Genomic DNA, 72,089 nt, shown 5'->3' on the forward strand with positions numbered 1-72,089 from the left:
CCTAATGCTGAATAAATATATATGTGAATCATCTACATAGCGATGGTTTAAACCCCTAAGCAATACTATATTTAGAGAGGAGGACCTAAGATATAGGCCTTGGAGTATACCTGATTTGGGGTAAAATAAGAATGATGACCAGCATTTTTAACACTTCTCAGTGCTACAGATTTTGATATCTAAAGGTAACTTCCTGGAATTGCAGCCTTTTTCAATAAGAAGGCTAACTCATTTAAGATGGGACTTTTCAGAGAAATAAATGCTTTTGATTCAGAGATTCTCAAACTGCTCAGAAAGATGTTTAAAAAAAGGACTTTTTCCATTGCACATTTCCAATCTTAATTAGTCTGTAACTCTAATTTCAATCACATGCCCTTTCTTTTTAATGGCAAACAGAGATCCTTTGCATTCTGGGAGATTTTTCTGTGGAGTAGAAAAAGGTCCCTGAATTTAGAGTAAAAAAAAAAAACAGGTTAGAATTTTGGCCCCTCCTCTTAAGAAACTCATGATTTCAGGCACCTTTCTTTGAAACCCAGCTTCCTAGTCTATAGGATGGGAGGCCAGTACTTTAAAACAAGTTGTGTTCATGCTTTTTTTGTTTTGCACTACTGTCACTTCCCAGTAACTGCCTTCTTTACCTTGTAGGAAAGCAAATTAAGCAAAACCAATCAGTATAATGCCCATGTCTGATAATGTTTGCTTCCTTTTACACCTGTATTCTACTACCCCTCTGATGAAAGGGAGAAGGCACCCTTCGCCATTTGTCTTTTAGAGTCACCACTAGCTACTGCTCTGATTACAGCTCTGAAGCCTTTCGAAGTTGGTTTCTTTTATATTACTATAGTTATTGGACATGTTTACTTGACTCCTGATTGAATGCTCTCCCTCCTAATCTTTACCTCCTGACTTTCTGCAAGTCCTAGCAAAATCCTAGTTTCTACAGGAATCCTTTTCCAATCCCCCTTAATTCTAGTGCATTTTCTCTATTGATTATCTCCAAATTATCCTGTATGTAGTTTATTTGTAAATCATTATATGCAGTTTGTCTTCTGCAATTTGTCTCTCCCATAAGAGTGTGAGCTCCTTGAGAAAAAGGACTGTTTTTTTCCCCTTTTCTTTATATCCCCAGCACTCAGTGCAGTGGCTGGAACATGGTAGGTACTTTATAAATATTTATCAATTGCCAACAATTTATTGATATCACTCTGCATCAGCTCAGCTAATTCTTAGTTATTATGAATTCTTTATATTCAGGTCATTGGTACATATACTATTTACCTTTCAGGGCTGTTAGGTTTGTCCTTCATTTTCAAAGAGGACCAGTGATATCAAGGAGTGATTCCTTGACTTACAGCAAGTTGGATTTAAATGAGGCAGAGTTGTGCAAAGTCTTCAGTCTCACTTTCTCTTCCAGCATGATCAAAGTCCAGTGGCAGGACAAAAATCAAGAAGCCTGGCAGTGGTCTGGGATTCAATGGATGACCTGGGTGTCTTCAATGTCTGACAAAACTCTAAGCTTTCCCTTGGCCTGCTTCAGTTACCTTGATGGCCATTGGGAAAAAAAAAATGGCCTCATGCTTGCTTCCTACCTGGGACATCCTTATGTGCCTGATTCGATATCCCCATAACCCACTGATGGTCTTGATACTTGTCTGCTGAGGCAGCTTGACTTGGTGTAGCCTTTTTGAAAGGTACAACTTCTTGGAGTCACTGATGAGAATAGGTGAAAGGTGAACACCAAAGGTGAATGAGCAGATCTGAAAAAATCTTGGGAAATCCTCACCAGAGACACTAGTTCTACCTGCACACCCCATACATTGCAGGAGGTAAGAAGAATACAAAAATGCTTTATGAGCCATAAAGTGCTACAAGATAGTGAACCATTATTATTTATTTTAGGAATATATTCGATTTATTTATTTTAATATGCTAAGTTTGAATTGTTAGTGGGAATCACATCAGAAAAGAAACCAAAAAGATCAATACTTCTCTATTCAGTTTTTAGTAGGACTGATTTCATGTCTCTATTAAAGACCAAGCAAGTTAATTTTAATTAAATATAGCGTCCTTATGAAAAATGCACTTCTTTTAAACCAGTTCCAGGGACTAGACAGCCATCAAGGCTGATCCTAATAATAGGTGAAGTTTATAGAGCCCTTTGGGCAGCTAGGAGGCACAGTAGATAGAGTTCTGGGCCTGAAATCTGAAAGATCTCAGTACTATTCCAGTCTCAGACACTTAAACTGTATGAACCTGGAAGTCCACTTAACTGTTTGCCTCAGTTTCTTCATCTGTAAAATGAACTGGAAAAGGAAATGACAATCTATTCCAGTATCTTTGCTGAGAAAACTTCACATGGGAACACAAAGAATTCGACATGAGTGAAACTACCAAAGGACAACAAAATAAAGTACTTTAAGGTTTGCAAAAACACTTCACATGTTTACCTCACTCAATCTGTATAATAATCTGGTAAATTATATGCTGTTATTATTTCCATTTTATATAATCAGGGAAGAGAGAGCCTCAATTCCCAAGCCTTTTCTTTTTCATCCAGTAAGAGGGCAAGAAATAGTCAGTCAGTTGGTCAACTTATTATTGAGGTTCAGTTATGTCCAACCCTTTGTGACCCTATTTGGAGTTTCTTGGCAAAGGCACTAGAGTAGTTTGCTATTTCCTTCTCCACCTTATTTTAGGGTTTGAAGCCTATTGTTGGTTACCCTCAACTTTGTTTAGCCTGCCTACCATGATAATTTTATTAGGATACAGTCACTGTATACTATAGCTTCTTGCAGTCACAGGTAAGATCTGGCTGGTAGGTAGGCACCAAAGGTGACATATATAATCTTCTCATATAAGAATGTAAATGATTAAACTCTATTTAGTCCTTTATGGTTTCTCACTTGGGTTTATCTTTTTAATCTTTCTTTTGGCCACTTTGTTTGTAGTCAGATTTCCTGTTCAGCTCTGATCTTTTCATCAGAAATGCTTAGAACTCCACTATTTTGTTAAAAATTCATTTTTTCCATGCAGGATTATACTGAGTTTTGATTTACAGATCATAATTTTTGGTCATAATGGTTCTTGGTCATAAGCCTAGATCCACTGATTCTAGAATATCATCTTCCAAATTCTCACTTTCTTTAGGCTGCTAGCTACAAAATTATGTGTTATCCTAGTTGTGGCTCCTAGGTACTTGGATTTTCTTTTTTCTACTGCTTGAAGAATATTTATTCTACAACATTCTGGGGAGTGTTCATTTTGGAGCTCCTTTCTAGTTTCTTTCAATTTCTACTCTATTCCCTGGTTATAAGCTATTTGAACAGTTTTCCTTAATTATGATATCTAGGAGATTTTCTTTTTGTTTATGACTTTTAGTTATTCCAATGATCCTTAAGCGATTTCACCTTGATCTCTTATCTAGTTTAGTTTTTTTTCTATGAGATATTCAGTATTTATATTTGTTAGTTTTTTATTTGATTTTATTATTTCCTTATGTTTCATGAAGTCATTAGCTTTCATTTGGCCAATTCTAACTTTCTTTCATGGAGTTATTTTCATCAGTAAGGTTTTCTCAAACTACGAATTCTCTTTTCATATATTTCCTCACTCTGTCTCTTTTCCCATTCTTTCCTCTGATGCTGGCATTTTTCAGGTTAAAATACATATTTTAGCTCCTTTAATTCTTACTTTAATCTTTTTTTATGAATTTTTGTTGGACTTGTGTCCAAGATGCTCTTTTTTTTTCTTACACTTATTTTGTATTTTATTCCTTTTTTCATTTGTAGGCGCTATTTCTCTCCTCTCCCTCCTTTCACTGTGAGTTCTCTGAGGACATGTACTGTTTTTTGGGGTCCCCACTACTCATTACAATGTCCATCTGTCAATAATGTATCCTTAAATGTATGTTGATTTGAGAACAGGAGAAGGGATAAAGAGAGTGTTCAGAAGTAACTGAATTGAAACAGAAGACATCAATTTAATTTTTTTTAAAAGAGAGAGAACAAATAAATGTCCAAAATCTTGCATCATTTCTGAAGAAATATTGAAATACCCAGAAGATCACCACCTCAATAAGTAGATTTCTGAGATTTTATTGGAAGGTATGAAAAAAAACTGGACAGGATGGAAAGATGCAGAGAAAACATTTCCTCTGGACTCAAAAGACCTGGGTTCAGATCTCACCTCTGATACTAACTATATAAACTTGAGTATCTAACCACTTTAGATCTCAGGTTTAGCAGTTAAAAAATGGGGAGATTGAATTAAAATTTCTTTGATATCCATTCTAGCTAGATTAAAAATTTCTCAAATTCTGAACTTAAATAGAATGTACATTTGCTTTTTCAGAACCAAAAAAGAGTGCCAGGAATTAAGGAGTAATAGGGAACAATATGATAATGAAGCCTAAATGACCATAGTTATGCTCTTTACAGATAATGACACCATATTCTTCTATGACCATCAGAAAAACTTAATGAATCACTACAGACATACACAAATTTATTATTGGAGATGTGGGCTTCTTTGTTCTTTAGATTTTGAATAGAATGAAAGGCAAAAACAGGAAGATTTCTTTTCTATTTTTATTTTTGAGGAAAATAGAACCATTTTCACCTATTTATTTGCTGCTCACAATTGTATTTCTTTATAAAATTAAAAAATTACTTTAAATTGTTTTTCCATATTTACATGATTTGTTTTCTTTCCCTCCCCTCTTTGCTCCCAGAACCAACAAACAATTCCACTGGGTGGTACAAATGTTATCAGTTGATACCCATTCCCATATTATTCATATTTGCTATAGAGTGATTTTTAAAGCCTAAACCCATATATGCATGTGATAAGTGATGTCATATGTTCTTCTTTTGCATTTCTACTCCCGTAGTTCTTTCTCTCAATTTGGTTAGCATTCTTTCCCATAAATCCTTCAGGAGTGTCCTGGCTTGTTACATTTCTACTAGTAGCAAAGTCCATTATATGAGATGAACAGGAAGATTTCTGCAAAAGTCATCCCACTACAAGTTACTGTGGCTATCAGGAAAGCCCTTTATAATTTGAAATTTTTGTATTTCACAAAGGATAGTCAATTAGAGGGGAGAGATAGCTAGCATGTTTGAAAATGCATGGTAGAGTGAGTACAGTGTACAGAGTAAAGTACAATGGAAAGAATATAGCATTTATAATGAGAGGATCTGGGTTCAAACCTCTCTGTCACTTACTCTCTTTCTGACCTTGAGCAAATTTCTTAATCTCCCTGGGCTTCACAGTTTCCTTATCCTTAAGATGATGGGGATTAGATTAGATTAATTTTAAGGTCCATCCCAGTCATAAACCCATGATCCAAAATGACCTCTAGGGTTCCTTCCAGTCTGAATTGATCATCATCTTTTGGGATTTATGCATTTGAATACCTCAAAATCTAACCCTCATACAACTGAGGCAGTCATGTTTTGGTGTACCCTCTAGCATGTACTGCTTTCTTTTTTTATTTTAAAAATTATTTTCATTTTTTTCTAGATTTCATGTAGCTATATTTGTTTTCTAACATTTTGAAATCCATATTCTTTCCCTTCTTCCCACTCATTACCCCCTACCCACAAGAAGGCAGGTAAGATGATGTAGTTTGTACAGCATGCATTGCTTTCTTGAGAAGCACCTTTAACAACAGTCTTCTGGGAAAACATGTATTGGAGCTCTTTGGGAATGAGATTTTCTCTGTGCAGCTTTCACAGTATTTTTGCTACACACCTTCTGTAGGGAAGAGCAATTTCAAGTTTTTAGGAGAAATGAGAGATACCTAAAGTGAAACACTCTTTTGAATTCATTATCAGCATAGTCACGTGCCTTTTAAGGTTTTCCTCTACCCCATTATTTCTGCTTTGATAGATGCTGATATTACCATGTTCCTGATTAAATGCCTTGATTCCTATCTTTTTTTCTAGATTAAATGAGGTTTTAACAAGGCTTATGGGGTGATTCTTTGTCATTAAAATAACAAATGGTTTGAAAACCGCCTTCTGTCTCTTAGAAATCTACCAGCATTAGTGGACCATAATCCAGCTGGTAGCTGAACAACTGAATAGTGTGGAGCTATTGATGGAAAGAAAATGCACGATTTACTGTGTTTTCCCAGTGGGGATGGGGAGTCTCAAATGTTTCAGGCTAGGTTGGAAACTGTGATTTTCTGTGAATCTAATCCCTACATATGTGGTGGGGGATCTCTTTAGAGAGGACAGAATGTCTTATGACAATTTGGTTTACTTTGTGCCTCTTACTTATTTTAGATAATATCAATGGATTAGGAGAGCTACTAGAAAAGACAGATCATAGAGTCATAGAGTATAAAAAAGGAAAGGGGCCTTCGATGTTTAGTTCAGTGCACTAGTAATTAGACTTCATGTCAGAGTCTCAACCTAGACTCTACTACTCACTACCTCTATAACTTTAGAGAAATTATTTAATCTCTCCCAGACTCAGTTTCCTTGTGTATAAAATGATGGGGCTAGACTAGTTGACATCTAAGTTCCTTTCCAATTCTAAATTGATTCCATGTGTATAGAGTATCAGAGTTGGAAAAAAAAAATTTGAATAGGAAAACACATTTGGAAGGGGTAAAAATATCAGAATGTCAGAATATGAGGGAGACAGAGAGAAAATGAGAGAGAGGGAGAAAGGGAGGAATGGAGAGAAGAAGAAAAGAGTGATAGGGGAGGGGAGGGAGGAGAGGGAAAAGAAGGAGAGGAGAAAGAGGGCAAAAACAGTTATTTTGGTTCTTTTGTTTTACAGAAAACAGCGGCCCAGAGAAACATTTGAGTCAATACTGTGCACAAGAGTGTGTAAGGAAGAGATTACAATATCAGTGAGACTGGCAAGCAGATGCAAGGAATGGAAGCTTGAAGGACTGTCAATCAAGGAGAGAAGGGAAGATTCCAAAGAAGAATTTGGTCAGGGAGACAGTTAAGAAAGTCAGCATCTGAAACGGATCACTTCTCTCCTCAACTGTGGAGAAGGAGCTAGTAGGCTACTGCTCTGGATTCCTGGCTAGTAACTTAACATTGGAAAAGATTGGGGCATAGCTCTGAAGATCCTTTTCAATTTATCAACAATATCCCCTCAGAGACAAATCAACTTTACTTCCTTGTATTAAATTTCATAATATATTAGGGAGACCATAAATTCCCTCTGCCCTATCCCAACTCTCTAATTTTCTTTCTTTAAAATAAATCCCTTTTAGAAAGTACTATAGTGTGAAATTAGTCTACTGAAAGCTGTTGTTAACTTACCATCTGAGAAGAGCTGTTAAAACCAACAGAGAGAGAGATAGGAAATGGGTGGGGGGAAGGAGTGAGAATCCCAGCTTCTCCTTTCACCTATTTCTTAGTGTCACCACTCCAGCACTTCTCTTACCTTAAATATCCTAGTTGAAGAGCCTCTATTACAACTTGGCACCCCAGAAAAGGTCTTACCCTTCTCAAAACAGTGAAAGAAAACAGGGAAAAGAAAGAAGATGATGCTGCAGATTATCTGTGGACTAGTAGTGCTCTCAGCCATTGCATGTTACTGGATATATACTATCATGTATAGTGCAATGACTATTGTTCTTATGGATACTATAGGCTTTATATCAAATACAACGGCTTTCCTAACAACTATAACTTTTACAACTGATACTGTGGTATGGCAAGTCATTACCCAAATATACATTTTCACCATGGCGGCAATACAAACTTTCTCCTACATTAAGAATACCATCAAATTTATCACACCAAGAAAGGCAGCTCAGATCCTGGTAGTAGACACTAATCTGGAACAGATAGTTAAGAAAATGTGTGAGGAGTTTCTACAAAAGCAAGGGAAAGATCAGGTTAAGGATGAGAGTGGGCAAGAGGATACAGGGCTTGTGGACAAAGATAATAAGGAAAAAGAGAAGAAAGCCAAAGAGAAGAATAAGATGCTGAGAAGATACTACTGCTCAGAGACTTTGCTAAAATATCTGATTCTTCTGGAGCGGTTCATTCAAAGATCCACAGTTTTCCACCCAGGAACTTAATTCTATCAAATGCAGGTTTCCAAAATTTCTCTGTGAGCCCTACCATGCTCTTAAGGAACTGAGGAAGGCATTTAAAATTTTGAACCGGATTTTTCAGGATTCAGAATTTCTCCTTTCTGAATTATTTAGCCCCCATGAGCATAGGCAGTTTGTGGAGAAAACTGGGACAGACACTTCTCTAACAAGCTGGCCCACTGAAGAACAAAGAGAAGATTTTGATTTTGCAAATCCTACTAGCATGGCTTACTTGAGAAAATGCAGAGAAGATCTTCTGCAAGCCACAATGTCTTTCTGCTCCAAACCAAATGCATGGGGTAAATTTGATAAGCTAACTCAAGACAGCACTGAACATCCTGCTGCATACATAGATTGCTTGGCAGAAACACCAGAATCTATAATGGGGATAGATCAGGATTCAGAGGAGTCTGTAGCAGATAGGAGCAGGCAGTTCCTTAGAGATTGCAACTCACATTTGAAAAATCTTTTTAGAAATTATTTCCCCAAATTGACAATGTCACCCTATCTGAACCTCAAGATTCCGTGACATACTTATGGGAAAATCACAAAGAACAATAGTCAGAAATGAGGGAATTAAAGCAAAAATTACAAAATACAGAGGAGTCATTGAAGCACAAAGATATTGAGCAAATTAAAAGTTTATAGACTATAAAGACATACTCTAGACCCTCATACCAACAGAACAGGGGACAGAGAGAAACAAGGAAATGTTTTCTTTGTCACAAGGCTGGTCACCTGATCAAGGACTGTTAGCTAAAGAAGAAATATGAATTAAATAATAAAGGCACACAGGGAAAAACTTATTATAGATCAAAGACAAACTTGTGCTAACAGCATTGTCAGCTAAGAAATGAAGGAGAAGTGTCAGACCTTGACTCTATGAAATTAGCTATAAAATCAGGGGCTAAACCAAAATATGCATATGTGGTATCAAAAGGAAGGCAAAATTTATGAAGCCAGGAATATAAAATACTTAGTAATGAACAAGGGGATAGCAGAAAGGAATTACAGGATGTGACAAGCAATGAGGGACTTTCAGGAGTGAAACAAAAAGAGAAAAGTAAATACATGGGTGGAACATAAAAGTGAATTTATTGGGTCTGTGAGAAGTTATGATAAAAAAATCAAATCAAATATTGAGTGAAAAGCAGAGACAAGTACAGGAATTAGATAAAGAGATTAAAATTCTAATAGCACAGATACAAGCTGATATTGGAGACTCAGACAGAAGGGGCATAGTAACCAGTCAGGAAAAAAGCAATGAACAGATAAAGAGATATCTGGAAAACTTTTTTTCAGTGCAAAGTTGGTACAGGGATTGAATTGAAGAGAAAATGAATTCATTAAAACTTTCTTTCTTTAAAACAAATCCCTTTTAGAAAGTACTATAGGGTGAAATTAGTTTATTGAAAGCTGTTGTTAACTTGCCATCTGAGAGGAGCTGTTAAGACCAACAGAGAAAGAGACAGGAAGTGGGTGGGGGGAAGGAGTGAGAATCCCAGCTTCTCTTTTAACCTATTTCTTAGTATCACTGCTCCAGTACTTCTCTTACCTTAAATATCTTAGTTGAGGAGCCTTTATTACAAGTGGAAACTAAGGCATCATCTGTGAGCAATACATGAGCTCCTGGCTACCTACCTGGGCTCTTTTTGCTCTTACCCTCTACTTTCTCAGAATGAATTGGGGCATCCTGTGCTGGACCTGGGAAGAGTTGCAAAAAAGATTTAGAGTGTAAAATGCACCTCAGTAGGAAGCAGTGGGAGTGGGAAACATAGCTGCAAGTAGCAAAAGGGGAGAGGAAACAGAGAATGTCACTCCTAGGGAGGTTGGGGGCTCAACTAGCCAAGCATAGACATCTCTCATTTCTGAAACCCTATTTCAAACTCTTCTCAACACTCTAGACATATTGTGAACAAATATAGAAAATCATCTGCCACTAGGAAGCTGGGTATCTTCCCTTCTTTGTTGTCCCCTTTCCCTAACCTAGAACAGCTACTATCTAGATATGGAACTTGGAGTCTAGAGATTATATCCCTCATCTTTAACATTTAAAAAAGGGAAATTTACTAGTAAAATTCCAATTAAAAACCTTTGCATAATTAGTGGACAAACTGGAAGAAAAAAATTAATGTATAGCCAATGATGCACTTGTTCCATGAGGGTCTACTAATTTTTGTAAGGAACCTTTTCCAGCTAAGACAATCATTATAATTAAGTAGAAGGAATCCTAATGCAGACTGAAACATGCCATTATTCACTTTATTTTCTCCATGAATTTTTCTCTAGTTTAAGCAATTATAAGTATAAATATTATAAATATATCTAATATCTAATTATATATTACATAATTGTATATAATAAATTATTACTTTATATATATATATATGTATGTCACAAAATGAAAAGGGAAATATGTATTATATGATAATATATTTACAAGCCATATTATATGCCTGCCTTCCCAGGTAAGGAGGAAGACTTGGAGGAAGGGGAAAAAAAAGAAGGAAACAGAGATTTCTAGACATAGCTGATGTGAGAATTTGTTTCTTTTGGCTATGTATATTATAATATACTATTTTTTTTCGTGTGTGTGTGTGTGTGTGTGTGTGTGTGTGTGTGTGTATGTGTGTGTGTGTGTGTGAAATGGTAACTAAAAAAAATCCAAGTAGCAAATTTAACCTCAGATATTTCCTAGCTGTCTGGCCCTGGGCAATTCACTTAACCCCAGTTGCTTAGACCTTACCACTCTTCTGCCTTGGAACCAATATTTAGCATTGATTCTCAGATAGAATGTAAAGTTTTAAAAACAAACCAACCAAGTAGCATAATTAAATGAATTTGGAACAAGACCTTTTAATCTTTCAAAGCATTAATCAAGATTTTCAAACACAATGAAGCATATTCAATCATATTGTTCTCATGGAAAATATTTCTCCATCATTAATAAACAAAATTTAAAATATTTTAAAAGTGGGGGCAGCTGGGTGGCTCAGTGGATTGAGAGTCAGGCCTAGAGACAGGAGGTCCTAGGTTCAAATCTGGCCTCAGACACTTCCCAGCTGTGTGGCCCTGGCCAAGTCACTTGACCCCCATTGCCTAGCCCTTACCACTCTTCTGCCTTGGAGCCAATACACAGTATTGACTCCAAGACTGAAGGTAAGGGTTTAAAAAATATATTTTAAAAGTATTTCATCTTTATCTCAATCTTTTCTATTTCTTTCTGTATGTTCTAAAATGTACATGATGTAGAGTAGTATATAACATAATTTATGCATAAATACACATAATGAATTGGGGGCCTTTGTTAAAAATTTTTGTAACTGATGGGATGTATGATAAAATGACAAAAACAGTTTGGATACTATGAGCCTAAAGCACACCTGGAATAATGTAACTAATCAAAGAACTACCAAAATAGTGGTGATTCTACCTTCCAGTTCCTGACTTTGTAGATTTTATCAATAGCAAAACATGAGTATCAATATGTAACTATCAATAGCACCTTTTAAAATTAATGACTACAATAGAGAAGATGCATTTGAATCAATTTAGGGAATTATCACAGAATTGAAAGGATATTAAGTGTTATCTGATCAACCACCCAAACAATGCAAGAATCTCTCTATGACATTCCTATCAGTTTATTATTGAACTTCTCTGATAAAGAACGTTTACTCATGGATAGTTCACAATCTAGTGAGGCAACCAATTTGTGAAGTTCTTTCTTATATTGAGCCAATATTTACCTCCCTGTAATTTCCATCCATGATCCTACTTCTCTCCTTTCAAACTGTAGAATATTTATCTATTCTCTCTTCCAAATATGTCAGATCTCTGACTATTTAAATGCAGTAGTCATGTCTCTTGTACTTAAAAAAATAATTCAATCACTTTTCCATATTACTTGGTTTTCTGACCCTCTGCCACATTAGCCACTCTTTCCTAAATTCATGGTAGTTTGTCAGTATGTCTACTAAAATGTGGCTCCCTGAATTAGACAAAATATTCCAGGTATAGTATGACTAGAGAATTGTAAACCATTACTTCTCTTATAGGGCTTTGCCTTCTATTAATGCAGCTTATGATGTCATTAGATATTTTGTCTTCTAAATAATTCTGCTAAGGAAAATGCGCTTTCTCTTGTTCTCCTGCCAATTCAAATCTTACTAATTCTTCAGGTCAAGTTTCACTGTCTTCATTATGCTTTCTGCTCCTACCCTAGACCTCAATGATCTCTCCCTTCTCTAAACTTCTATAGAGTACACACAATTTATAATTTGATTAAAAATATGCCAGACTATCTCACAGTTTTGTTTATATATATAAATGTCTTCTTGACTAGCTTGAAATCACTTTGAAATTCCACAAAGCTTTTAGCATATTGCTTATCACATTGTGTTGTTCCCTGGTTTTTCAGTTGTGTTTCTTCATGGCCCCATTTGGGGTTCTCTTGGTAAAGATACTGGAGTGTTGTGCTATTTCTTTCTCCAGGTCATTTTACGGAAGAGGAAATTGAGGCAAACAGCAAATGTTAAACTTGTAATCAGATGATATGGATTCCAATTATGGCTCAAACATTTATTATTGCTATGAATGAATCATTTCCTTTCAATGAGCTTCAACTTCCTCATCCACAAAAATGAGTATAATAATATTTGTATTATCTACTATGTAGAAGCATTTTGAAGAAAGAATTAAGAAAATTATAAAAAAGCATTTAAGACATGAGCTGTTGAGAGTTTGAAATATCACTAGCACTGTCTATGCTGATATATATAGTTTTGGAATTTGGAATATGGGTGGATATCTGAGGAGGTTCATGTTGAGAGTACTATTTGAATATTATATTTAATGTTTAGTGTGTTTTGTTACCAAATGTATCTGTGCAAGTGTGATAATTTCATATGTACTTTAAAGAGCTAAGTCTAAAGCTTGGAATTATAGATGTATATAAAGAAAAACAGTAAGCATTAATACTGAACAGTGAATGGACTTTTCAATCCAACTCAAGGGACATATGAGGAAGATATTTTTCCCTGAAGAAAAATTATAAAAATTTCAGTTTCTTAAGGAATTTGAATCTGTTAAAATAATATAGTTATGTTCACTGACCAAATCTATCTGTTGGATTTTATTTTTACTCATTTAGTATTTAAACTCTCACTTTATGTGTTAGTAACAACTCTAAGATAGAAGTAACAGCTCTAAGACAATGGTTAGGTAAATAGAGTCAAGTGACTTGCCCAGGGTCAGCTGGCTAGGAAGTATCTGATACCAGATTTGACTCCAGGTCCTCCTATCTCTAGGCTAGATGCTCTAACCACTGTGTAATATTACTATCCCTTTTAGTATTCCCTCCAGAAGTCTCTCTTTCCTATTGCTGGTGTAAGGAGATGTGGGTGACTTTGCAGAGAGTTTTCCATCCACAGCCTAGCACCATTGATTTAGGAATATGGAAAGAAATTGTCAAAGTTTTATAGAGAAAGAAAGAACCTAGAGAATCATAATTTTAGAAAAGAGAAGGGACCTGAGAGGCCATATAGTTGAACTCTTTCATTTTACAGGTAAGGAAACTGAGACCCAGAGAAACGAAGTGATTTGCTAAAGTCACAAGTAGTTAGCATCATAGATTTGCTTCAAGAGTCAATGTACTTTTCATTGACTGAACTGTTTCTTGAGCATAGTAAATTTTGCCCTTTCTGACATTTTACTGTATGGGTAACTAAAGGTATTAAATGAAATAAAAAACATTTTTGTTCAATAGTTCAAATTTATACACAGGTCCAAAAACTTCAGAGAAATTTTTTTAGGAGAATCAGCTAATTAATTGTAAATATCAATTGAAAAGAAAATTTGCTAAAGGGTGGCTAGGTTTCAACCTGAGATAGCATTCACTCACTTAAAAATTGTTTAACAAGTTTTCTAGTTACTACTTCTGTTCCATGATAGATTGTTGCATAATAGAACAATTTTGGTCATGGAATTAAAAGGCTTGGGTTTGAGATCCATCAATTTCTGGTCAATGTGAGCCTTGGCAAATTTCTGCATCTTTCTGACCCTCAGTTTCCTCATCTATAAAATGGTAATAAATATATAAAACCCATACTCTTTATCTCACAGAATTGCTGGGAAGAAAATACTTTGTAAATGCATTATGGTAATTATTATTGTTATGAAAGAGTTCAGATGCAGAGATCTTAATTTCCATTCTAAAGAACAATTAGAAATGGTGACGAGATACCTCACCTCTGGCAGGCATGAAAGTCTCCTTTCTGTGATCATGGCCTTCATCCCAGTTTAAATTGCTGGCACTTTCCCAAATTTCCCATTTTCAGTTTTTAACTAAATGTTCAAACCTTTTGTAACATATTAGCAACAACATAAAACATTAGTTGGCAGTGCTCTGAGGCTTTGAAACGCTGCATGCCTGACAGCAAGGTTTATGGACGGTTGACAATAAAAGCTCCCAGGGTATAGTTTATAATTAAAAAGTGGCACTGTTTGTTTATATCCCAAAGTTTCAGATGTTCTGTTTTCTCATGGGCTGCTGATTAATTTGAACCTTACCCACCAGGCAGAGAAATGTCCAAAGGTGCCCAGTATGGCCTCAGTTTATCATTGAATTTTTTTCTCTCTCTCCCTGGGGCAATACATAGTCATTGCCCTGGGCAACATTGCTTCATTGCTTGTGAGATAGAGACCTGGAAATTACTAATGGTCATGTCTCAATGTGAGTTCAATGCTCTCCCGAATGGCATATACAGAAAAACAAGGCTTCTCAGGAAAGGGGGTTAGGACCTTGGACAGTGACTCTAGCTAGCTATAATACTGCCTAAGATTGTGGATACCCTCCTCTTTTTTATAGTTACCTTTCTTAGAGGTTATCTATCATAGGAGGATACAGAGAAAACTTTTAAAGTTCATCATTTTGAGGAATCATATGGTTGACTTTTCTCTCCATAAAGACTATGACTTTTGTTTTTGGTGGTAAATTTCCTAGGCAAAGAGGGGGAAAGGAAGTAATATACATAACATGCTAAAGCAACCTTTCAGAAAGAAAATTAGTCTGTTATCATAATTAGGAAGGCAGGAAAAATTGATCTACAGAGCAGGATAATAGTAGCTATGATAATAAACCTAACTGGGACACTAGCCTTTCTCCCCCTCTGAGACTTCCTGTAGTCAGTCTGTAAAAATTGAACTAGCTTAGACTTCTGGGCTGGTGTTTCTAAACTGTCTCTCATCCTGTAGAGTTGACCTTGTTGTCAGGACAGAGAGTAGAAGGTCATATATATGAGAATAATGTAGCTCTGGGGAGCCTAGCTATCCATATAATTTCCCTATGTTCCAGTGTTTGTGCCCCTCTGTATCATTTGTGTCCACAAAGAGAGAGCAATTGTACTGCAAGCTGTTGGTAGTCTTAAGGCCCAGCATACATGAATAGGGCTAGGTAGTGAGGTTGCTATGTCTCAAAGACAATAAAACTTGTGTCCTTGACAGCACAAAGGGCTGATATCTTGCCTAGAATGCCAGAACAGTCACCTTTTTGTTGGTTTCTCAGTCTCAAGTATCTTCCAACTTCCCATTGTCAAATCAGATGCTAAAGTGACTTCCCTAAAATTTAGATCTGACCCCATCAGCCCCAGCTCAGTAAACTCCAGTGTCTCCCTGATTCCCTTCAGGATCAAATTAAAAGCCCCCTATTTGTCATTCAAAGACCTTCACACCTGGACTCTTTCTACTTTTCTTGTCTTCTTACATTTTACTATTTTTCACATGCTCTATGAGCTTCCAAAACACTGGCATATTTGCTGTTCTTCACAAAACACTCTATTTCTCAATTTTGCACTTAAAAATCATTACCTTCTCCCATCAAATTGATACTAAGTATTGGTTCCAAGGCAGAAGAATGTTAAGGGCTAGGCAACACAGATAGAAAATGTCTGTGTTCAGATTTGAACCCATGACCTCCTATCTCCAGGCTTGGCTTTCTATCCATTGAGCAACAAGCTATCCTTTTTTGTACTTTTTCAATGGCTGTCCCCTCTTTGGAGAGTTCTCCTTCCTCTCTTCTATTAATCTTCCTATTCTGCTTAAAAAATCAGTTCAAATCTTTCCTTTTTTTAGTAGATCTACCTTGATTAACCCTGCTGCTTGTACCTTTCTTCTGAGGTTACTTTAAATTAACACTGCATTTATTTTCTATGCACATAATTATTTACATAGCTGTCTCTCCATTAGCATGTAAAATCCAGGGTTGGGATCATGTTTTTGCTTTTCTTTGTATCTTCCCAGCACTTGCCGAAACAGATGACATATGGTAAGTGCTTTAAAATGCTTGTCGATTATTTCTATAGTTCTTTATAATTTACAAAGAATATTTCCTCAAAATAGCTAATATATTTTTTCATCTTCATTTTAAACCTGAGGAAACTGAGGCTCTGAAAGGCTAAATGATATGTCCATAGTGCTATAATCCTAAGTGGAAGAACATGGACTTCAATCTACATCTTATGAGACTCACTTCAGGACACTTTTTTTTTTCACCTTGGTGCTTTTCAAATCACTTTTGGAGACAGCTAGGTGGCTCAATGGATATAGCACCAGGCCAGGAAATAGGAGATCTTGGGTTTAAAAATTACCTCAGACACTTCCTACCAGTGTGATCCTGGACAAGCCACTTAACCTTAGTTGCCTAGCCCTTACTTCTCTTCTGCCTTGGAAATCATACTTGGTATCAAATCTAAGACAGAAGGTAAGGATTAAAAAAAAATCACATTTTGGTTCTAATCCACTGGGACAATTCCAATCCCTTTTTTGATTACTATTTTAAATGAATTTATGTAAATTAGAGGTTAATTTGGCATGTCAAAGAGGAGGCTGATATGCTCTTCACCTTACTATGGTCTACTTTCTCCTCTTCATTCTTGTTTATGTTTGAGGTATCTGTCTGTAATTATTCCTTCTTCATCCCAGTGTAAGTTAACCCATTGAAATGGTGAAAAAGCCTTTTATAACCTCCTTGATAATGTTCTATGGCTCTCACCATGGTGGAGAAGAGCTGTTCTCTCTCAGTGAATCCATTTTAAAATAATGAAGTGGTCTTTATTGAAGATGCTCTAACTGCTTAGTAAATCTTCATTAAATTAACATTTGAGAGTTGCTTATTATTCCTATTCCCTAGTGCTATACTTTCTGTCTTGGCAATGAGTGACCACAGCATCATCTCCATGGTAAGGAAAACAAGCTATGCAGCCACAACTACATGTGGCATTTGGAAGGGATGGATGGAAGCATTTATTTTGTATTGCTCTGGAACTCAACTAGAACTGCCCAATTCTGTTCCTAAGTTTTTAAAGCTAATAGTAGCTTACATTTGCAAGTCACTCCTCTCCTCCACCCCTACTAATAGCCTTGTTTTCTCCACAAGGAAAATATGGTGCTCAGATGGAAGATCTCTAAGACTCTTGAACACTTTAGATTTCTGGAAAAAAATTTTCTCATAATAACTCTGAAAGGCAGGTGTAATCTCCTACTATACAGTATCAGAAGGGTGAAATGACTTGACTAGAATAATAAAACTGATAAATATGAGAGATCATATTATAACCCAGGTTTATTGACCCTAAGAGCACTGTCCTCTCTACTGTACCACACTACCACTCTTCTAAGTGAAGCTCTGCATTTGAGGCTCAAAAATAAGAGCACCACTTAGTATTATTTGTATTTGGTAGACTTATCATACTAGCAATAATAATAATAATATTCTAGATTTTTATAGAATTTAAATGATCAGAGATTTACTACTAGAAGAGACCTTAGAGGTCTTTTAGTCTAGTACCTCAAGTTTATAGAACACTCATAACACCCTTAGGTGGTAGGCATTGAATGTATTATTATCATTCCCATTTCACAGATGAAGGATCTGAGACCCAGAGAGAGGCAATGACTTCCCCATCTGTTCAATGTAGGAGGCAAAATTTATTTGACTTCTGACTAATGTGGTATATCAAACTACCTCTTAGTCACATATGTTTCCATGGGCTTTCTGCATTGTAAATATGAGCCTTTGATGTTGTCTTTGGATTCATAGTCAGGGATCTGGGAAAGGGATCATAGTTAGATCCCTTGGGAAAGGGATCTATTTGGACTTCTTACATTTGTCTCGCCCATCTCTATAATCAGTATAGACATTCTTCCTGCCAAAGTACACAGAAGACCAAGGTGGTAAAACTAGATTAAATACATATTCTAAAGATAGATGCTGAAACATTCATTGAAAATTGGGGTTAGGCAGAGCAAAGTTGACATATAAGGTAGATTTTTGGAGGCACTGAGACAATCTCAATTCAATGACCATTTATCAAGTGCCTCTTTTGTATAGAATCTCCTGGTAGGTGGTAAGGGAAACCCAAAGATAAATAAGCCTCTATTCTAGCCCTTATTCAGAACATAGTTTAGAAAGGGTAAGACTATATATAAAAATTTCTAATGCGAAATGCCACATAGAAAGAATAAAAAGAGCAACCAGAGAGAATTGAAATGGAAGGGATCATTTTCAAGCAGGGAGACTGAGGTCAGGAAATCTGCAAAGGCTTCTTGAAGGAGAATGCACTTGAGCTGGGGAGTCTCCAGGGACGGATCACTCAGTGACACATCCTGCCTTTTTCATTTCATTGTGAAGTAAGCATGAAGAGCCAGCCTGCTCTGTAAGCAGTCTTGGGCCCATCCCTTCTACCAATAACTTGATCAATAACATTCTTAATCCTGCTATGATTGATCATAGAAGATAAGGCTGAATTTGGAATTATGGCAGAAATAGAGGAATTATCTATTTGGGTCATTAAAAATTTATTGCCTTCTTTTTCTTTCCCTTTCAGTATGCCCATCAAAGTCTTGCCTGCTCTGTGGATGTTAAATAACTACTCAAAAGAAATTCTAAAGTGTATGTCATGCTATGATGTTATTTCTTGATGAAACCCTTAAGTCACTTGGTTAGATCATGGTGTTACATATGGGTCAGACATTAAGTGCTATATGCAGAAAGTTCTGAAATAGAAATGATGATCAGAAGAACTGTTCTCTAGCTCCTGTGTCCAAACCTATAATCTCACTGTGAAACCGGGGCAAATCACTCTCCTACATTTGGACTCCAGTTTTTGGATTTGTAAAATGAAGGGCAGAATGAGATTGGACTAGATAATCTTGAACTCTCTTCCAATGTCAATATTCCATGTTCTGTGTTCTAAGTTACTATACAGACCTGTCATTCTATATTCTAAGGTGTCTGAGTATTTTCATTCCATGTCTTTTATTCTAAAACTCTTTTAAACCCTGACATTCATTTATTCATAATATATTTAAGAACCTACTAAATTTCAGATATTCTCCTAAGTCCTGAAGATACAAAGAAAAGAAAAAATAAATAGACCCCCACCTTAAGAAGAGTATATTTTACTGATGAGAAACACATTAATAGAAAGGTAAATACAAAATATATACAATGCAACATTATTGTAGATGGGGGTGGGGAAGAATACTGGGGATATCAAGAAAGAACTCATAGAGGAAGTAGAATTTGGACTAAACTTTGAAATATATTAAGGATTTTAAGAGACTGAAGGGAAGAAAGGAAGCACTGAAGGTGTGAGGGACAGTCGGCAAGAACAAGGAAGTAGGAGGTAAAATGTCATTTACAAAGAACAAGCAAGCCAATTTGTCTGGAACATACACTGAATGATGGGCAGTAATGAGAAATTACTCTAGAAATAGTACTAGGTTCCACTTTATGGAAGACTTTAAATGAAAAGTGGTTCATATTTTATCCTTCAAGCAACAAAAGACTGACTAAACTTCTTGGGTGGAGAGTGATACAATCACACTTATGTTTTATAAACACAACTTTGGCAGCTATAGATTTTGGTGGAGACTGATCGGAGGCAGAGAGACCAGTGAGGAGGTTATTCCAATAGTCTAGGTGAGAGGTGACAAGGGCATAAACAAGGGGGTAGTAACTTCTTAGGGGAGAGGAGAGGAATGCAAAGGGAAGTGGCATGATTTGACAACTGATTACATATAGGGACAATGAAAGAGAGTAAAGATTTAGTGATGACCTCAAGGTCATGAACCTTGGAGCCTGTAAGGATAGTGATGTTCTTGACAAAAGTAGGGAAATCAGGAAGAGGACTGAGTTTCCTTTTAGAATGTTGAATTTGAGATGTATATGGGACATATTGTTGGAGATGTCTGTTAGGAAAATGGTGTAGTATCACAAGTAAGAAAAGCTAGAAAGTCATATGAATATAGATAATAATTGAACACAGAGACACTATGAGATAACTAAGAAAGATGTATCAGGGAAATAAAAGGACCTAAGACAAAGTATTAGGGGAAATATAAAAAGATTTTGAATAAGCAGACAGGCAAGACAGATAGGCAGACAAAGAGATGTCATGAAAGTTCAGGAGGGAGAGAAACCCAGGAGGTTAATATTACCAAACATGGAGAAATCCAGAAAGATGATGAATAAGAGCAGATTATTTGATTTAGCAATTAAGGGATCACTCATATCTTGGAGAGGGAAGTTTCACTTGAGTGATGATTTTGAAAGCTGGATTGAAATGAGTTGAGAAGTGATTCAGAAGAGAAGACATGAAAGTAATGAATGTAGCTAACTTTTTCTAGAAGTATGCCTACAAAAGGAAAGAGATACAGAATGATAGCTTGATAGCTTTGGGGGAGGGTAATGTAAAATGAAAATTGTTTTTAAGGGATGAGGAGACATGGGTATATTTGAAGGAAATGAATAAACTAATAGCTAAGGTGAGTATGAAGAGTAGAGATAAAATAGGAATGATTCAAAGGGCAAGCTGCCAGAAGAGATGAGAAGTGGAGGATCAATGGCCAAACTAGAGGTGTTATCCTTCCTGAGGACCAGGGAAGCTTCTTCATCATAGACTAGAACAATGGAGATTGAGAGGTGATATCAAAGTGCTTAAGTGACAGAATAGGAGACAAGAAGGAACTCATAATAAAAAGAAACTTTTTTTTTGTTAAATATTAGGTCAAGTCCTCAGCTGAGAGGTACTGATGAAGGAGTGGTTGAAACTTGAAGAGACAAAGTTTTCAACTACCACAAAGAATCATAATTAAGGAAGAAAAGAAAGTATCACCATGCATCAGTGAGATCCCAGGTAAATTTAGATAGATAAATTTGTACTGAAATGAGGGGAGGGGTTAAATAAGGGTTCAAAACTAAATATACATATATGTGTGTATATATATATATATATATATATATATATATATATATATATATATAATTAACAGGTTTATTTAGCTAAAGGGAGGAGGGAAAGGGGAGCAAGAAATAGCTAACTTCTAACCCAAAACAGAAATGAAAACACATTACATCCTATAACTATTCTAAACTAACTCCTAAATTATTAAATAAGACTTGGGAGGATTTGGTAGGAGCAGAAACCAAGGGCCAAAGTATCTCACACAGCTGGAGTCCTCTTGGGTCAAGCTGAAGTCCCAGTAAGAAGAGTAGCTCTGCAGGTCCACACAGGATCAAGAGGGGAATGATGATTAACAAACACACTGTCCAGCAGTGTGAGGTAATCACTCACTCAACCACTCTTTCAAAATGGTCCAATTTCCTGCCAGCTTCAAAGTCTTTTTCCTCCAGAGAGAGCCACCTCCACTCACTCCCTGTCTTCTTCCCAGAGAGCCAACTATTATTGTACTCACTCTCAGTGCTTTGGAATATTGGACTGCAGGGTCTCCTGCTTTTAGCTTGCTTCTGCTAAATTCCTTACAACAGTACTTGGACCCATTCAATGTGGTTGTGTAATCTCCTCTAATTATTATTCATGAGTAGGTGAGCAAAGAAGAGAAAGAAAAATACAATGGGAAAAAGTTCTGGTTCTGTTGTTCATATTCCACTTTGATACTGACTACAGTGTGACGTTGGGCAAGTCCCTCAAATTCCCTGGACTTTAGTTTTCTTATCTCTGAAATAAGGGGTTTGGCCTTTGAAAGGGATTTGAGGTCCTTTCTAGCTCTAGATTTAGGATTCTATAAGGATAAAGGAGAAGTACCAAACATCTGACTTTTCCTTTTCTGTCTCTGCTTTGTAATTGTTTGTCAGTCTTTTCAATTGTGTCTGACTCTTTGTGTTTGGGTTTCTTGGCAGAGATACTAGAGTTGTTTGCCATTTCCTTCTTTAACTCATTTTATAGATGAGGAAACTGAGACAAAGTGGGTTCAGTGACTTGCCCAAGGTCACACAGTAAATGTCTATGGCTAAATTTGAACTGAGGAAGATGAGTCTTCCTGGTTTCAGGCCCAGTACTCTATTCACTGTGACACCTAACTGCCCTTCTTCTTTGTTAATTTATTGGGGAAAAAAGTTCTTGCAATGTATTTTCATTCCAAAAAAAACCTTCTAATTCTGTCTTTGAGTCAGTCTGTTCTTCCCATGGAGTTCTACTTGTGCAAACTCCATTTCTACCTTCCACTCATTTTCTTATTTTACCACCTTTCCACTTTGCCCAAAGAGGGCATCAAACTTCATTCCTAGTCCCAGCCAGCCATCTCGCCTACACATGATCACTTTGGTGAAGGGTAGGGAGTGAGAACTAAACAAGAGAACATGGATAGACCAGTACATACTTCATTTTCACTATTAGTAAATCAATAATAAGTCGACAACCTCCTACTGGTGGTGAATTAACAGTAAGGATACAAAGAGGTGAGGTGCATCCTTCTTTAATAAGTGTGTGGATAGATGGCTTATAGTGGATAGAGTGCTGGGCCTTGAGTCAGGAACATTTGCCTTCAAATCTGATTTCAGATTCTTATTGGTATTGTAATCCTGGGCAAATTGTTTAAGCTTTGTCTGCCTCTATTTCCTCATCTGTAAAATGGGGATGATTATAGCACTTGTTTCACAGGGTTGTTGCCAGGATCAAATAAGAATATTTTTAAAGCACTTAGCACATTAATAAAGGCTTATTTTGGGGGCAGCTGGGTGACTTAGTGGATTGAGAGCCAGGCCCAGAGAGGGGAGGTCCTGGGTTCAAATATGACCTCAGACACGTCTTAGCTGTGTGACCCTGGGCAAGTCACTTAACCCTCATTGCCTAGCCCTTATTGTTCTTCTGCCTTGGAACCAATACACAGTATTGATTATAAGATGGAAGGTAAGGGTTTAAAAAATGCTTATTTCCTTTCTCATTCCCTTTAAATGACTGAATTTCAAGAGCTGAATTAGATTTCTAACTATGACACTTACTAGATTTGCAATCATGGATATATTACTTAGTTTCTTTGAGCCTGGATTTCTTCTTCTCTAAAAGGGGGACACTAATACTTTTACTTGCAGCAAGGGCAGTAGTTTGCAAATTTTAAAGTGCATTAGGAATCTGAGCACTTTTATTTTCCCATGGAAGGTACTGCAAAGATTTTGACAATAATCACTCCCAATTGTCCCAGTGAAATGCAGCAGAGCCACTGATGGAAGCCGTCAGCATCTTATATTTATGAAAATAAAGCAAAACAAACAAACAAACAACAACATAAATCCTAACCCAGAATCTGCAGAGGAGAACAGTAAGCCTGTCACTGTGAGAGTGACAGAGATGATGGAGCTGGTACAAACATGACAACTGACCTCTCCTGGTCATAATTAGTGGCCTAGGGCTAAGCTAGTAGCAAGAGTAGGAGGAAAACAACACTCACCACCCAATTAAAAGACAGTGGCTGCTTAAATTTAGAAACTGGTCGTGCCACACTGTGGGAGCCACACCAGGGATGAAAGTCAATTGCAATTTTCTTGCTTCCCATGCCATTCTTGCATGCCAGAGCCAGATAATTAGGGGCAGTGTGAATCTGCGGATTTGGAAATCAGGTCTGATGGGTTTTGTACATGTTTGCTCTCTCTGTGTGTATGTGTCTCTCTCTCTGTCTGTCTGCCTGTCAGTGGGACCCTTATGCTCAGGCATGGGCATTGTATATGTGAATCAGCCTTTCAAGACATTGGTGAATGAATTATTTTATTGGAGGAGGGATGAAGAAGGGTTGACAAGTATTTAAAGCTTCTGTTAGGAAGTGATAATATATATAATGTTGCTATATATTATATGTAGTGATGTATATGTATTGTGATATAATAATATGAAATATGAAAATATATGGAACAAGATACATGCACACATATTTATATATACATTTGTATGCACATGCACATGTTATTGACCCAAAGTAATAATATGTTTTGATGTGATGGAAAGAGAATCAGATTAGGAAATCCAGAGACTTGGGTCAGTGCCCCAGCTCTGTCGCTCTTGGTGTCAAGGCAAATTACTTCCCTTTTCTGAAGTCCTGTTTCCTCATCTGCAACTATAAGGTGGAGATTATAATATTTCTAATCACTTTTTACAAGGTTTTTGTAAGCCAAGTACTTTGTAAGCCTCATAACATTATATAAATCTTACTGTTTATGATTAACTAAAAAATAAAGTGATCTCTATTGCCCCATTCTAATGCATTTCCTATATTTCAATATTCCGTGCCCAAAGGTCCCTTTCCATGGTCTAAGGTTCTTTCTAGCTCTGACATGCTTTGATTCATGATCATGTCTCAACCATCTCCGCTTTGTTCATCTTTAGTTACTTTTATATGAATAGGTTACATTTCCAGTTCAGAATACTTATAGGAATTTGACTACTGCCTTCTCCATCTCCGATATTTCAGAGAAGAAATAATGTGACATTGTAGATCAGGGATGAGAAGCCCCATGATTCAATTATTAAGAGCCCAAGAAATGCCATCAATGGGTATGGGCACATTATAATACAGTTCCTCAATTCATATATCTACTAGGTTTCCCAAAATGTAGTAAATTGGAAAGAACACAGAAATGAGATTTGAGAAATCTGACTTCTAGTGATAGTTCTACTATAAACCAATTGAGTGATTTTGGGAAAGATATTTTCCCTCTTTCTTAACTTATCCTTATCCTCATTTCCTATATCTTACAGGACTTTATTCTATTCCCCTCTTCTCTCTTACACTACATTTCTCCCTATTCACTGGTTCCTTTTTTGCTCCTTATATATAGGTCCAAGTTTTCCCTATCCTTAATTTTTTTTTAACTTGTCATGCCTTCAAAACTTTGGTTTTCTTGTCCTCAAACTATCATTCTATCATGACTAAACTCTCAGAAATAGTAGTTTATACAGACCATTTTATCAGCCATTCAGTCCTTAATTCTTTGCAGTTTAGCTTCCAAACTACCCCCACATTCTTCTTAAACTGTTCTCTCAAAGACCTTCAGTAACTTAATTATTAAATTCTATTAATTTTTCTCAGTCCTTAACTCATTTGATTTTTCTGTTCATTCAATAATTGCCCTACCTATGTCCTCTACCATTTATCCTATCCCTGGGTCCTCTTGACTTCAGTGACACTGATCTTTCTTGCTATAATTCAATTCAATTCAATTCAAGAAATATTTATTAAGTACTACGATATACTAGGTACTGAGGACACACATAAAAAAAAAATCCCTGCACTCTGGCCACATATATTCCACTAGGATTTAGATGGAGTGTGATGGAAACAATATACATGTAGATAGGTAAATATGAAATTAGATACAAAATAAATTCAAAGTGATTTCAGGGAATGGGGGAGCTCTACTATGCTGGGTCATTGTCCTAGCTTCCTATTTTCATTGAGTATAAATATCTTTGGTCTTCTCACAATACTTTCCCTTAACAAACATATTTGCATTTGTGGTTTCAGACACTCCTTCTTTGCTATGACTCTCAAATCTATAGATTTGACACCCTTGGACTCCAGGTCTACATCTCCAACTCTCTGCTGGCCAGCTTCATTTGGACATTTCTTCAGAGTCTTGAAATTAATGAGTCCTTAACTGATTTCATTAATTTTTGTTCTGGCCTATCACTCTTTCCCAACTTCCTTATTTTTGTTAATGATACCAACATGTATTATGTTATTTCTATTCTTTATTTCTGATAATGGCACCAACATCAGTCATTGAACTACAAAACCACAGAAATCATCTTTAACCTTTCAAGGGCTTGCTAGTCTTTTTGATTCTTCTTCCTCACCATTTGTTGAACCCATCCTTTTTTCATTTAAACCATCACTCAGTTCAGTCCTCATCACTTTCTTCATGGACATGTGGAATGATTTCCTAATTGGTTTCGCTGCCTTAAGCTTTCCACTTTCCATCTCATCCTTCACATGGCTGTCAAAAATAATCTGGGAGTTCTAGTCAAACAATGTTTTTCCCATGTTCAAAAACTTTCAGTGGTTTTCTATTACTAGAGAGTAAAGGCCAAGTTCCTGAGCCCTATAGTTAATAATACTCTTCATTGTTTTCAATTCATCTTTCTAGGATCATTTTTTATTACTTTCCTTCACAAACTCCATATTCCAACCAAATCAGACTACTGTCTGTTCCCTAATTTCATCTTGCTATCTCTTTCATTCAGGCATTGGAATTGCAATCCCTTCCCCTTCTTGCCTTTCAAAGTTCTATCTACTAAGTCACCAAGCTGTCCCCTTTTCCATATCCTTTAGTTATTTTCCATTTTTAAGGAAAAGGAAGTCTGTGTGTATATGATTCAACCTGGAATCTCCTTTTTTATAAAGGCTCAGTTCAGGTATCACTTAAGTCCTCCATTAAGCCTTCCTTGATCCTTCAACTGAATGCCTTCTCTTTTGCCTCATTTTTTCCTAGAGCATTTTGTTCTTACCTTTTATGATTCCCATTATACTCTGCCATGGAACTAAACATACATATATACACATATACATAGATATTCATGATATCCTTTATATATCATATCTTATCTATTTATCTCACTTAAAATTATCAATCTATCATATCAATATTGTAAACTCCTTGAGGGTAAATACTGTATCAGTCTTTGTAACCTTAGTATCTATTACCAGTGCCCTACACATAGTGAGTATTTAATAAATGTCTGTTGAATCTCTTATCCTTACAACAAGATTATCTCTAAATCTTCCTCAGCTCCAACATTTGATAATTTGGTATTTATTGTTTGTTTTTCACAGCATGATTTGCTAACAATTAAAAAACAACAACACAACAAATTGAAAAATCTGTTACTGGCAATTTATGTCTTTATTGTGCTCTCTTCACTTTCTCTATAACTCAACGACTAGCCTATGCCAAAGGCAGACATCTCTGCCTACTTTAAATTAAGCCTGAATCTTCTTGTTCTTGGTCTTTGATTTTGAATGTTATTTTGTTGTGCGTTGATCGTTTGTCACACTGGCTGACAGGCCTCTTGGCAATGGCCTCCGTTTAAAAAGAGAAAGAAAAGTAATACAGTCTTGGACAATGAAGGATCATTATAGTAATGAGTCAAGTCAATAGAGGTTGGTTATGGATCAGTCTATTTTCTGTGGAGGGTAAACATAAGAAAATCTCCCTCATCTGGAAATGTGATTGCAGTTGCCAAGTCCTCTCAACTCTTTACTTTGATGCTTTGAAAGAACCGTGATTTCCTTGGTGTTGATACTCTACACTAATGAAGATCACAACTTGTCTGGGCCTTTCCATCCTGTGTGATTCATGCCTGTGTTTTCCTACATGTGCTTCATAAGGAACATACACAATACTCAAGGACATCTTCTACTGGTTATATATGAAAGGACACCATTAACACTTGGCACTGTATTCTCTTTCTGTAGCTGATAAGCCTATTTCTTTTTGAAGTCAAAAGCAATTTTTATGCCATTTAACACAAGTAGAAATGTAATATCATAATAAGATATAGAATGTGACAGATAATATTAATATCTAACATTGTCAGAGTGCTTAAGGTTTACAAAGAGCTTCATGTGCTTTTCTCATTTTGATACTCTCCAGATCCTGGTAGGGAGCTGTTATTAATACTCCCCTTTTTACAGATGAGTGATCTGAAGTTGAAAGGTTAAATGACTTCATCAGGGTAATATGGCTAGTAAGTCCCTGTGGCAGTATTTAGTCCAGGTCTTCTTAAAACCAAGTCTGGAAATCTATTCACAATGCCACCTTCCTACAACCATCTCTTAAGAACTACAAGTGAAAATCACACAGGGTTAAAAGCAAATGGTGGTCGATGGTCTATAATATGTAGCCAATGAAGAACTTCAAAGAAGAATAGGAATCATTTAGAACAACATGGAAGTGTGATATGAAGAAAGGAAGGGCTGATCTTTTGACAAAGGTAGGGGATGTTTTTCCATTTCCAAGTAGGTTTCTCTGATTTTATTTCTTCTGAGAGTGTGGTGTTTTATTATTAATAATCACAGAGAATTTCCTGGTGAATATATATATATATATATATATATAAAAGTCTTCACTTTTAGGGTTGATACTAAATATTGAATTCCAAGGCACAAGAGTGGTAAGGATTCAGCAACTGGGGTTAAGTGACTTGCCCAGGACCATGTAGCTAGGAAGTATATGAGACCATATTTAAACCTGAATCAGATTTGAACCCAGGACCTCTTGTCTCCTGTCCCAGTGTTCTATCCACTGAGCCACCTTGCTGCTGCCAAACAGAGAGGTTTTTGCTCTAGTTGTCACTTTGGGGCCATTGAAAGATATTAAAATTCAATGGATTTGGGATCAGGAAGACTTAGTTCAAATTTAGCTGTAAGTCACAACTTCTTTGAGGCTCATTTCCTTATCTATGAAATGAGGAGGTTGTGGTGATTTAACTAGCTGGACTCTGAGGAACTTCTACCTTGAAATCTATGATCTTATGAAATTACCCTTCAATTTCCCTAGCTAGACATTCATTAGACATTCATCATCATATAGACATAGCATAGACAATTCATCTAGCTAGACGTCTCCACTTTTCCTCATTGTCTACTATTGCCCAAATTGGTCATATGTAACACCAAGATAAGCAAAATGATGATCCAATTGTACTGTGGATGTAGAAGAAAGAAGACTCAACTATGAGTCAGGAGAATTGGATTCTAATTAGTGCTATGCCAGAAAATTTTCAACAACCAGCTCTCTTAAAAAAAGTGTTATTAACACTTTCTCTGTCATTTACTTAAGTTAGAAATCAACAAAATAATCAATCAAGCTGTTTTAACTGACTTAATGGTGCTTCTGGTGCTATTACCAATTCAGCTTTGTGACTTTGGTCAAGAAATTTCATTTCTCTGAACTCAGTGATAGGGTTTGGATGAGGAAGGATGTGAAAATACAGAGAAGGTAGTTCTATTAAGAATCATAGCATCATGGATTTAGAAATGGAGAGTACTGAAGAGTTGCCTAGTCCTCTCATTTTACAGAGAAGGAAATTAGTTCAAGAATGGTTAAATGAATTACCAGCAACATCCCTTATATACATTTTCAAGTTCATTCCTTAAAAATTTCTTTCATGGACTATTTCAATAGCTCCTAATCAATGTCTTTTTCCCTAGCCTCTCCCCCTTCAAATTTATCTTGACTTGCTGCCTCAGTAATTTTCCGAATGAACCTATCTATATATGATTTTATTATCTGATTTTATTGCTATTTTGTTCTTTTACTATCTCTCCATTATATACAAAATAATGTTCAAGATTTTATTATTGTATTCAAGGATCCCCAGCATTTAACTCCTATATCATTTGATCCTTACCAAATCAGTCAAATTGATCCCCATATGTGTTTTCATGCTTTTTTCCTCTGTAACTTTGTTCTTGTCATTCTCTTTTCCCACAGAATACTCTCCTCCCATCTCTACATACAGACATTCTGCTCATCCTTCAAGATCTAAGTCACATGCCACCACCTCCAGGAAGCCTAACTAAGTTAACTAAGTTCCCTAACTTGAACTTCCTCCTTTTCAGATGAGGAAACCGAAGCCCACTGAAATTGTGACTTCCCCAAGGTCATATGGGTCATAAATAGCAGAGCTGAGACTTGTACCAAATCCCGAGTCTAGCATTCTTTCCATTGTACTGTGTTGCCCCTGTGCCAGTGTTTCCCATTATCCCATATTGACTCATTGAACAGAAGAGGAGAGCATCTCTGTATGAAAATATATTTGGGGCTTTGAGATTGGATAATCTTCATGGGATTAATGGGCAGGGGCTCCATTGAAAGCAGATTTTTGGCTCTGCCTACATACTAACCTGCCATTTTCTTTTTACAGTCATCCAAATTAAGCATTAATTTATTTCCTCAAATTGCTATAAGTGGAATTAACAACATGCCTTTTCTAGGGCAGGAGAACCACAGATGCCAAGAAAAGCTGCCACCGCTTTCAAATTCTATGCTTTTTTCAGTCAATGAGTGGGGACTGCTAAAAAGGAAATCCTAGGCTGATTTTCTATTATTATTATTATTTTACTGTTATTATTATTCAAAGCCTGAAAACCTGAAATAGTAAAAAAAAAGTCTACAATATGACAGTGCTTTGAATTGTATTTCCTACTTCCTGTCTTCCCTCTTTCTCTAAAGATTTTAAAAAAGGATTGACTTAATGATAGAGATAAGAAATAGGTTTAGTTGGAAAGTGCTCCAGAGACCTAGGTCCTAGTTCTGTCTCTGACACACTCTAGCTGTGGTATTTCGGGAAACACCTTTCCTCTCCTCATTACTCCTCCATCAAATTAGGGTAATAATCCTTATATTATCTATTTTATAGTATTGTTATGAGAAAATCTCTTGTAAATAACTAAGTTCTTATGGAATTAACAACTTGTGTTTTTAATGTTTGCCGCTTTTAGTTTACATGCAAAATAAACTTGAAAGGGCGAACTGGTTTCCTTTTCATTTATCTGGGTACAATCAAGTTTACTTTCTTCTCAAAGGTTAAGCCAACTTCAAAAAATAGTGTTCTGCCAGCAGCTTTAAATCATGCTACAGGAATCTACAAAGATCCCTGGTCTTGGGATTGGAAAGCCTGAGTATAAATCCGAGCTATAATATGCATTAACTCAGTAGCACTGGGCAAGACATTTAATGGTTCTAAAGCTCCGTTTCTTCAACTGCAGACTGGAAATAATAAGTGTACTACCTACCTCATAATATTTTGTGGAGAAACTTTAAAATGTTAAATGAATGTGAACAGCCTTTAAAAAAATTTCAGTTTGGGATGAGGTCATTGAGTGGACCATGTGATTTCCTACTTAGAAATTCTAGTGGCTCTCTCCAGCTACAGGATAAAGGACAATAATAATAATACCTTGAACTCATAGCACTTCATATTTTTCAAAATGTTTTAAAATACATTATCTCATTTAATATTGATGATAATAATAATAGCATTAGCTATGTGGATGGTGGGTAGGTGGGTGCTTTCCTTCTCCCCCAATAGCTCAAATAGTTTTTGAAATAAAAGCTTCCTAACTGGCTGTCAATGAGACAAATTGACAGTCAACCTATTTTTTCTCTAGTGGATTCTCTAGCTTCTAGTCTCAAGGGTATGCATGTTTGCATTTCAATGTTGGTCTATTTAAAATGAAAGAATGGTAAGGCTGGAAGGAATCTTAGAAGATAAAATTTCAGAAACGGAAGGTACCTTAGAACTTAGTATATCAGGTAGAAAGACCTTAGAGATCATCTATTTAAATCTTTTAATTTTATAGATAATGGACCTAAGGCTCTTTTTACAGGAAAAAAATGTTGCAATAAACCTTCCCCAATCCTTGATGCTTATTCATTCTCTCTTTGCATTCAGTATAGTAAAATGCCCTTCAGTCTCAAAGTACCTGGCAAAAGCTGGAGACTTGGCTGGCTTTGTTGCTGGTGGCAGGATGGTCAAGGTTTGGTTCCATTCCTTCCAAATCCCTGCTGATATGATTCTGATGTGAATAACAATAGCTCTTGTTTAGGACCAGGCTCTTCAGTTCACAAACCAGATTATAATCTTAGAAGAGACTGCAGGAGCCATTTCCTCTTTCCCATCCTTGAACAGGAAATTCTGTTACAATACACCCAACAATGTGCTGTAACAAACAATAAGCAGGTTAGTTTAAAAAAACAACTTGGAAAGACTTACATGGAATAATGAAGAGTGAAATGAGTAGAATCAAGAAAATATTACATATACCTATAGAATTAATATTTGAAGAATAACTTGTGAATATCTATCTATAGATATATATTTTTGTCAGGTGATATCTTCTGTGGTGGGAGGAGGAGAGGGAGAGACAAAGATATTTAGGGATAGATTCTATTAAATAAACACATAAAACACAATTTACCCAATAAATAGTCATGAGGCCTTGAAATAAAAGCCTTTAGAGCATCTGAATGTGTTCTAGACACAGCTCAATCCACTTTTAATAAGCTTAAATTGAAAAACTGAGGCCAAATATGCATTACTGCCACTTATATCCATTCCTACTAGTTCTTCTCCCTGGGGTTAAGCAATAAAGCCTATCGTTTACCTTCAAATACTTGAAGATCACTAACATCCTCCCTTCCTCAAGGTTTCTCATTTTCAAACTAAACTTTCCCAGATCCTTCAACTGATTCTACGATCTCAAGGTCCTCCATTATCATGGCTGCTTTCATCTGGTCACCTTCCAGCTTGTCATTTTTCTTTCCTAAAATGTGGTGGATGGAATTGAATTAAATTCTCTGAAAGGAAGTTGATAGGACAAACTGTATTGAACTGTCTCTTCTTGGATGCTAAAGTTTCTCTTGATTTAGTCCAATGTCACATGAGCTCTTTGACTGCCTTCACCCTCTTTTGACCCATATTAAGCTTGCTGTATATTAAAACTCCCAGATCTTCAAATGAACTGCTGCTTAGTCATGGCTCTCCTGTCTGGTATATGGGAAATTCAAGTACTTTTTTCATTTCTTCAGCAACCTGGATTTGAGCATCTTCAAATCTCATAAATGATTTCCCAAGTTGCTGTGGCCAAAACAAATCATTATCTGTGGGTCAGCCTGTGGATAATGAGCCACATTTAATTAAGCTGATACTTTGGATGACAGAAGCATATCTTACCACCACCCCCATCACCGCCACACCTTGACCAAGCCTTTACTGAAAGCCTTTCAAGCTCCATAAGATTCATCAGAACTTGTGCTCCATTGTTATACCTTTTTAGATCTCAGAGTCACCTCCATGACATGATGAGGCATTGAAATAGAGACCTAATGAGGCACAGACCTTCAGTGTGAGAATTACTATTCCCATTTTGTAGATGAGGAAAATTTTGCTTAGGTTTACACAGCCAATTAGGGACACAGGCAGAAATTGAGTCAAGGTTTTCTGGCTCTAAGCCCAGTGTTCTTTCTACCACATTATCCTGTTACATAATTTATCCAGAATCATCAGAGTTCTTGGTGTGCTAACTGACTGGTAAAGAGTACAAATGGTTCCATGCTAGACATGAGACTTCAGCCCTTAAGGCTTGACAATATCTCTAGGAACAGCCAAGACTTGCCTTTATGCCTTTAGTCTTAAGCATACAGAGAACACTGAATTGTATGAGAACCTTCCTCTTGATTCAGAAAACAACTCTTAGTTCTGGTGCAAAGAGAAAGGTCATTTTTTCATTTGCAATTATCCTTGGGAAGCAGAGCCTTCCAAAAACCTCTCCTAAATCTCTTTCAAATCAGCTCCCATCCAACCCTCTGCCATTAACAGTCTGTGTGTTTATTTTTAAGAGAATTAATTATACTCCCAAACAAGAACTCATCCTTTTCAATCAATATTCCCTTCATTGCATACAGATATTGTTTATTTTGGTGACTTTAGGGACCTGAGTCAGTTTCCTACATGGTGTTACCTGTAGCCAATCTAAACAGCAGGTGCTCTGAGCAACATCTCCCTCAGCTCTGGGAGATTTCATCTTTATCATGTTTATTGGCAAGTAGACGTGAAGTTGGCATGGGATTTCCTGTCTTCCTCTAGCCCTGAGATAAAGCTTCATACTTTGGGCAATATTTGCTGATGTAGTCCAGTGGTTAAAGTCAATATTGGTTAATAATGCCAACAGGGAGCAGTCTGTGGTAAATGTAGAACATTTGTTATCCAAGGGATGAAGGAAACGGGGGAGTGAATTTCTGTGCATAGTATCAGGAAACATAAAAAGTTGTCTTGTTTTTAAAAAATTACATTTATAACAGTTCCTGTTACTTCATTGCTTTCCAGTTTACAGAGTGGGCAGTTTCTGCCCAACAACTCTGTGAGGAAGATGTTTGCAAACATTATTATTCCCACTTTACAAATAAGGAAACTGAGGTGTGGAGAATTTGCCCACATTTACAGATCCAGGCAATATTAAATTTAGGATTTACATCTGAGTTCTTTCTCTTCAATCCCAGAGAGCTTTCTATTACACATTTACAATTGCATAGGGATTTATATTTTTGAAGTGTTTCTATATTGGTCAATCCATTTGTTCCTCACAATGCCCCTGTACAAGGTATGGATAACAGGGAATGACAAAGTGGAAAGAGCACTAGTCCGGCAATCAAGGGACTTGGAATAGAAAGATACTTTTGCCACTTGATTTGAGATTGCTGGTAAATTTTTTAATTTCTTTAAGTCTTAGTTTTCCCATCTGTAACATGGGAATAATATCAATCCTGTTTACTTGACTGGGTTATTTGTAACCACACAACTCTAAAGAATTGTAATATAATTCAATTATTAATGTTCCATTCAGCAAATAAGAAAATCCCAATCCACAAATGTCATGTCCAAAGTCATTCAGTCAGCTAGTGGTAGAGTAGGAACAATATTACATAGCAAAAAGAGAGCTGTGTTCAGAGTCAGAGGACTGACTCATTTCCTTAGGCAAATCACTTAACTTCTTTTATCTCAGTTTTCTAATTGTAAAATTAGGATGAATATTATTTGCATTGCTCATCTCACAAGATTGTCTTATGAATTTGAATTATGATGCTGGCATTTTGGAAAGAGTCAGAGAACCTGGGTTCAAATTCCTCTTTTTATATTTACTACCTGTGTGACCTTGGACAAGTCACCTGGATTCTGGGTTTCAATTAAGGAAAAAGAGAGAGTTAGACTAGATGGTCTCTGAGGTCTCTTTTAGCACCAGATCTATAATTTCATGATTCTCTAAAAACAAGAATAAGGACACAAACTCATCAGAACCAAGTATTCTGAGTTCTATTGGTCTCTACATTCTACCACACTTCCTAAAAATTTCTGACATTTGATAGGTTTCATTTATACTGACCTGGTCTTGTTGACTTACATTCTATAAAGAAACAATGATAATCCCAGGTAAATGTACTTACCATCATCCACTGGGGAAAATCATAGCCCTTCTCTTACTCAGGATTTTTTATGACCCATGGAGGAGGAGTCATTTGAACTATTTGTACCATCCCATGAAATGGTTCCTAGGTAGTGCTATCTGATCAAGGTTTTATCCCTAGTTGAATGGAATGTAAAAATTCTCATAAGAGTAATGTGAAGGACACCAAAAATCTCTTTGACCCTAAATATCTCTCCCATAAACCCACCATGAATCCTAAAAATCTCCCTATTAAACATTTCTGGGTTTTAAGGCCCTGCAGGTCCTCGTTTAAAAATCTGTTACAAGGCTGGCTAGATGGATAGAGAGCCAGGCCTAGAGAAAGGGGATCCTGGGTTCAAATCTGGTCTCAGATACTTCCTAGCTTTGGGATGCTAGGCAAGTTACTTAACCCCAAATGCCTAGCCCTTACCACTCTTTCTCCTTGGGATGTATGCTTGATAGTGATTTTAAGTCAGATGGTAGAGTTTCTTTTATTCTTTGTTATCCCTGGTGAAGAAAACACTATACAAACTTTAATGGGATATATCAAAAGAAAAATCATTTCCTAAATTTCACACCTTTCAGGGAGAAAAGGGGCTTTTAATGTTTAATGCAACCCCTAGCATTATAAAAATGAATAGTAAAGAATTAGAGTATGATATGGAGGATCAAGCATACCACCTTGACATTGAATTATTTGGAAACTATGCATCTGATGGAAAGAAGTACTGATTATCCCAAATGTTTTTTTACTTTCAAAGTACCCAAAAGATGGGGTGGTGTTATGAAGCTGAAACAATGAGGCCCTGTGCTAAAATGGCCCAGTGGAGAGGAAAGGAATTGTGTTGATTGTTAAAGTGTAAACATATAGTTTCTGTGCTTTCTGCATTTTTTATGGAGAGGCTTTTATGTTTTCTATATTTTAAGGAGGTAAAATAGAGGCTGTTTGGAACCCAATAAATTCATTCTTAACCTTGAATGTTTTTACTGGATCTGGGGGATCCTTATATTCATATAAGAGCTATATTCTAATATTTCACAGAGTTAGTTCTGGACAGGGGTGTAACAAGGCAAATTAGATAGATGCGGGACTAATCCCCCTCATATTAGCCAAATTTTATGTAAAAGGGTAAAAAGAACCTCAGATTCTATCACATAAAAATTATCTTTTCCCCTAAGGGTGGGTAAGGATTATTTCTGTGACAGTAAAGAAGCAGTGTTCCACCTGTATTGAAGAGAACACTCTACATGTATCTAACAAAAACTGATGAGATTCATTGCTCAGTTTGAAATCATTACATGTGAATGTTCCAAATCCTCAAAGAACGTATTTACATGCTATCAATAACTTATCTGGTCTCTAACATCCTTATCACCCACCATCAATGGCTATTTTCTCATCTTACAGCTTTCTAGTTTCTAAGAATTGTCTTATCCTACAAGTTTCTCTAATCAATCTTTGTGTATCAGCGAGCTGGGAGTTAGACCTCCTTTGACTAGCAAATTTAAGCAAATCATTGATGAAATCTCTTTGTATCTTAATTTCCTCATTTATAAAATCAGAGAATTGTATTGCTATAAATGATCTCTGACGTCTCTCGCAGCTCTGACATTCTGATCACAGCATCTCTCTTCTATAGTCTATGTTATGCCTTTTATATTCTAAGGTCTTTTCCACTTCTAACATACTGTTTTGTACAGTCTGAGGTTTCTTCTGGTTTTAACAGCAGTGATTTTAAGTTGGGGACTGCTGACAGACTCTTATATTCACACTGAAAAAACCCCAAACTAGGCAATATGGGATTACAGGATTTAGAAGTGGAAGGAATTGTAGAGAGAATCTATTTCAACTTCCTCACCTTATAAATGGGGTAACCAAAGCCCAGAAAGGATGAATCATTGTCTCCATATTTTACAGGTGGTATGCAGCTGAACCATACTCTGAGTCCAGGTCTTCCAATTCCAGATCCAGAGCTTTTCCTATTCTATCATTTTACCTCTAAAGTTCTTCCTAATGATGGGATATTAAAATTACTCTATGATATGAGAAAAAATCATCAGATATTTCACTAGGGAAGAAATATACCCCTGAAATTCAAAGGCAGGGCTGTCTGAGACCATTGTAAGGCAGATACTTCAATGCCTCAGCTGGCATTATACAATGAAAAAAATGTATCTATCCCTTTCCTCCAAGGGTTGTGAATTTTTAGTTAGTGCTGAGGTGGAATTACCAAGAACCTGCTCTGAAAAAGAGAAAAAAAAACAGGAAGGACTGTTGTAGGGTCCTATGTCTGATTCCTTGTGTTTGTGTCAAAGGTTAGGTGTTGTTTTCCAATCCAGTGATCCCCGCAATGCTGGTTGCCTGTCAGAGCAAAGCATCAACAGGGTCTTTTTGGTAACCATGGAAGCCATTCACCCTTAATGGAGTTATTTTTAGATTGCATTGCTGAATGAATTTCTTCTACTTTCCTAGAGGAAAATAGGAAAATCTTCACAATTTGATTTTTCCCACTGTCAATGGAATAGGAAAGGAATTTGAGGAATGATCCTCATCCCTTCCAAGGAAAACTTGCTCCATTACTTCATATTGGCATGGAGGAGACCTGGTTGTCAAAAGGTTAGCAGAGAATATGCTTTAATGGGGCTTACCTAACTAGAAAGATTTCAAATCCAGGTTCATTGCTAAGCTTTAGAGAAATAGGCAGGCTTTCCCCAAAGTTATAATACAACAGACTGAAAGTTTCAACAAACATTTATTAAGTGCTTCATATGTGCTGGGAACCGTGCTCAATCCTGGAGATAAAAAGACAAAAAATGAAATAATTTTTTTTTCCCTCAGAGAGTTTACATTCTACTGGAGGGGACAGGATATATAGAGAACTTGATCCCACTGTGCTTATTCAATTTTTTGTCAATTTTTAAAAAGATTTAATTTAATAGAGCAAAATGTTGTTAAGTTCCCCCTCCCCCAACATGGTGTCTCCTATACCTAGGTTAAAATTCTATTTATTTCCTTGACAGATTTAATAAACAAGATAATCTTGTTTAAAAATCTTCTCATCATGAATATCAGGAGAGACATATAACAAGGAGACATGTGTTTGCCACAGGGGTTCACCACTGTCATGGAGTAAATGCGATGTAGAGTTCAAGTTGAAAAAGATTTACCATAAAATAGCAAGGTCCCTCAGATACTTCTGTTTGAAGGTGACAGTGTTGTAGGAGAACCAGCTGAAATAAGGAACCAGCTTATCATTGGGCCATATTGAGTCTTCTTTTTTGTCTTTAATTTTTTTATTAATAGAATTTAGTTGCAAATGTCTCAGCACCTCCTCCCCTCATAGATGCATCATCTTGGAGGCATATGTATATATATAGCTTATGTCTTTCATATTTACATTTCTCAGTTCATTTGCTAGAGGTAACATTTGCAAGTTATTTTTTGAATATTAACCCCATTGATTCTTGAAGGATTGTTTGAACCTGTGTTGGTGAATTGAACACCAATTCTATTGAAGCCATGAACTTTTGAAATACAGAAATAAGTGATCTTCATATAATTTTTTCTTCTGGAAGAATTCCTCTATCTACCACCACTCCTTAAAGTACACATTTTAATTCATACACAATACATTCTCCTGGGATCCTAGATATTGAACCAAGATTCCTCTGGTTCAATTACCTCTTTTTAGGAGAAACACCAAGGAGAGAAGGAGATGGAAAAATAATCACCTGAGGGATGCTACATGAGAACTCTATGAAGGGAGAAAGGACTTTCAGTATTAGCAGTTGTTAAAAAAGGCAGCATCAGGGAGAATGATTCCTTGTGGCCAACAGAAGTACCAGATATAAACTAGGACTTGCTTTTATAAAAACAAAACAATAAAATAAACAATTGATTAATTATTTTTAAAAAAGAACAACAAGTTAAAAGGGTGATTGTACCACCAATGCAGATAAAATCAAAGTAATTACTGTTATTTTTCCCAATTGTATGCCAATAAAACTGACAGTCTAAGATAAATGAATGAATATTTTTAAAAATGCCAATTTCTCAGATTAATAGAAGAATTAGAATATTTAAACAAGCCTATCTTGGAAAAAAAATCAAATGAGATATAAATGAGCTCTCTAAGAAAATAATCGCAGGACCAGAGAAATTTACAAATGAATTTTACCAAACATTTAGGGAACAATTAATCCCAATAATATATAAAATATTTGGAAAAATAGGCAAAGAAGTAGTCCTATAAATTCCTTTATTTAACAAATATGTTTTTGCTACCTAAATCAGGAAGAACAAAAGCAGAAAAAGAAAACTAATAGACCAGTTTCTTAATGAATGCCAATGCAAAAACTTAAATAAAATACTAGCAAGGAGATTAGAGCAATGTATCACAAAGATCATACATCGTGACCAGGTGAGCTTGATAATGAGAATGTAAGGCTTATTCAGTATCAGGGCAACTATTAGCATAATTTGCCATATCAATGACAGAAATAACAAAAATCATATGATTATATTAATATATGCAGGAAAAGCCTCTGACATAATACTCCTTTCTTAAAAACACTAGAAAGAATAGTAATAAATCGAGCCTTTCTTAAATTAAGAGCAAGCATTATCCATAATAAGAATAAACTTGAAGCCTTCCTAATAAGATCAGGGGTGAATCAAGGATATCCATTATCACCACTATTATTCAATATTGTATTAGAAATGCTAGCTATAGCAAAGACAAGAAAAATAAATTGGAGGAATGAAAATAGGCAATGAGAAAACACAACTATAACTCGTTTCAAACAATGTGGATAATACTTAGAGAATTCTAGAGAATCAACTAAAAATTAGTTGAAATGATACAGTAATATCCCAATTTTTCATTAACTATAATTTTAGCTACTTCCCAGTTGACAAGTATTTGCTTTCTTTCCAGTTCTTTGCTATTGCAAAAATGTCACTATAAATATTTTTTCAAATTTTTATTGACTCTATTTTTTTACATCATCTTTGTTTACCAATATATCTATCCCTATCCCTTTCAGAGATCTATCCCATGCAACAAGGAACAAGAAAAAAGTGATCATCTACCTACATTTCCTCCAATATTAACTATTGCCATTTTTTGTCACCTCCAACAATTTGCTGGATATGATATGAAATATCACAGTTGTTTTTATTTTTGTTTTGTTTTTTTTTTCTTGTTGAAGAGTCAAAGCAATCATTTGTATGACTATTAATGGTTAACAATTCTTTTGAGAAGTATTTACTCATAAGCATTGTGTCCTTATTCAAAGAGGAATGGCCTCCAGACATTTATTTATATTAATTTCCAATATATCTTGGCTACCAATTCCTTATCAAGAAATAATTGAAGGTTTTTTCACCCCCATTCCCTAATAAAGTTTGGTTTCACATTCATGTTTTTCAATGCAAAAGCTTTTTGATTTTATGCCATCTAAGTTTTCTCTTATCTTTACATTTGTTCCTAAATCAATGTTTAAGATTTGTCCTCTTGACTGAAAAGATTGTGATCTGATTTTTTCAATTTTGTGATGTTATGGTCTTTAATATATAGGTCATGTATCTATTTTGAGATTATTAAATGGTATAAAATATTGTTCTAAACTCATTTCTACAAAACTGTCTTTTAATTTTTCTAGCAGTTTTTTTCAAGTAGAGAAATTTTCCCTGAATAACTATTTTCTCAGATTTAGCAAATGCTGGGCTATTTAGTCAAAAGATTTCTAGTTCTTCCTTATTTAATTTATTCCATTAATCTCTGTTTTTCTCCTTTTTAAAACCGATAGTAATGATAGTTAGCATTTTTATAGTACTTTAAGGTTTGCAAAGTACTTTAAATATTATTTCCTTTGATCCTTATAATAGCCCTATGAGGTAGATGCTATTAACACCATTTTAAGTAAGTTTGTAAAGCTGCGTTTGAGCTCAGGTCTTCCTGACTCTGTATCTTGCATGCTATCCACTGTACCACTTAGCTGCCAAAAAGTTTTGATTGCTATTTTATCTGTCCTTTGAGAAGAAAAGTATTATTATCTCTTCATTCCTACTTTTCCTCCCTTTATTTTACAAATGAATTCCATTTAAGCAGTAATTAGTTTCTGTAATGAAAATTATTCCTCAAAATAGAGCCAGAAAATACTTGACCAGACTCCTCTTATGACACTGATAATCAAATAGGGAAGATACAGAGTAAAGAAAGAAACCTATAAAGCAATCTCACTAATGAATATTGATTTAAACATTAAAAAATATCATTTTAAAGAGTATGCAGAAATATATTCAGAAATTATTTACTCTGACCAAATTAGATTCATACCAGAGATGCAAAGATGATGTGATATTAGGGAAATAACTAATATATTAATTATATTAAGAATGAAGTTAACAAAACCATGATTATTTTAATAGTTGCAAAAAAAAACCCTACTGACAAACATTCAGGCTAAAAAACACAAAGGCAAAAGCAAAGAAGCGACCTTCCTTAGTATTATTAAAATCAGATATTTAAAACTTCTACCCTTTGGGGTTGTAAGGGGTTAGAAATGTGAGGGGGTTTTACAATAGGTTGGACTGGATTATTTAAGAATAGGGTTACCAGGAATTTAATTAATTCCAAAGAGATTTATTTTAACAATTTACTTATGAAATATAGAAAGAGTAAAAGTAAGAAAAATCAGAAAGAGGATAGGGTAAGATATCTAGCCTTCAGACCCCTGGCTCAACCCAGGCAGGGCTAGTTAGTCCTTTGCCAGAGGAGCCTCAGCCTTGAGCCAAAGGCCTGGGATGCAGGGAGCCTCTCTCAAGAGGGTAGGTCTCTCCTGAGGCTAATCCCTTCAGAAAATCCAGGAAAGGAGTCAGCCTTTCTTTCACTCACCAAGTATCAGTCTAAAGGGAAGCAGCCTGAGATCTCAAGTCTGAGCTAGTCCAAAGTCAGGTCAAAGACAGAAGATAGAAGAGCCTCACAGGAAGAGCTTGGCATTTTAAAAGAATTTCTTTTTTGTCACTTCCTGTGACTTCCTTCACTTTGATGTGTACCAATTACTGCTAAAGCTCTGCTTAGGACTGCCAAGGGGGCAGTCAGTAGATTCTGATTTGTCATCCACTATCTCACCTGGGTCATAGACCTCTCCCACTCAATTGTGCACTGCTTTTGGTGATTAAATCTAAAAATGGGCAGTGGAGGGTTAATTTAATCTTCACGGACTCAAACAGAACAAGTCTATAACTTTTACTATGCAACAAGCCTTCAAATATTTGAGGAAAACTATAGTTCCCACCCTTCTTCCGCCGTCCCCCATCAGGCCTTTTTTCTTCTTGAGATAAAATATTCCCAGTTCTTTCACATGATTCTCCTGTGACCTGCTCTCAACCCCCTTCAATATTTTGGTTTACCCCCTTAGGACATACTCGAGCATAAGAATGTCCTTCTTAAAATATGGTGTCCATAAATGAATATAACACTGTACACGTGTTCTTACCAAGGCAAAGTTCAATCAAATTATGTTATCCAGCAGGAGATATCTTAAACAAACAATGGTTAGGCAGTTTGGAACAAAATATCTACTTCAAAATTGCTGATGCTAGTGCTTTGCAAAATGTTTTACTAAGACAATCTCATTCCAGCCTTACCACAACCTATTGAGGTAGGTATTATTGAATCAATCAAAAAGCATTTATTAGCACATACTATGTACCACCTGGCACATGGGGTAGCTAGGAGGTACAGTAGTCTGAGTGCTGGGCCTAGGGTCAGGAAAACCTAAGTTCAAATCTGGTCTCCGACACTTAACTCTGTTTGCCTCAGTTTCATCATCTGTAAAATGAGTTAGAGAAGGAAATGATAAACCACTCCAGTATCTTTGCCAAAAAAACCTCAAATGGGGTCACAAAGAGTTGGGCATGACTGAAATTATAAACAATAACAACAACAACAAAGTGTGTTGGTAGCTTAATTTTCACCCACCATTTCTTGATCCTTATCCACAAGAGCACACTTCAACCACCTTCCCTTCTCATGCCCAATAGAAACTTACCCTTTTTTGGACTCCCATTTGATCCATTCTCTCAGGCCTTCCCCCCTCTACCTTATTATAATAGATCACTCAGAAGAACTAATGCCTAATAAATGTCAATAATGCTTACAATTATGGAATGTTAAAGCTGCATGGGTTTTCTGAACCTCCTCTTCAAACCTAAATGTTCATTAGCAACAAGTCAATCAGCATAACTCATGTGCTGTAGACCTCCAAATACACTTAGAAATGCAGAATGCAGAAGCTGAAAGAAATATTTGACCATCAAATTAGTTTTTATTGTACAGATGAGGAAATTAAGCTTCAAAAATGTGAAGTGCCTTACTCAAAAAAGTGATATGATTTCTACAATGTGACTAAGTCACTTATCCATCAAGATGGACTCCAAACTCATGTTTCTTGACTCCTCTTCCACTGTTCTCCTACTGTATGATTCCATCTTTAGAGTTCCTTTATTTTATTTGTAATATAAAAAAGAAATGAACCCCAGAGCATTTGGACAATTTAATATTTTGTGTTCCAAGGTTTCTTCCAGCTCTGACATTCTTAAGTGCCAACCCTCTCTCATTCTGTATTATAAGGTCCTTTTCAGATCTAATGCTGTGTATTCTACAATCCCAAACCCCCTTCTGGCTTTAACATTCTATATTCTATGAATCCTGATTCTACCAAAAACAAAACAAAACAAAACAACAAAAACAAAAATCAGAGGGATTTTCATGTCAATGGAAATTGACATGTAGATCCTGGGGATTTTTGCAGATAGTTCAAATAAGTTGTGGGGATACTGGCCTACCTACTAATCTGGTATTGATAGAGTGTCTTGGATTTGTTACTAATTCCTTAGCCAGTGCTGGGCAACATGCCAGAAAGGGCATAGGAAGGAGATAAGGAGGGAAAGTGAAAGGAACGGAGCACAAAGCAATCCTTTTTTGGCATTCTGAACCCATTTTTCAGATCCTCTCTCTTTAGAAGCCAACCCTGGGTTTATGCCTATGCCATAGGCTGGCCACCACAGGAAAGATTCAGAAAGCCAGTGGAGAGGGCATAGATAGGGTCCATATCTAGTTTTTGAATACAAAGATTCATCCAAGATAGCTCTGGCACAAAATATGGGACACAGGGGTCTTGGAGCCCAGGAAAGTAAAGGGACCACAACTTGTCTGGAGCCTGGACTTTGGATCACTGAGAGGATCTTAATTAACACCCAACCCCACACTCTTCCCAGCAGACAAACAGAAACACTGAGCTGATTTATGATTTTAATCAGGTCAGTCTTTGCTGATATGCAACGAGAAATAATTAGCTGGTTACTTGTACACAGAATCCCATTGTCTCCAGCCAGGAGGACTGCTTTCCCCAGCACTTCCATTCCCTTGCTGAGTTTGCTGTCCTCCGCCTCTTCCATGATGGGGGAGAACAACTAGCCTGTGTCTCCACTGGAGAAAGCCTGTCATCCCTCCTTTTGCACCTCTTCTCCAAGCCTCTGTCGGGGCTCTGATCCCCTGCTGGAGGGGGGAGAGGGGGCAGAGCTTGGTGGCCAATTAGCCAGAGCAGAGGAACAGGAGACTTACAGAATGTTCACGAGTTCCTGTGGACTAAAGGTCAGTGTCAAAAAAACTGAGACTGAGCAAGATGTTTGTTTTTGTTTCTTCCCACTGGGTACCCAAGTTCCTATTGCTGCAAAGTTTAATCTCGGCTCTCCCGGGGTTTGTACAAGATGCTGCCGGTATGCAGAATGCCAGTTTGTAGTCGAGGAACATGTTTCTGACTCACGTTAATCCCTTCCTTGTCGGCTGGAAGAATGGGCTCAGTCCTGTTTGGAAATTGCAGAAAGCCATGCCTTCATATCCGTCACTTTAAATGAATTTTTGAGACTTCTGTCAATCAGAAAACAGTTATTAAGTGAGCCAGGCACTGTGCTAAGTGCTGAGGATACATGAAGAGGCAAAAGACAGCCCCAGGCCTGGAGGAACTTTCAATCCTGGGTGATAAGAAATGTTTTTCATCAATGGTTGCAATAGAAGTGACAAGAAGAGATCTTGTTGACCTACTTCCACAAGCGAGGTACATTGGAATCAAGACAGCTACAATCAGGACCCCAAATCCTAAGTGGTCACATTGAGATATACCTAAGCTGTCATTTTCTGAGGAGTCAGTTCAATGGTGCAGTGGATAGCGTGTGGGGTTTAGAATCAGGGAGACCTGAATTTAAATCTGACTTCAGACAATTTTTTAGCTACGGGTCCCTGGGCAAGCCATTTAATCTCGATCTGCTTCAGTTTCTTCACCTGCAAAATGAGGAAATAATAGTACCTATCTCCCAGGGTTATGAGGATAAAATGACAATATTTGTAAAGCCCTTCACATAGTGCATTTAAATGATTCTTGATTGAGTCATTGATAAACATTTTTAAACACTATGCTGGGTTGAATAAGGTATAGTCCTTTCCCTAGAAACAGTCTAGTAGGGAAGATAATACACAATTACAAATCGCTATGATATGATAAGTGCCAAGTATGTGAAGGATGGATTAGAGAAGCTACTCAGAAGACGAAGGGGTTTGGTTAGACACACATGCAACCTGGGAGATGGGTCGGCCTCAGGCAAAATAGCAAAGGGCAGCCTCTGCACCTTTAGCATCATTTACTTCTCATATCAGAGCCCCTGAGGTTCTCTTGCTGGCTCCCCCTGACTGGCCAGTCCCACTGTGGCACCCACCCAAGTTTGCCTTCTTGAGGCATCATCACCCTTTGCTCCTGAGTGCCCTCCTCCTACAATTCTACATGTTTTCAAGACCCACTCTTTCCTTTCTTTGGTAACAGAAATTACCTAATTTGATCAATTAATTCCTCCTAAACTATTAATGACTCAAAATAAATTAAAGTGCTATCTTTTCAAATGACTAACACATTTGCATTTGGACAAGGACCTTCAAGGTCTTAGCCCAAAGGAATGGCTAATGTGGAATTTCAGTCACTATGGCGGGTGGGTCAGCTTTAGAGATCATCTCTCTCAACTCTTTTATTTTATACATAAAGGAAGGGAAGAGAAAGAAATAACAAGCACATATATAATGTATGCTGTGTGCTAGGCATGATGTTAAGTGCTTTTTTACAAATACTATGTCATTTGATCTTCTCAATAACTCTCAAAGGTAGGTGCTATTGTCCTCATTGTACAGTTGAAGAAACTAAGACACACAGAGATTAAGTGACTTGTCCAGGGTCAAATAGCTATTAAATATTTGAGGCCAAATTTGAATTTAGAGTTTACAACTCCAGACCTAGTGTTCTATCCCCATGTACCATCAGGTATCTCTAATGAGTCATTAATTTGGAAGATGAGGTTCAGAAAGTTGCCAGAAATGAAGAAAGAAATTATTTAAAATGATATAAGGGAGGGGGCAACTGGGTGGCTCAGTGGATTGAGAGCCAGACCCAGAGACAGGAGGTCCTGAGTTAAAATCTGACCTCATATACTTCCTAGTTGTGTGACCCTGGGCAAGTCACTTAATGCCCATTGCCTAGCCCTTACCACTCTTCTGTCTTAGAGCCAATACACAGTATTGATTCAAAGATGAAAAGTAAGGGTTTTAAAAAAAGATAATATAAGGGAAATTGAACAAACATTTAATAACTGGCTACTATATATTAGGCACTATGCTTAGTGCTTTACAAATATTACCTCATTTGAACCTCATAACACCCCTGAGATGGAGATGTTATTATTATATCTATTTCACAGCTGAGGAAAACTAAGATAAGGGGGATTAAGTAAATTTTCCAGGCTTACATGGCTAGTAAGTGTCTGAGGTCACATTTGAACTCAGATCTTGCTGCATCTAGGCCCAACTCTCTATCCACTGTCCCACCTAGCTGCTGTCAGAATATAAAGTTAGAGTTTAAAACTAAGTTTTATTCATTTTGAATCCAGTAGTCTTTAACTTATACCATACTGTCAAAGGTTGTAGGGCTTATCTGGTCCAATTCCTTGCCAAACACATAAATCTCTATAGCATTTTAATTCAGTTTATTTCAATTCATTCCAATTAATCAAGATTTATTAAGTTTCTACTCTGTGCCTTACATAGAACTGAGTAATCATTGGTAGGCAAAGACAATAGTGAAATATTCCTTCACTTTCCTTAGCTTATATTCTTTGAGGAAAAGCAACATGTTCATGGATAAATCAATAAATATATATATACAAAACAAATACAAGGAATGGTGTTTTTGTTTTGTTTGTTTTTATTTTTTTTCAGGGAAGGGGGAGCAATCTAACAACAGAAATAATCAGGAAATATTTGTATGATGCATTGAGCCTTGAAGAAACCTAGGGGTTCAAAGGTGGAGGAGAAGAAAGAATTCATTCCAGATATGGAGAACTAACTATACAGAAATGTAGAGGTGGGAAATAAGATGTCATGTAAAAGGAATATGAATTAACAACAGAAACGTTGTTTGAAAAATGACTAGTGGATGCCCACTTCCAGAGAAAGAACTAATGGAAATAAGTAAGACACATAAGTATATATACATATAACATTTTGTCAAATAATGCCTTCTCTAACAGGGGAGAGGAGGAAAGAAAGGAGGTACCTAGGAATCTTAATGTAACAAACAAGCAAATTTTTAAAAAGTGGCCAGCATGACTGGAATGTGGAGTTTAGGAGAGGGACAGCAGAATCTGATTGAGGTAGTTCATCTGATTTCTTCCTAAATATTTGTAGTGATAGAGAACTCACTCCTTATATAGGAAATCAATTCCACTTTGGGATAGTTTTGATTCATAGGAAATTCTTTAATTCTTCTAATTTTTTATATTAAACAAAATCTGCTTCTCTATAACTTCTGTCTGCTTGTTATTCTTTTGTCATTCATGGCAATTTCATCTTTTCTTGCTCTTATAACAAAATATTTGAAGACAACATTCATATCTTCTTTCAATCTTCTTTTCTACATTCTAAATACCTAGCTCCTTCAACTGTTCATCATATGACATGACTTCAGAACCTTTATCATCTTTCTGGCCATTCTTATTTGGAGTATCTCAAGTCTATTACTGTTGGAAGAGTGGGCCCGTGACAGAATTTTTGGGGAGACATGCTCACCAGGGAAGAGATGGGTGACGATGATAAAGCAAAGAAGACAAAGGAGTAGGAGTCACTCAGGTAGGAGGAAAACTAAGATTGTTTTAACCAACTAATCATTTCTTTTTATAGTGATACACATCTATATTAATTAGGCTTACCAATCCATGGATTTAGCTGAAGGAGAATCAATGGAGATAGATGTATTAAAATTAATCCAAGGTCTTGTGGCTGAAGATTTGCAATTTCCCTAGAAGACCAGTCTGATTTCTTGTATTAGTCACTGGCCTCCTTTCCTCTTAATCCTCTCTTCTCCGTCAGGGAAATTCAGTTCATTCTGGGGCCAGTTTTGATGCAACCAGGTTAATAACAATTGATGGCAACATGTGATTTCAGTCTCATTGATTGAACTGGAATCTACTCTGGAAAGTGTGGATATTTGTCTCTTAATCATGGTTTCTCTGTTGTCATAGTCTTTCCCTCAGCCAGTGAACTTTTAATCACTCTGAATGGCTAATCACCATAATCTCTCACTGTCTTAGTCTGTGGCTTTATCAGGAGAATGGCCTGATACCCTTGTTAATAACTGCAATCTCTCACTGCCCCAGAGCTGGGAAAAGTGATGGTGTCTGTTCATGGCTCAGATAGCTCCCCATCTGGAAGCAGAGCATCAGAATCTCATGATTCATTCAGTGTCCATCATGGCACTCACAAAAAAGATGTCCGTGGTTCATCTTGATTGGAATCTTCTGAGTTGGGGTCTCTGACCCTGTGCTTCAACTTCATTGCTCATGAATCCTCATCTGCAATTTTATACAACCTTTCTCTTCTTCCTGACAACCCTTCATATTATTGAAGTCACTTCAAATTTGTTGGTTTTGGACCTAATTAGCAAGATCTTTAAAGATGATTCTATAACCAGGCCAACCAATAGATGGGATTCATGAAGAATATGATCTCAGGATCATCAATACAGCTAGAAAGGACCTTAGAAGCCATCTATTTGTAGCCACTTATTTTACAGATTAGGAAACAGAGGCTCAGAGAGGATAAGGGCCAATGTCAATAGGCAGTAAGAAATAAATACAAGATTTGCTCTCTGTTTCTCTAAATACACAAGAAGTATTCTTTCCACTGCACTCAGCTAAAACAATAGCACCAACATGGTATATGAATAACACATGACTGAATCTGCATTCTTGTCCTACTTCTGCTATTTATCAGCAATGTGACATTGGGCAATCCCCAGTATTGCAGAATCTTATAGCAGGAAGGGACCTCTGAGATTATCCATTCCAAACTTCTCATTCTAAATCTAGGGATGCTTTGGACAACACACCTTACTCAACCCCCATGATGTCTTCCTCTTCATTCTAAGCCCTGACTTTAAGATCTTTTCTTTGCCCTATTCAGAACTACTCTAGAGTATTATATATGGTTTTAATAATGACTTTGATAATTGCAAGCATGTTCAGAAAGTCAATGAGCATGGTGAAGAGAAACAATTTCACCTGAGGATCTTGAAAGAAGTGCTTATATTTACTTTGGAGAAGAGGGTTAGGAGAGATATTGTAAGGATGCCACTAGCCTGCAAACCATGCTAAAAGAAATAGCTCCAAAAAACTGCTGAGGAGGCTGAAATACTGAGTCACTCTATCAAAGTAAAGCCTAGAGTCATGGCTGAAAACTCCTTTATCTAATTGGAACCTATACAGAGACACAGAGATAGAAGATGGAGAAGAGAGTTTAGCCTTTTCTGAGGCTCAGGTGGTAGAATTAGCAACTATGATGGGAATTAATGGGGAGACAAATTTCACTTTCATATATGTGTATATATATATCTTCATATATATATATATATATACCTCTTTGAAGTATATATTTGAAACATACAGTTATATAGGTACTACACATGCAGTTTGCACATATATACATGTATTTTCTGTGCATATATATCTGTACTATATACAAAAATATATATCATTAGAATGTAATATATAATATATGTTGTGATTTATAATAATGTATTATATACAGATTAATTGTATATTGCACATGAATAATATGACCAAATTATATATCATTATAACAGATATAATGATATGATAATACATGTTATCATTTATAATATATTATACTGTTATAGTGAGGGTTGTCAGAAAGGTTAAACAGAAGGGATCACTAGCAAAATATATATAAAACCAGATTTATTAGCTAAAAGGACAAGGGAATGAAGAGAATCAGGAATTCACTTACTTATCAACCCTCCCCCAAGATATTAAGTCCTTATCTTTGTAATTATCCTAAAATAACTAATAAAATAAATAATTAAGGTTAGAGAAGGGTCTGTAGGGGTAAAGACAACTGGCCCCAATGAAATTCTCACGAGTGTCCTTGTTCGGTCCAGCCAGCAGTCCAGTGGGATGTCAGCAAACTCCAGTATAAATCCACTTTCTATGTAGTTTTCAGCAGCTGGAAGCAGGTACAAATATCCAGACAGCCAAAGGAAAGTAACTAGTCAATTTCTGGGTCCACCCCAGAAACCTAAGCAGACATTCCTCTGGTCTATCTTGAGAGCAGGAGAAATGCAGCTTCTCCCCAATGGAGTGCAGCCAAAACTGACACCAACTGTTTTTTTTTTTTCTTCCAGAAACAGCCTCTGTGTCCAGTCTCTGCTCCTGAGAGTTCTAAGTGGAATGTTGGCCCTGCAACCTCTCATGCCTGCAGCTTTGCAAAATCCCTTTACTACAGTCCCCTTTTTGCACAAAGCTAAAATTGTGTCAATAGCATTATTTTGGCATTTGTTCACTTAACATACTTACATATTCCTTAAACTAAAATTTCTACCCCAAATAATAAACAACCTATACTCAACTATCTTATCCTATCTAAGATTATCCTATTCTAGGGATTTAATCAAGGAAAAGAAAAAAGGGGAAAGTATACAATGAACAATTACAAAGTTCAAAATACAGATCAAATATATACAAAAGCAAAACAAAGCAAATAACATTACAATCACAAGATAAAAACAAATACATGCAAACATTAAAATCATAAAATACTATTCTTATCAACTAATACAGAAAATTCTACTACTATTGCAATGCATAAACATCAAACTTAGAGAAAATTTTTTGCAAAATACAATGAACACAACATTGCATACGTTTTACAAAAAATTTAAAATCAAACCATCAAAAGCACTTATGCAAAATACATTTAACAATAGATAAAATTAAACATAAGTTATGTTTATACACATTTACACATATATACATATAATAGACACAATATACACACATGTCATACATATACACAGACATACACTTTGCATTTACATGCATGTTACATATATGTCAGATATACAGGATAATACAATTAATTTTACAATCTACTCATTATACATACTATTTACACACATTTACATATGTATTTACATTTTTTGGTATGATATGGGGTGTCATATGTCATATGTGCTCTGAAATGTATGTTGTTATGCATGTTGTAATGTATTTTGTAGTGTAGTTCAGTACCTTACCTTATTTTATCAATTTAAAACTCTAATCCTATCTAACTAAAGCCCTATTTTAATGAAATCCTCTGTCTACCTATATTCCTCTGCTAAACTAAGTAGTTAATTATTTTTGTTAGTAACTACTTTATAGCTAATTATAACATTGTTAGTATTCTAGCTATACATTGTTTTAGTCATTCAATGTATCATAACCATGTTTATGCTTTTGTGTATATATTTTTGTTATGCTGTTATTCATGCTATGTTATGTTGTTTTGTTAGTGTTATGTCAATGTTACTGTTGTGTTACTGTTGCATGCAATATAATTATCCAAAACTTCAGATTATTCCTTCTCTTCTCAACTTGTTTGCAGAATTTTTCCTCTCCAAATCCATGGTAGTAAAATGTTATTATGAAAGCTTTTGAATTTATGTTATTTTGTGTTATGTTATATTACTTTATCCAAATTCCTTAAAACCATTAGTCCATTAATCACTTGATCCTCTTCATTGAAAATTCCCTTCAAACTCTTTATCTGCTTAATATTTATGTCTTTCAGTGTTTTACAATGTCCATCAATTTTCTGAGTCCTCCTCTTTATCTACAATGTCATTTTCCATCCAAATGTCCTCTTCCACTGGAATGGTCCTCTCCTTACTAATCTTTCTACTGCAGACTCTATTTGACTGATGAATCTCAGCTTTCCACTATCTCTTCTTCTTCATTTTCTTCTTCAGTAATTTGTACACTTTCATTATTAATCCCATGAGCTAATTTCATATGTGAATAATGATACCATGAATCTCTACCTAATACTTTCACTGAAGAAGGTGAAACAAACACAATTTTATAAAGACCTACCCAACTCTCTTGAGTTGCTGATGTTTTTGCAAAAGTTTTCACACATACCATATCATATCACTTGGTTGAAAATTATGAAGAGAATAATCCAATGGACCAGATTGGATCAATACTTTTATATCATGCAGTTCTCTTAGCCATTGTTGTAATAACCTTAAATATGAAGCAAGTTGACAATCTCCTCCTAAGAAAGATAGACTCTCTAAGACTCTCTTACAAGTTTTTGCCTGCAATGGAGCATGTCCAAAGGGAATTTCATAAGATGATATATATATAAATCTGCTTTTGGTCTTGTATATAGATAAAACAAAGGTATGGGAAGAATATCTGGCCATTTTAGATGAGTTTCAGCACAAATTTTCCCCTGCATAGTCTTGAGTTCTCTATTCACATACTCCACTTGACCTGAACTTTTTGGGTAACAAGGAACATGATTTAGGTGTTATTCCTAGATTCTCATAGACTCCTTTCAGGATATATTGTGTAAAATGACATCCTTAATCAGAATCTATGGAAAATGGTACACCAAATATAGGAACAATTTCCTTAAGCAACACTTTCACCACAAAGTTAGCTGTATTAGTATTAGATGGAAAAGCTTCAGGCCATTTTGTTAATCTGTTCACACTTACCAGACAAAACTTGTATCTTCCAGCATTTGGCATGCTGATGTAATCAATTTGCAAACTCTTGAATGGACAATATGCCAAAGGTCTACTACCCAAACCTTTGTTTCTGAATGCACCCAGATTGAGATTTTGGCAAACAGAACAACTTGTATAGATCTTATTTGCAATAGTACTTATTCCCAGTGCTACCCATTGCCTTTTTATAGAGTCTATTATAGCTTAAGTACCAAAATGACATTTTGTGTGAATGGCTTGACACAAATAGGTATATAAATCTTTTGATAACAGCAGTTTTCCAGTGTGTATAACCCATATTCCATGTTCTTTCCTTGCTCCAAATTTCTCCTTCCTCTTCTGAATTTCTGAGACTACATAAGTTCTTTCTAGATCATCAGATTCAATAGTTTACAAACTCATTACATACACTAGAGCATTTCTGGCTGCAAATTGAGCAGTTCTATCAGCTCTATGATTTCCTTTAGAGACTGAATCTTTGCCACAAGTATGACTTCTACAATGGATCACCACTAGCTGTTTAGATTTTTGGATAGCATCCAACAACTCAGTTATTATTTCTGATGAGCAAATGGCTTTCCCGATTCAGTAATAAAAATCTGTTTGTTTCCAGATCTGCCCTGTTGCATGACATACAGAAAAATGCATAAAGGGAGTCTGTAAAAATATTTGCACTTTTACCATCAGCTAGAAGACATGCTTGCTTCAATGCTATTAACTCTGCCATTTGAGCACTAAGGTTACTAGGTAATGAGCCATACCACAGTGTCTCAAATTCTGTGACCACTGCAGCACCTGTACATCGAATTCCATCACACAAGTATGAGGAACCATCTGTGAATAACACTAAGTCTGGATTTTCAATAGGAGTGTCTTTCAAATCCATTCTAGGCATATCCACAAGATCTACTACTTCTCCACACACAAAGAATGGTTCATTCTTTGGCAAATCAGGAAGAAGTGTAGCTGGATTTATACTATACCTCTACAATATGCTATACCTCTATAATAATTAAAGGGAATGTAGGGAGGAATGAAGAACATGGGATAAAGGAAGGTTTGTGACAGGGAAATGGAGGAGTTGAAGAGAGAGAGGGAATATGACTGCTGGTGAGGTAAAAGAAGAGAGATGCCCCCTGCCAAGAGGCTATCTTTGAAAATTGGGGTTTTCAAATGGGCCACCTATGATAGCCTGAGGGGATGTCTTCTCTATTGATTGATGTTGAAGATACCCCAGAGCAGGTAAGCAATGTCCCCCCTGAGGGACAAGCTTTTCCCCAGACCAAGATTGCCCAGTAGGGGTCTGATAAGGACCACTTATGGTTGAATGGCTGTCCTCAGGTTCAGCTCCCTCTATGTTCCCCTGAAATGACAGTCCTCTTATCTGACTATAATTATTTAAATAAAGATGAATTTTGATAACAAGTTTGGATTGGGAAGCTATCAGGGAAGAGGGAATCAGGATTTCCCTAGACTGGGTTCGAGTTTCTCTCAACTTTTGAGCTAAGGCCAGGCCTTGCAGGATGGTGGAGGGTTTCTTTTATTCCTGTCTATCTTAATCTCTGCTAGTTTTCTTAAGTTCAAAGCCTTTGCCAGTAGACAGAAAGAAGAAAAGGTTCTGACCTTCAGAGCTGGTTAGGCTTGACTCTTTGTGCTGACACCCCTAAAGACTGGCCTTACAGTTCAAACCACTTCTCTTCAATCCTTTTGTTTGATGACACAATTATAGGAATCCAGGTAGAGCACACAGTTGGGAAAAATCCAGTAATAGAGGAACTTCTATCCCGAGACAGGGAGAGAGACTCCTTCCAGTCAAAAGGCCAGGAAGAGAGTCTGTCATGAGACCAACTGACACTCTCCAAGTTCCCTTCCCCCCATCAACTGTCATTCTTGTCAATATCCTCTTTCTAACATTCCAGCTGCTGTTTGTTTCACCTGATTGGCAGAAAGTCCAAAACTTGCTTCAGTTTTCCTTTCCATACCTCCTCAACTGGTTATTCTCACTACCAAGGGGAATAATTTCATACTTAGAAATTCTTTGATCTGAATAAGCTTGACTATGAAATTTCCTCATTAGTGCTTCTATTTGATGTGAACAATACAGAGTCAATGGACATCTCAAAACTAAATCTGCTGACTTCTGGACTAACAGTGCTGCAGTTGCTATACCCCTTAGACAAGGAACTGTACAAGCAGCTATTGGATCAAGCTGACAACTATAATATCCAATTGGATGATAACTTTGTCTTAAAGTCTGTGTCAGTAGACCAGAAGCAATACTGTTAGTTTCATTAACAAATAGTTGGAATGGTTTTCTATAGTCTGGGATACCCAAAACTAGAGCAGATAAAATGGATTCTTTAAGTTTACTTAGGATTTGCAGATGTTCAGGCTTTAGTTTTAGAGGTTCTGGTTCTGTATTCCTGGTTCTGTCAGACATTTTGTTAATTCACTATATCCAGGTATCCATTGTCTATAGAAACCAGTTGTTCCAATAATAGCTCTGAGTTGCTTTTTGGTCTTAGGAGCAATCAGTTTCTAGATATCTTCTATTCTTTTCTGTGTGATACTTCTGGAACCCTCTGATAACATAAAACCAAGATATTGCACTTGAGGCAAAACTCACTGTAATTTTGCCTTGTAGACTTTATGCCCATACTTATATAATTCTATCAAAAGAATCTTGCTATCTCTCAGACACACTTTAGCAGTTGGGGATGCAAGGACACTATTGTCCACAAAATGTACCAATTTACTTTCTTTGAATATTATAGTTTTTAGATCTCTATTCAGAATTTGTGAAAATTGGCTTAGTGAATCAGTGAATCCCTGTGAAAAACTAGTCCAGGTCCACTGGGTTTTTTCTCAGGTAAAAGCAAAGATCTTTTGAGAATCCTCATGAATTGGAATTGAGAAAAAAGCTGAGCATAAATCTACCACAGTGAAATATCTTGCCTGACTTGGTATGGAAGGAATTATAGCAGCTGGACTTGGTACAATAGGATGTGTTTTGATTATATAATCACTGACTGCTCTTATATCCTGTATAAAACAATATACCACTTTGCCATCTTGATCTAACTTTAGCTTTTTGATTGGAAGAATAGAGGTATTAAATTCTGAGAAGCAAGATGTTATGATCACGTGTTGGGTTTGGTATTCAATGACTGGTCTTATATCCTCAATTACTTCTTTAGCCAAAGGATATTGAGGTAAACAAGGAACTTGTCTTTCCTTAGTCCTCACCCTTACAGGAGTAGCTGATTTCAATACACCTACATCTGTGGAAGACTTTGACCAAATATCTTCAGAGATATCCTCAGGTATAGGATAGATTGAATCTAACTCACCCTCTGTACTGACTGAATCTAAGAACAGCAAAAGAAAAGCTTTCAGAAATCCTTCTGGTACATGTAATGAAATATCACCAGTATTGGATTGTTGCTCTTAATTTGCATAATAAATCTCTACCTAAAAGATTCATTGGGCAGTCTGGCATATACAGAAATGCATGTTCCACAGATAATGGTCCTAAAGTAATAATTTTTGGTTGTAATTTTGCTACTTTCTGTGGTTTTTCCAGTAACTCCTACTATTTCCATTGTACCAACAGCACTATAATTCTTAGGAAGACTTTGCAAAACTGATTTACTGGCTCCAGTAGCAACTAGAAAATCATAAATCTGGTCTCCAATAGTTACAGACACATATGGTTCTGTAGTATTAGGTGGTTGGAATGTTTCCAAAAACTGGTGCAAGCACAGTAATATTAGTACAAAGCTCAGTCATTTTCTGTCCATCCAAATTTACATCTGCTTGAATTGCATGATATTCCCAGGATTTCACATCTTTACCACCATCATCAGCTTTTTCACTACTCTCATTGGTCCTTATAATATCTACCTTGTTATCATTGTTCTCATTTACAATCACATTATCATTATTCAATTTACATTCTTCACTATTTTCAATTATTTCACAAACATTATAATTTTCTTTTTTTAATCATTATAATTTTTCACTAATTTTACATTGCAATATTTTTTCCTCAATTATTAACATCAATTACATTATCCTTTGATTCAATCTCACATCATTTATAACATCATTAACCTTACCACCATCGCCATTTTCCCTTGATTGTTCAAATACAGAAGAACTCTGGGTACACCTTCATAATGGACATGCATGCCCCTGTGCTCTGATCACCCTTAACTACTTGACTGTTTTTTGGGCCTTGCTCCAGACTTAACCCACTCCTGCATATTGTTCAAATCTGGTGCTTGAGCCCCCTGACAGCAAGCATTTTGGCATGTATTAACATTATTTTTCCTTTAGTAATTGTTCTTCTTCTTATTATTATGCCAATTATTCTGTCTATTGTAACCTCCATTTCTATTTAATTGCCTAGAAAATTGCCCTCTGTACCTACAGTCCTTGACAAAATGTCCAACACAATGACACAAGAAACACCTTTGGGGACCAGATCTCCTTCCCTTAGGCTTATATTGGTTGCTAGGTTGCACAAATCTTAGAGCTACCACAGCCTTTACTTCCTTTATTTCACTATCCCTAGATTTATTTTCTGTATCCCTCAATTTCTTTTTTTAAATCTATGACAGTGTCCCTTTTTTTATCCTCATTGTCAATACATAAATAGGTTGCATTTCTTCTCGATCCCTTTAGTCCTATTTCTTCCCAATCAGGGCAATTATTCCTAAAGAATGACTTAATTTTAGAGATTGCATTTCTCACAAATATTCTCTTAATAGGAGCAATTGTTCTTTTTTCTAAAATATTAAGGCCTAAAAAGATTTCTGCTGCATCTGTAATTCTCTCCAGATAATTTGTAGGTGTTCCATTTATTTTTTGTTTGATATTCTCAAATTTAGACCAGGTATTAGGTCTTTTAGTGTGCCTCTTCATGACATCTATTATTCACTTTCTGGCCTCTTTCATCAATTCATAATCAGCTTTATTACTCATATCCAAATTTTGAAAAGTTTCTGGCCATGAGGTCAATAATGGATCATTTCTTGTCTCATCAATAAACATTTCTTTCTCTTTTTGTTAATAATTCTTTCATCAATAAATAGAAATCACCATAATCAGGGTCAAAAATGTCTATTGCCCTTTGAAATTTCTTTACAACCTTGTTAGGTTCTTCTGTAAATGATGGAGTCCTACTTTTAATTGATTCCAAATCCTCTAGTATAAATAATTTGAGTGTTTTGACTTTGTATATTTCATCATCAGTTACAACAGGGATATCTCTTAATGGAAACAATGATGTTTCCATTCCAATGATATGTATAAATATATATATATATATATATATATATATATATATATATATATATATTGAAGCTGAAATTTGTCTCCCTATCACTTCCTCCAATTGTTATTTATTACACAATGTATATCTATATACACACATATACCTGTATACTTCCCAGCAATTATAACTATCCCTAAGTGGAATGGAATCCTTTGGGAGGTAGAGAGTTCATTCAGAGGGTAAATTCAGATCTTCTAGGAGATATTCTAGACTTATCAAGAATATTGTAGACATTATGTATGCTTTAAGTATAGTTTGGGCTAGATGAAATTCGAGGTCCCTGGTACCTTGAAAATCTAGGGGAAAGAAATGGCTCCAGAATCATAGGAGGTGAGTTCAAAGTCTACATCTAATGCTCACCACCTACAAGACTTTGTCACTTAACCTACCTGGGCCTTGGCTTCTATAATCTATAAAACAAAGGACTTGAATTAGATAGTTTCAGAGGTCTTGTTCAGTTCTAGATGTATAGTGCTTTGCCCCTACCACTCTAACATTACCCAAAAGTCATGGCTTCTTATTTTTCATTCTATCATGTTTCTTCTTTTATAATTTACTCAAAATGTGAATTTGCATGTTATAAAGATATAACAAGTTGCAATTCTATTTCTATAATTAAATGTCTCATATCATAACTCTGATATGTTAAATTATGCTGGATCGATGCTTTAAATGATATTTCATTTTTTAAATATCAGAGTAGAGTTTTTCCAAGACTCAGAATATAATAGGAGAAAGATGAATGAATAAGTTGCCAAGAGACATGGATTCTATTTTCAGGTCATATATCTCATAACCATGTAACATAAACAAGCCACCTGACATATGCAAAACTCAATGTCCTCATTTGTAAAATGGAAATCACTTGACTTTTGTGAAGAAAGAGCTTTATAAATTTATTGTTATCCCTGACTCTTTGTATTCTCATGGACAAAACTATGAGGTTTTCTTGGCAAAAAAATACTGTAGTGGTTTGCCATTATCTTCTCCAGTTTTAATGGTTGAAGAAACTGAGGTAAATAGGAGTGACTTGCCCAGGACCACATAGCTAATAAGTGTCTAAGTTTGGTTTTAAACTCAAGTCTTCCTGATTCCAAGGCCAGTGCTCCATTTGCTGCTCCATTTATCTGACCCTTTGTGAAGTATAAAGCAGTATAAAAATGTAGGATCATAAATGAAGGAAGGCAACCCTTTTAAAAAATATGTTAAATTGTAACTATCAAAAACCAAGTGATAGCAATGTTTATGATGGAGAAATGCTAGAAAACTTTCAAATAATATTAGATGCAAAGCAAAAATATCCATTGTCATTGCTAATAGTTGAAAAAGTTTTTGAAATGCTGACTATATTAAGATAATGAAGAAATCAATGGAATAGGCTGAAGGAAAGGCAAATTATCTTTATGTGCTGATGATAAGATGATTTATTTAAAGAATTATATACATTTAATGAAAAAAATAATTGAAATAATTAGTAACTTCAGAGAAGAAGAAGCCTATAAACTAAATCCACAAAAGATTTATGTTCTTTATATTGCTAATAAAACTCAACAGCATTGGCTAGGGAAAAAAAAACATGAAAAAACAACACCTACAAAATGTATAAATGTCTTGGAGTCAACTCACCAGGAGTCAACATTCAGGATTTGTCTGAATATAGCTACAACATGATCTTTACAGAAGTAAAATGTAATATTTATAATTAGAGAGATTTACGCTATTTGTGGAGGGTCCATGCCAATATAACAATCTTGATGTTGCCAAAATTAATTATGTCAAATTTCCAAGAAATTATTTTATAGAACCAGATTATCAAAAACAAAACTTATCAGGGAGAACAAAATGTGAAGAATATAAAGGGAAAAAAATGAAAAAAGTAGGAATGAGAGGGATCTATCATTATCAGATCTCAACTACCCTATAAATCAGTAATTAAATCAATTTGGTACTCATTAAAATAGAAAAAAAACATTGATCAATGAAACAAACTAGGCAAAGTAAAATTAGAGGCACAATTAAACTAGTAGACTAGTGTTTGATTTTCATCAAAGGGCATGATTGGGGGAAGGAATCTCAATTTTACAAAGTATCCTAGGAAAACTAGAAAGAAGTCTGGCAAAATTGTGTTTATATTGCCATTATACATCACAAAAACTCCAAAATACCTCCTTGATCTAAATATAAAAAGTTAACAATTTTATTGAAAAGGAAAATAGAAGAAAATGGCTTATGTAAGTATGGCAAAGCAGATTTTTTTTTCAGGCAAATAATGGTTAGAAGTGATTAAAGAAGACAAAATGGACAATTTTAGCTACAAAAAATAGAAAAGCTTTGACAGAACCAAAATCAACATGACTAGAATTAGAAGAGAAGTTAAATGGGAAAAAATCTTTGCAACAAATATTTCCAAAAATATCTAATGCCTAAGATATATAGGGAAATATAAGTATATAGAAACAAGATATCTCCCCAATATATTTGTAATCAAAGGATAGGAACAAGCATTTTCCCAAAGAAATGCAAGCTATCAACAACCATATGCAATAATGTTTCAGATTGTGAATAAGAAGAGATGTAAATTAAGTTAAACTTGGAGGCTTTACTTCATGCTCATCAGATTGGTAAAGATGACAAAAATAATGAAAATGGTAAAAGTTGAAGAGACTGTTGTATGACTGACACATAAGTGTATTGCTGGCAGAATTAGTGTGACCAAGCTATACAAACCCTTTGACCATGGAATACATTTCAACGTAGCAATTGACATTCCTTTTGAAGCAGGGAGAAGCAAAGTCATTAGCTCTTTTAAAAAAGATTTATAGTACTAGTTTTTTGTATAACATGTAAAAACTCTCAAGAAAGTTGGTACAATCATTTGAGAAAAGACCAAATAAATTATGCTATATGAATATAATGTAATCTTATTGTGCCATAAGAAATGATGAGCATGAAGAAGAAAAACTTTGAGAGGGAAACTTGAGGAAACTTGCAAATATTGATAAGTGAAATAAGCAGAACTAGGAGAACCATTAACATTTCAGTTAGTAATCTAAAGGACAAAAACATTGAAGAACATCATAATTCTTATAATGCACACAACCTTAAAGGGTTATGACTTGCCTCTTGGCAAAGGGGTGGTAGAATATAGTTACCCAGTGAGACTTATGTTTTCAAGCCTGGCCTGTGTCGATTTCTTTTCTTCAGCTATACTTGCTTGTTACAAGGCAAGATTCTGCTGGGGAATCATTGGGAAATTCCAGTGACATAGGATCATCTATAAGAAAATACTATCCGTAAAACACTTAAAATTCAAGTCAATCTGCCTGGTCTTGAAAGCAATTTCTCTTCTCATTTGACTTGTGCTCCAGTCCCCTCTTGTAAACTCTTGGATGATTTTCAATGTGAGTGTTGCATTGCTGACCCTTCCTTCTTGTCCCTGAACCCACATCTGATCCTTCTCTAGCTTATACAGAATTAAACAACAACAACAATAATAACAACAACAACAACAGATGCTTCCCACTAAGGAAAAATCGAAGTCTCAAGATGGGCATCAACTTTATTAAACACTCCAGACTATTCTTTCCAAAGTACAATTGTGTGTTTCTTGGTCCAATAGACCTGTAAAACAAAATTCATGTTGATGGGGCCATGCACACATTTCCTCTCTGGTGCTTTCAGCACAGGGTGCTGTGCATTTAATGAGTGCTTTACAGCTGCTAATGCCTTGTTCTTTAATGTCGGGAATTAGCAGTGGAACCTGTTGTAATGAAGCTGGAGCTCAACTTGGTCATGGTTGTTCAGACTTTTGTCCTGGCCCCTGCAGGAATGTCTCTGGTTGAAGCTTAATCGGGTAGGACTCAAAGTCAGCCTGAACATGCAGACGTCCTGTGTAGTCGGCAGCCTGAATTTCACAGCTTGGCTCCTTCCTGCTGTTTTATTTCATTAACAAAGTTTTATAACTGCACTGGGAGAGTAAAAAATACTTAAGGTACATGGAAATGAGCAGAAGGAGTGGATTGTTTTGAACAAAGATGGCAGCTAAGGGCAGTGCATGCAGTGATCTGACTTGAAAAAGCAGCCTTAACATCTTCTTGGAGTGTCTTTATTAACTTACAGAAGCTAACATTATTCTCTTTTATATATTTTTGTTCTGTTCCCTCACTTCTTCTCTCCTCTCCTCTCCTTCTTTCCTTCCTTCTTTCCCTTACCTTTCTTTTTTTTTTTCTAAAAATATTCTAAATAGCATGGATATAAAGATAAATACTATGTAAAGTCCTACTCTCAAGTGAAAACATGTTGCACTCTTCATACTGGCTTGGGAAGTCAAATACATAAAAAATCATTAGGTACTTACCTTCAATTCAATTCGGTAAGCACTTATTGAGAGCATTCTGTGTATAAGATATTGTGCTTAGCTATGGCACTCTCAAGTTCATATTTCCAGGATAACAAATAGACAAAAACTGACATTGTCTGACCTCACAGAGATTATGTTTTATTGGAAGAATTTCCTGAAGAAGCACTTACTTTAGTTGGAAACCTAGAGATAATCATTTTAAGCCCTATTTCTACCTATTCCCTGACCTCCCCCCTCCCACATCCTGCTTCCACCACCCCAATCTTGTAAGCAAGCTCTTGGTACAACCTCAGTCAAAACAAAAGTTCTAAATACTATGCATTTATCAGAACTAAGATCTCATAAGTACTTAAGAGTAGAGGAAAATAGTACTTAAAATTCCTCAAATGCAAATATTAACATTGGTTTATTTATTTATTTTTTTAAATCTGAGCTCTTAATGTATGGATAGTCCTCTTACCTTATGAAAGCATGATGCTATTAGGCTAACTGGCTTGTGGAAAATGGTTTTTGAAGTTCTGCAATGTGGGAAAAATAGTATTTGTCTAGAGGAAGCCTCAACTTGGCTATTTTCCTAGACTCCTGACTCTACTTTATGATGTTCTGTTTTATGGTCTCAGCAAATGCATATTTCTTATCAACACTTCAACTTGTACCTTATCAATAGCTGGGACTTGCAAACACAGTGGTTCAAATGGGAAAACCTTGCAATGCTGAGCAGTTAATGCTCAGGGTTTAAGTGTAAAAGCCAAGAGATGCTTAATCCACTCCCTATCGCCAAGTCCAACTGCAACTTGGAACATGCTCAAAATCAGGGGATAAGCAGAGCAGTTAGTGGATCTGGTGACTTAAGAGTCTGAAGAGATTTTTCTCCCTTTAAGTCCAACTTTTCTTCCAGACTGCCTTAGGATTTGACACCAAAAGACAGAGTTCCAATCCCTGCTTAATACACTGATTTTACAGGTATCAAAGTTTTGTATCTTAGTTCAGCTTCTCTTCTTACCCTACACTATAATAAATTGTTTTCTGACTCTTTCTAAGACCCATTGCCTGGCTTTCCTATGCAAATAATGTTTGGTGGCCTACTTATCTAGAACTGGCAGGCAGATGTATACCTCCTCTAAATTCATTTCTTAGACATCTATAATCCCTGGCAAATTCGAATATAGAACATGGCTTCCAATTCTCCCTTTATGACATGGATGTAGGTATGTAGGTGTGTTTGTGTGTTTACACATACACATTCCTATATATGTACATATATAGCAGAACTTTCAGAACAAGACAGATTTTATTAATATCTATATATAATATACTTGTATATGTTTACAGAAAACACAAATTTTGTAGTGATTCCTGTTTGTACATATTTAAATCTTTGAACTTTCAGAACAAGACAGATATTTTAAATATGTATATATACATATAAGTATGTGTGTATATATGTTTTATATATAATCTATTATATTATGTTTTTTATTTCAGAACTTTCAGTACAAAACAAAATTTATAAATATATGTACATATGTATGTATATATACACAAATTTTGTATATAATTGCATATGTATATATTTGTATTTCAGAACAAGATGGATTTTATTATATGATATGCATATATAAACACATTTATCTACATCTATGTGTCTCACTCTGAAAGTTCTGAGATTTTAAAGCAAAATACTGAGCAACAAAGAGTCAGGGACCAACAATACAGAAGTGGAAAACAAACAAAGAAAACTTTCAAAATAGCAGTTTCTGAAATAGAAAACAAGAGGAACATCATGGAGATGGTGGCCTTAATGGGCACCAAGTACTAGTCTAGCAACAGAAAGTAAGTCTGTCTCCTGTCTGTTGTACCCATCACTGTCCTCCACTGGCCAATGCTTTCAGAAACTTTTAGAAAAATGTCACACCATGGAAGCTTAAATTTAGGGGTCGAAGGGATCAGAGAGATCACCTACAAAAATCTTCTCATTTTACAGAGGAGAAAACTGAGGGTCAAAAAGGCCAAATGACTTGCCCAATGTCAAGTAGGCAGAACTAAAATTTGAATTGAGGCCATTTGACTCTGTAGAGACCAAGGGCTCTAGTCAGATGTGCACAAACTCAGCCCTGAATATGCCTTGAACTCATGGCTTTTTTCTGGACTGTACTATCTGGAAATCCCTATTCTCTGTCCCATGAGCTGAGTTAAGCCCATAAACTGATGACTGCCTAATTCTCTGGGTCAAACCTACCAACCATCTCTAGGATATACCCACATCTCCACTATAGCCTCCCCAAATTGCTGGACAAAGGCTCCCTTAAAAGAACACAACTATTTAATTCAAGAACCATTTGTTAAGCACCTATTTGGCTACTAGATTCAAGTTTCTATCCTAAGTACTGCAGATACCAGGACAAAAATGAAAACAATTCCTGTCCTTGAGAAGCTTACTTTCTACTAGGGGACCTTACAGTCTTATAATTATTTATGTCTAAAAGCTCAGGGGACCTAGAATCAAGTTACTGATTCTTTCCCTGCTCCTAAAGGTGGACCTACTTCTCATTTTGTAACTAATACCCTTAATTAAATCAAGAGAATCATTTTACCACCCTCTCTGCTCAAAGGGTTAGATACCTTCCCTCAGTATTTCCTGCTTTCTCATGAATTAATTTCTATGTACTGCTATTCAGTTTGTCCTCTATGTCTTCCTTGGCATTGTCAGCCTTTGATGCTGACAAGGCTATCTCCCTGGGGAGAATGAGGCAAAAGAGTTCATTATAAGGTTCTCTAGGATCCAACATCAATGCTCCATCATCCAGAGCCTGCAATGACAGAAGCTTACTTTCCCTCCTTTTACTCCTCCTTGGTTATATTACTGCTCATTAGCACCCACCACTAGAGGCTGATCAAAGGAAAGGAGATGACATCCTCAAGCCAGTCAGTTTGGCATCTTTCTAACAAACATCCTTCGTATGAGGCTTAGTGTGGGAAGGAGATTGAAGCTTCTGGCTCAAATGAGGTTTCTGAATTGATGTAGCCTCTCCCAGTTAATCTCACTCATGCTGCCCTTTCCCTTCTGAGAACACTTACTGTCTGCATTGCTCATCACACTGCCTAGTCATATATTGTCTCCCATTGTTCTCTGTGTCACAGGGGCAAGTCTTACATCCTCAAGGGCTGAAGCTATTTCTTAGCTTCTTTTATAAGATTATTATTGCTGTTAATAACTCCTAACATTTATATAGCCTTTTATAGCTGCAGAGCAGTTACATATATTGTCCAAGGTCAGCAAACTATATAGCCTGTGGGCCAGATTCAGCTCCCCACCTGTTTTTGGATAGTCCAGAAGGCAATTCAGTTTGTAGGCAGTACAAGAAAAGGGAATGGGTCGGATTTGGCCAGTGGACTGTAGCTTGCCAATCCCTGTATTATCCCCGTTCTCTTCATGTTACCCTCTTGTGGTCAGGAGTTCAAACACGATTATCCTGCTTTACATCTGAGGAAAATAAGATCTAGAAAGGTAGCTCAGTCAGCATAGAGTAGCAAATTATATCAGGTCTCAAGCTGAGGACTTTGCCCTGGGACCATGGTTCTTTTCTTTCCACTGCCTCTATGTGTGATCATTCTCTCTAAGCATTTACACCTAGCAGGGACATGAGATGGATATGAAAGAATTAAATGGAAACTAGCTGTAGATTCTAAATATCCATGGCCTTGTTGCTATGGATGATTAAAGTGGCCCGAATTCAAACATTTGTATTTGAGATACAACTGATCAGGAGGGGAATAAAGACTTTAGAACTGTAAAGAACCTTGGGGGGAAGCTAGCCCAATCCCCACATTTTCCACATGAGAAAATTGAGGCCCAGAAAAGTGAAATACCTTTTCCAAGGCAATAAATTGCAGGACTGTGAAGTCTACTCAGGTTATCTGACTCCCCAGCTAATAATCTTTCCAATGAACCACTACTATCTAAATTACCGAATACTCTCACTTACAATTGAGGTTGTATGTTCTAAGGTCCTCCATATGACTTCCTGGAGTGTTCCACACTGAATACAGCTAAGCCCATTCCTCTTCTCTCACTCCTTAGTCGCTCCCTTTTATGTATTTCTTCTCCTGTAAGCTCCTTGAGTGACTTGTATTGGCACCCCCCCCCCCGCCATGCTTAACACAGAGGTGATACATAGTAAAAGCATATCTGTCTATCATTTATCTATCTTTCTACCTAGATAACTATTCTCTTTCTCAAAATTCTCTTCTTTTCTCTCATGCTATTTTTCTCTTTCTCAGTCTCTTTTAGTCTCTCCTCTGTCTCTCTTCCCTCCTTTCTTTTTCTCATTCGTTCCTTTTTCCTTTCTCAGTCTCTTTTGCTCAGCCTCTCTGTCATTATGTCTCTTTCTCAATGTATGTTCCATGTTCTAAGTTCCCTTCCAGTTTGATGTCAGTAGATTTTAGCTGCCTCAATTTAATTCTCATGTCCAACACGTGTAGTCTTACTACTATCCTCTACATTAAAAAGAGGATAGATAATTGTCTTTCTAGGGCAGCTTGTGTACCTTCTCATGTGTAGCCAGAGAAATGGAACAAATGACCTCTCAATTCAGGCTGAGAATTCTGTGACTCTTGTTGAAAAAAAAAAGTGTAGGTTGTTTGTTTGTTTTTTAAGCCCTTGAAGAAAGTGGTTGATGTCACTTATCTATCTCTTGTTTTGCTGTCAGGCAGCTCTGCCTAAGAGCACAGCTACATTTTACAATATTAATGATATGCTGTAAGAACCTAACATAACATTTTATAGCCTTATAACAAATCTTATTATCAGATGACAATGAGGTACAGAACATCAAATATTCATCATCCTCAGGTTTCTTTAAAACTTTTACAAGGAGAATGCATGGAGGCTTCTCCAGACTAATTACTGGTCTAAATATATAGCTTGGTTTTCAATATTGAATACAGGCCCATAAAGCCTTGATTGAAAACAATGTAGTGTATCAATCAGATGTCCTACTGACATGCACCAGGAAAAAATGACAGCATTCAATGATTTGTTCACTGATTGCTCAAGAATGGTGAACCACAACAACATGAACAATGCCAACCTAGGGTCTGAATGGTGATATCTGTAGATAACAATTGTATAAACTGCTCAAATTGTTATTCATTTGATCCTCACAAAAACCTTATGAAGTTATTATATCATAAGCTCCATTTTATGGATGAGGAAAGTGAAGCACAGAGAAGTTAAGTGTCTTGCCCAGGATCACACAGCCAGTAAATGTCTGGAGTATCTCAATTCTTCCTGACTCTACTTCCAAAGTTCTTTGCTCACTAGGCTAATGTGATCATCTAATTAACATGATATCCTTCTGACCAAGTTTGCTACCAATTCATGCTATCTAAACTTGATAGTCTCCTCTCTTCTGTCCCACACTGCAGCTACAGTCATCCTTTTATTCATAGGTTGTATAATCCACATCACTTTCTTCTCCTCCCTGTAGAAACTGTTCCAATCCTTTTCTGTTCTCAAGTTCTAAAACTCAGCAGTTGATGCATTGATTCCAAATTCTGCCCAGGAGACAGAAGCCATCCATCATGAGCAACTTCATCTCCCCTTCAGCCACACCTCAAAGCTTTCTCATTCCATTCAAACCTGGATGATCAGCTGTTCCCAGTGTAATATAATCACCTTTAAATATTTGGGCAGACCATTCTCTATGTCTACAAGACACTCTTCCCCGCCCCCACCCCCATATCTCAGCCTCTTCACTTTCTAATCTTTATTCAAACTCCAGGTGAGGTGACATCTCCTTCATAAAGCTTTTCCTTGTTCCTCATTCCTGAGATAAAAATGTTTTGTTTCTCAAATTTATATATATATATATATATATATATATATATATATATATATATATATATATAAATTTGAGAAACAAAACATATATATACATATATATTTCTCCTTTGTTTATGTTGGTGCATGTCTAATCCTTTGCCTATCTACCCACAATCCTTTCCAAGTTCTTTGAGGGAGGGAACTATGAGAACATTTTTTTTCATCACTGTAACCCCAGCTTCTTGCAAAATATCTTGCATATTTGTTTGTTTAAGAATCAGAGACTTCACTAGAATAGGGAAACAATGTGGATCATTATCAGTGCTGCAAATTCTACTCATAGAGATTTTCCTGGGAATAATAAAAGAATAAGGGATGTTAATGGTCCATATGTATCTGAAGTGGGATTTGAACCTATGTCTTTTAGACACTGAATCTGGCTCTCTATCCATGTTGCCATCATGCCTCCTGTTTCTATTTCATATATAGCAGGTGCTTAATACAAAGTTTTTTTTTTAATAAAAAAGTTGAAAAACTTATAGAATAAATATAGAGAAGCTTAAAGTCCTGAGATTCTAGTTAGAATGGTAATTTGGAGATGTTTTTCATTTTATAATTATTATCATCCCATTTGATTTTTGCAAACAGTCCTGCGAGGCAGGTGGTATTATGATTCCCATTTTACAGCTGAGGAAACTGAAGCAAAGAGGTTATAAATGACTTGCCCAAAAATGTATAGCTAGTAAATGTCTGTGGTCACATTTGAACTTAGATCTTCTTGACTGTAGGTCCAATGTTTTAAAATCCACTGAGCCAACTAACTTTCTCTAATGACTTCAACTTTTTTTGGTAAAAGTTCTGGACCTACAAAAGCAGCTGGCAGGTTAGATAATATTTTTTCAAGTTGAATTTTGACTTTCACCTGAAGGGGATATCAGAACTCTAGGAAGCTGTGTCACTAAAGCACCACTGAAACTACTGTGGATGGGACTGGATATGTCTTAGCCAGATGGACCATATATAAAGAAGCTAAGAGTTGCAGAGAGCATGAGCCCTAATTAATTGATATAAACTTCCTCTTTTGCTCTTATCTCTCTTCCTATTGGACAGGTAGGTGACTCAGTATAAGGCCTGAAGTCAGAAAGACTTCTCTTTCTGAGTTCAAATCTGGCCTCAGACACTTAATTCTATTTGCCTTGGTTTCCTTATTTGTAAAATGAACTGGAGAAGGAAATGGCAAATCACTCCAGTATCTTTGCCAAGAAAATCTCAAATAGGTCAGGAAGGGTTGGTCATAAATGAAACAACTGAATAACAACTCTTCCTATTGTGAAAGCTGATGTAAAATTAAAAATGCATCCTTTGACTTGTCTTTCTATTATTTCTTTCTGTTCTCTCAAAATATCATGACACTGATTGTCTTCAATTCACAGGAGAACAGAGAAGACTCAAATCACTGGGTTCTTGTGCTTGTTTTTGAAATGACCCTCAAATCATGGTAGCATAAAATGTCTGATAAAAATTCTATTTCATGTTGAGGGGTGATAGAAGGTATTTGCTTTTGTTTTTGTTATATTTTAAATAAAGAGACGCTACTTGATTTTTTAACCTACTTTGGGAATAGTCAAAGGATAGAATTGTAAGCCATTAACAATGACATAAAAATGTTTAAGATTATAATAAAAGAAATAGGGCATTAAAAGAATTCTGAGGTTTCACTTACATATGGTAAATTGGTAAATATGACAGCAAATGGAAACAGTTAATGTTATAGAAGCAGTGAGAAGGGGGATTTCCTTGAGAAAGCATCCTAATATAGATGAAGAGTTGGACAAGACTAAATAATAAATAACAATACCAGGAGACACTGTGAGGAAGAAACTCCCTCTACTAATAGAATTAGCATCTTCTTTGAAATTTAAAGGCATTTGTGGTGTTCAATAATTTCAGTTATACCTGACTCTTTGTGACTCCATTTAGAATTTTTTGGACAAAGATGCTAAAGTGGTTTGCAATTTCCTTCTCCAGCTCATTTTGCAAATGAGGAAACTGAGGCAAACAGGGTTAAATGACTTGCCCAGAATCACATAGCTAGGAAGGATCTGACACCAGATTTGAACTCAGAAGGATGAGTCTTTTTGATTCCATCCTCGGTACTCTTTCAACTGCGTCATGTAGTTGCTCCTTAAACTGGTTTACTCAAATACAGTGCTCTATTTCCAGATTTTTAACTGTCTATTTCCCATTCCTATAATTCTGGTCTTTCTCACTTTTATCTCCTGAGTTCTCTGACATCCTTCAAGACATCTCAAATCCCTATACCTCTCAGAGACTTTTTAAGGTCTTCCCTTGCCTCTCTTTCTAGTCACTGCTAGTGCCTTTCCTTTGAGATTGTCTGCCATTTACTCTGAATATATCCTGTATGTACTTAATTACTTTCATGTTGTTTCCTTCATCAGAATATTAGCTCCTTGAATACAGAAACAATGTTTTTGTCTTTGTTTCTTAGCACTTAGCATAGTACCTGACACATAATAAATGGGTATTAACTAATACATTGTTGGAACTGTGATTCAACTACTCTGCAAAACAATTTGATAATTATGCTAAAAAATGCAACTAAATACTCAGATGAAGACTAAATTAGAGATCCTGAAAATTAAAGAAGTTAATAAAATTGAATGTCAAAGAACCATTGATTTCATAAAGAACACTAGAAGCTGGTACTTTGAAAAAACAAATAAAATAGACAAAGTACTGGTCAATCTAATGAAAAAAAGAAGAAAACCAAATTAACAGCATAATAGATGAAAAGGGAAGCCTCACCTCTAATGCAGAGGAAATTAAGGCAATCATTAAAAACCATTTTGCCCAATTATATGCCAATAAATATGGCAATCTGGGTGATATGGATGAATATTTACAAAAGCATAAATTGCCTCAATTAACAGAAGAAATAGAATACCTAAATTACCCCATATCAGAAAAAGAAATTGAACAAGTAATCAAAGAGCTCCCTAAGAAAAAA

Source organism: Monodelphis domestica, chromosome 1 (genome assembly GCF_027887165.1).
Source record: "Monodelphis domestica isolate mMonDom1 chromosome 1, mMonDom1.pri, whole genome shotgun sequence".
NCBI lineage: Eukaryota > Metazoa > Chordata > Mammalia > Didelphimorphia > Didelphidae > Monodelphis > Monodelphis domestica.